Source organism: Oncorhynchus clarkii, unplaced genomic scaffold (genome assembly GCF_045791955.1).
Source record: "Oncorhynchus clarkii lewisi isolate Uvic-CL-2024 unplaced genomic scaffold, UVic_Ocla_1.0 unplaced_contig_4866_pilon_pilon, whole genome shotgun sequence".
NCBI lineage: Eukaryota > Metazoa > Chordata > Actinopteri > Salmoniformes > Salmonidae > Oncorhynchus > Oncorhynchus clarkii.
This window is the reverse complement of record NW_027261007.1, coordinates 20114-92202: the sequence shown is the minus strand read 5'-3', so window position 1 is coordinate 92202 and position 72089 is coordinate 20114. Positions and strand designations below refer to the sequence as shown.

At 43.3% G+C, this 72089-nt stretch overlaps 1 protein-coding gene across 1 annotated transcript; it reads right to left on the bottom strand.

Annotated features, from left to right (window-relative positions):
* Positions 1 to 21003: 21003 nt before the first annotated feature.
* LOC139403183 (cell adhesion molecule CEACAM1-like) lies at positions 21004 to 54690 on the bottom strand. The gene is made up of 6 exons (XM_071146888.1): positions 54578 to 54690; positions 49383 to 49688; positions 48916 to 49191; positions 22840 to 22971; positions 22588 to 22655; positions 21004 to 22253 (listed from the first exon to the last, which is right to left on the bottom strand). The coding sequence occupies exons 1-6, from the start codon at positions 54630 to 54632 to the stop codon at positions 22149 to 22151; spliced, it is 942 nt and encodes a 313-aa protein (XP_071002989.1). The 5' UTR covers positions 54633 to 54690; the 3' UTR covers positions 21004 to 22148.
* Positions 54691 to 72089: the final 17399 nt, after the last annotated feature.

Below are 72089 nucleotides of genomic sequence, written 5' to 3'. Positions count from 1 at the left end.
TGAGGGAGATAAGTGTTTCCAGTTTCAGAGATTTTTGTTGTTCGTTACAGTCATTGGCAGCAGAGAACTGGAAGGAGAGGCGGCCAAAGGAATAATTGTTTTTGGGGGTGAGGAGAGAGATATACCTGCTGGAGCGCATGCTACAGGTGGGTGCTGCTATGGTGACCAGTGAGCTGAGATAAGGAGGGACTTTACCTAGCAGGGTCTTGTAGATGACCTGGAGCCAGTGGGTTTGGCGATGAGTATGAAGCGAGGGCCAGCCAACGAGAGCGTACAGGTCTCAGTGGTGGGTAGTATATGGGGCTTTAGTGACAAAACGGATGGCACTGTGATAGACTGCATCCAATTTATTGAGTAGGGTATTGGAGGCTATTTTGTAAATGACATCGCCAAAGTCAAGGATTGGTAGGATGGTCAGTTTTACAATGGTATGTTTGGCAGCATGAGTGAAGGATGCTTTGTTACGAAACAGGAAGGCAGTTCTAGATTTAACTGGATTGGAGATGTTTGATGTGAGTCTGGAAGGAGAGTTTACAGTCTAACCAGACACCTAGGTATTTGTAGTTGTCCACATATTCTAAGTCAGAGCCGTCCAGAGTAGTGATGTTGGACAGGCGGGCAGGTGCATGCAGCGATCGGTTGAAAAGCATGCATTTAGTTTTACTTGTATTTAAGAGCAATTGGAGGCCATGGAAGGAGAGTTGTATGGCATTGAAGCTCGCCTGGAGGGTTGTTAACACAGTGTCCAAAGAAGGGCCAGAAGTATACAGAATGGTGTCGTCTGTGTAGAGGTGGATCAGAGACTCACCAGCAGCAAGAGCGACATCATTGATGTATTCAGAGAAGAGAGTCGGTCCAAGAATTGAACCCAGTGGCACCCCCATAGAGACTGCCAGAGGCCCGGACTACAGACCCTCCGATTTTACACACTGAACTCTATCAGAGAAGTAGTTGGTGAACCAGGCGAGGCAATCATTTGAGAAACCAAGGCTGTCGAGTCTGCCGAAGAGGATGTGGTGATTGACAGAGTCGAAAGCCTTGGCCAGGTCAATGAATACGGCTGCACAGTATTGTTTCTTATCGATGGCGGTTAAGATATCGTTTAGGACCTTGAGTGTGGCTGAGGTGCACCCATGACCAGCTCTGAAACCAGATTGCATAGCGGAGAAGGTATGGTGGGATTGTAAATGGTTGGTAATCTGTTTGTTGACTTGGCTTTCGAAGACCTTAAAAAGGCAGGGTAGGATAGATATTGGTCTGTAGCAGTTTGGGTCAAGAGTGTACCCCCCTTTGAAGAGGGGGGTGACCGCAGCTGCTTTCCAATCTTTGGGAATCTCAGACGACACGAAAGAGAGGTTGAACAGGCTAGTAATAAGGGTGGCAACAATTTCGGCAGATAATTTAAGAAAGAAAGGGTCCAGATTGTCTAGCCCGGCTGATTTGTAGGGGTCCAGATTTTGCAGCTCTTTCAGAACATCAGCTGACTGGATTTGGGAGAAGGAGAAATGGGGAAGGCTTGGGCGAGTTGCTGTGGGGGGTGCAGTGTTGTTGACCTGGGTAGGGGTAGCCAGGTGGAAAGCATGGCCAGCCTTAGAAAAATGCTTGTTGAAATTCTCAATTATTCTCAATGCTACCTTATATAATGTTACTTACCCTACATTATTCATCTCATATGCATACGTATATACTGTACTCTATATCATCGACTGTATCCTTATGTAATACATGTATCACTAGCCACTTTAAACTATGCCACTTTGTTTACATACTCACCTCATGTATATACTGTACTCGATACCATCTACTGTATCTTGCCTATGCTGCTCTGTACCATCACTCATTCATATATCCTTATGTACATATTCTTTATCCCCTTACACTGTGTACAAGACAGTAGTTTTGGAATTGTTAGTTAGATTACTTGTTGGTTATTACTGCATTGTCGGAACTAGAAGCACAAGCATTTCGCTACACTCGCATTAACATCTGCTAACCATGTGTATGTGACAAATAAAATTTGATTTGATTTGATTTGAATTATAGTGGATTTATCGGGGACTTGTCTATTGCCCTGTCATGATAGGCCTACTGCATGTTTCTTTGTCTTTAGCTTATATAGCGCTTTGAGATTTCTATTTGAAAAGCGCTGTAGAAGCGTAATCTATTATTATTAATGTTATTATATGCTTTATTTTTCTGGGTTAATTTGGCCCTCGTGAGCAACTCCATTTGTTTGACAACCCACACGAAAATAATTGCGCCTTGAGATGACAAACCGAAGAGGAAAGACAATAAGAATATGGCTTGTAGGTTTAAAATAATTTACTCATATATGTAAGTTTGCCCAGCAAGAATCTATTTTAAATAATCTGATCCTGACAAATAAACAATATTGAAACGATTACTCGACAGGAATGGCGAGAATAAACCTATAGGCTAATAGCTGTTGCAGTGTAGGACTTCATGAATGTCATTATCCTATAACACAAACTAAATCCAAATGCTGACTGCATGTGTCATGAAGCAGACACTTAATTGCTTCTTTAGACGCCTACATTTCAATATTGATAAATTGAAAATGACTAGGCTCATGGCAATGTTTCGCTGACACATTGAAACCCGTGATAGCCTGCAGTGGATATAGGTTGAAACAAAGGACACACTCTTTGCCAATAATTGCTTGTTATTGCATTGTTTGTCAGGTAGGACCAAAATAAATGTACCCAAGGCATACACATCAACATCTAGGGATTGCAAACAATTTCCTGATGTAGCCTAAATGCACTCCAAATCCTCGTTGAGATAGGAGCAGAGGGGGACAATAGAGAGATGCAGATAAATTGCTAAATAGGTATCCAGTATGTTATTTTTTGTCATATGCATTCAGATAATGTTTTCATTTTGTCTCCTGTAATTTTCCACACGCAATGTCAGTAATGCATTTTGTGAATAGCTGCACAGGAGGTAGACCGGCTGCGAAACACCTTTTATGGTGGGGTATGGTGGTTTCGGCGCGACTGCAGTAGCCTGCCTGGTGTCAGGCTGTGTCTGCTCTCTTGCCAATTTATGGAATTCGAGAGTTTGGGACTATCTACAAAAATATTATTCTGGGTTATTTTGCTATGAAGTTGCTAAATCGCCTTGGTTTGAATGCTGAAAGCAATGTTTATCTTGTTTTCTTTTTAACTTAACAACAGGAATTGGTGGATTTTGCGTATTAATAAATAAGTAAAGAACATTGAATAGAACAACTCAATTTGGACAAAAATTCAGATATAACCTTATACCCTTTAGAGACAGACTATACCTTAAGTTGCCTGTAAAAAAAATCAGGCAATGTTTTTTATAGCCCAATTCATATTCCCATTTTTACCACATTCTTCCCGGGACAAGCCTTCTATATCTCTTGTGGGATGGCACATGCCGGCAAGTGTAGGAGGGGCAAAAGAAGGCAGATGTGGGTGGACGTCTATTTTAATAAATCAATTAAATATACAATGTCACAAATAAATCCATTACTAATTTGTTTTAGTCAGGACCTAAGAAACATTATAACACTAAAAATATATATATATTTCAAAGAATAGAATGGCATATTTTGAGTTAAATATGTTTATTGGTCTGTGCAGCCTAAATAGCTGCGCCATGCACATGAAATCAATGTATTTTGTTAATTACAGACAAGACACACTTAGGCTACCCTGATCACAGTCAACACACATAGGGTATATTTTATAGTAGGCTAAGAATATAATGAAATAAAACAGAATAAAACACTAAGAATATTTTTCCCACACAACTTGCCTCATGAACGTGTGAAACCGCTGTCATAAAAAAAATGTATATTTTGAAACAGAGCCGAAGGCAGGCCCATGCTTTTTCGATCCACGTTTAATCTCGTTCCTACCCTCACTATGCTTTGTTAGGGACCCGGCGTAGGGTCTAACATTGACATTATCTTCATCATGATACCGATGAAATAATAGGAATCTATATTTTCAATAACATTTGAGTCTAAATATTTCACAACCTCCATAGGCTTTTGGAGTTGCCTAATGCGACCGACTAAAAATAATAGTCCTACTGTTGATTTAAGCTACATTAGCTTATTGCATGCTAAATGTTTCTGATCAGTGATAGATTAGTAAACGAATTGATGAGTTATATCCTACCTATTTGCCCAGCCAGATAATTAACCAAATATAGGCTACAGATGGAGATTCAGTTAAACAAAATCACATTGATTGATTAAGACAAGTCTCAGGTTTTTGGTAGAGAGTAGACATAAACTGCTATGCGACTGCAAGTGAAGAGCAAAATAATCAACTTGTTAAGGTACATTAACATGTTGGCAAAATATTCTGCGCTAATAAATTAGGCAACTAGACAAGATGATCATGAGCAGCACTCACCTCAATTTAGCTAACGTTAACATTTCCACAGCCTCATTGTAGCCCAACCAATAGGCCGATCCAAACAGAGATTCAGTGAAAAGAAAAATCTGACATTGATTGATTTATCACGATTTTCTCAAAGCAGCACGAAACGCTGCTGAAATAGTTGATAAGAAAACAGTGTAGGCGGTGGGCTATTTCGAAGAGATGAGTGAAGTGACATGCCGAGCAAAGTTTAGAACAGCCAGGATGATAGTAGTAACGGGCGCTGCCTAGCAACCATCAATAGCTTATTGAGTGACAATGCCGGATCAGCATGAAAGGTACTACATGGTCAATCCGACGTCTACATTGGCTGTGCATTTACGGTGATATGGCCTCTGCAGAAGTCAGGGCATTTCATACTTCTTGTGCTTTGCAAAGAGCAGAGGATTCGGAGGTTCCGCCATTGCGTCACACCATCCATATGGCGCCTCTGACCCAGTTCAACAACAAAAAAATTAGTTTTTTTTTGTTGTCATTAATATGTGTCATCATTGAGTTAATAAAGCCGCAAACAAACATGGTATCTTTTTTTTATTTTCTTGAGTTAGGGCAGCTCCAAAATGCACGTTTCACCCTAGCTCAGTGCTTTCTGTGGTGGTGGGGCAAGCCAGCAGAAAATAGGAGCTTTGCACCTTGATTGGCTCAGTCACTGCGTCACTGCGAAGTCTAAGTCCTTAGTAAGGGTAGACATCTAAAATTCTAGCCCTTTGGGTCCTGCCATATAGCTATATTAGAAGTGCCCTTCCAAGAAGGGCAGATACAATGATGTCAAATCACGTTATATGTACAGTAGCTTTGATTGGACTGATCATTACTTTCAAAATCGTAGCTAGCAGTCATCATCATGAATCAAGTCGACAATCTACTGACATATCCTTTTTAATCCTTGTCATATGAAGAGGAATAACAAAGATAAATTATAGAGAAAATGTATCAGTGCTCGTCGGCCATTGGACATAAACATTACACAACAAGTTGGAAATCGCAAATTCAACAATGAGTGGTTTGGAAAGAATCGGTGACAGTGGCTTACTGCAAGCATTGCAACTGGGAAGTGGGGAATAAACAAGCTCAAACTGGGAAAATACGTTTTGAATGGTCATCCAACTCGGAATTGCCTGGTGTCTTATATGCTGCTGCATACATTATGTAATATGCCAGGGAGATATGTATACTGTAGCTAAGAAAGTAATGCTATGTGTGTGTTGTGTAGTTGTGTAGTAAGATGTTATTAGCCCATGTGCCTCAACCTAATAATTATATTTTCATCTCTTAATTTCGCCTACTGTTCTGACTTGGTGGTGCAGCCTACAGTGTAACCTGTTTTTGAGAAATGGAATCATTGAATATTGTAAGAGCTTTCATTGTCTGCTTGTATGCCCTCTTAATTTATCCTACGGTTCTGATTTAGTGTACAGGGAAAACACTGTAAGAACGGCCCATGTTCTGAATTCTGTCGCTGTACATTTTAAAAGTGCTGAACAAATAGTTATATTGACTACGTCCGTCCTAGCTTGCTCATTAATGTCAAAATTACGGACGGCCTCTTATCCGCTTGTCATCCCCTTATGCCATACTTTGTACATCTCAATTGTCAGTAGAAACCACATTTGTTTAAGCAAGTCAGCCATATCAGCTATGTTTTTTAAAAGGCTGTAAATGAGGCTGAATGAACTGTTTCGCTGCCAGACAAGGCTCCGCTGATAGTCAGGTGTAGCAGTTATAAGGTGTTGGGACTCTGCTGTTGGGACAGCTTTATGTAGGCCTTAACAGTTTGTGGGCACCGTTCGTCACCATTATAGTGTAATGAATTTATTGTTTAGTGCTGTGTTGTGTAATGGCTTGGCTGGCATGCATCCCACAATTTTTTTAGTTGCCCCACCAAGAATGACATGCTAAAATCGCCACTGTTCTGACCACATTTTCGGATCAAACACACAATTGGCTCTTATTTCATTCTAAGCCGTAAACAGAACTTTACTACAATCATGACTACGTCAGTTGGCGGGAATTAATAGTATAGGCTTTGTTGCCAGCAATACCTTTCATATAAAAGTCTTGGTTTGAAAGGTTTAGTGTAGACTATTATAGTACCAATGTAATGTGGTGCGTGCTGGTGGCAGGGAAGTCAGGCGCAGGAGAATTCATTTGGTAAAAACGGAGCTGTTTAATAAACATCAAAACCAAAGTAAACAAAATAACAAATAGAGGGTGCAAAACCCGTCGCACACCAGAATTAACAATAAACACCTACATACATACAACAAACAATCTCCGACAAGGACATGGAGGGGAAACAGAGGGTTAAATACACAACATGCAATTGAACCAGGTGTGTAGGAAGACAAGACAAAACCAATGGAAAATGAAAAATGGATCAATGATGGCTAGAAGGTCGTTGACGTCGACCGCCGAACAAGGAGAGGGACCGACTTCGGCGGAAGTCGTGACAACCAAGCTCTCGAATTGTCACTTATGCAGGTACTCACACACAGGTGTGCGCATTAAAATTAGGAAGCACACTGTCCAGAAAATACCAACTGAAACAGAAAAGCGGGAATTGGAACTCTTACAGAAACGTGTCTTCTGCTTATTTTTTTAATTACATTTTATGGACACAGTGAATTTTTACAATAGTTATCTTTTGTTTGTTTTTAATCCCATCCTTCATCTACCCTCAACCCCTCCCATCTATCACTGAAATCATCCAGTTTTGATTTGTATTTGCCATATATTTTTAACCGTGCTGTTTCAAAAAAGTTCTGAACCTTTCTATTCTCATAGTTTTTACAGATTGTAACTGAAAGATAAACATTTTTGCTATAATTATTATTATATTATTGATTGACTATAACTTTTCAAATCACTCAGCAGTGCTATTTACAGAGTTAGTTCCAGGTAGATGTTGCAATTCTTCAGCCATTCCTGAACCTGTGACCAAAAACAAGCTACATATGGAAACAAACGTACCAAAACAAATGATCTAATGATTCTGTCTCTGCATCAAAACATGCAGAGTTGGGATGGTTGTATCCCCCATATATACATAACATTCTATTGGTTGCAAGAATTTTGTATAATAATTTAAATTGAAATATGTAATGAAACCAGCGGCCAAATAATTGACGAGCTGTCAATTTCTCTAGCTAACTCCTTACTTTTCACACTGACACGGTATAAACAGCTCTACAGTCTTCACTGTCATGGTACACAGTCTGCACACAACACTATGCTCATCATGTGTTAGCAGTCAGGACATATTTGCATATGTTATGATCTTGTGAAGGCAAAGGATGGCAGAAATGTCAATAAAACACTTGTGGGTTTTGAGGGTGTCCAAATTGTCACAGTGTCATAGTTTCATAGTGACACAGTATCTGAAAATCAGAAGACTGTAGGGAACTGTTGTTGTTCTAGAAAACCCCACCAATAGACCAAGAAAAGAGACCGCTTTAGTGCCCTTAGGTCTGAATGACCTCGCTTAACTGCTAAATAGTTTAACTAGCTAACATAACCATTGCAAAATATGTTTCTAACCTCAAGGGTCTTTCCTGGTTAAATAAAGGTTAAGTGGATCAAATATCTCAAATCAGTAATCATGTAATGAGTCAATATAATAAACTGTTAACTGGCAACAGTTAACTGTGTGACTGTCTTGGGTGTCAAAGTGCTGGTGGTATTAACTTCAAGATTCTTTAGGTTCAAGTTATACTTATATTACTTAGTCCTCTTCGTCCCGGGTGGGACATAAAGCCTCAAACTGTAACGACTGTCGTAGGTGGAAGAAGGAGAGGACCAAGGTGCAGCGTGGTACGTGTTCATGATCTTTTAATTACACTGAACACTAGAACAAAAATGACAAAACGGAACAAAAGAAACAGTCCTGTCTGGTACAGAGACAGAAAACAACTACCCACAACTCAAGGGCAAAAACAGGCTGCCTAGGTATGGTTCTCAATCAGAGACAACGATTGACAGCTGCCTCTGATTGGGAACCATACCAGGCCAAACACAATACAAACATAGAACAAAACATAGAATGCCCAGCCCAACTCACGCCCTGACCAACCTAAAATAGAGACATAAAAAAAGGAACTAAGGTCAGGACGTGACAGTCCCTCCCCCCCTCAAAGGTGCGGACTCCGGCCGCAAAACCTAAACCCATAGGGGAGGGTCTGGGTGGGCATCTGTCCGCGGTGGCGGCTCTGGCGCGGGACGTGGACCCCACTCCACCTTAGTCTGGGCCCACTTCGGTGGCGCCTTTGGAGCGGCGACCCTCGCCGCCGACCCCGGACTGGGGACCCTTTCAGCGGGCCCCGAATAGACGGGCGACTCTGGCAGCTCCTGACTGACGGGCGGCTCTGGCAGCTCCTGACTGACGGGCGGCTCTCGCAGCTCCTGACTGACGGGCGGCTCTGGCAGCTCCTGACTGACGGGCGACTCTGGCAGCTCCTGACTGACGGGCGGCTCTGGCAGCTCCTGACTGACGGGCGGCTCTGGCAGCTCCTGACTGACGGGCGGCTCTGGCAGCTCCTGACTGACGGGCGGCTCTGGCAGCTCCTGACTGACGGGCGGCTCAGGCAGCTCCTGACTGACGGGCGGCTCAGGCAGCTCCTGACTGACGGGCGGCTCTGGAGCGTCCGGACTGGAGGGAGGCTCTGGAGCGTCCGGACTGGAAGGAGACTATGGTAGATCCGGACTGGAGGGACACACAGGATACTTGGTTCTTAGAACAGGCACAGTACTCACCAGGCTGGAGAGATCTACTGGAGGCTTGGTCCTTGGAAGAGGCACAGGATAGACCGGTCCATGGAGGCGCACTGGAGGTCTCAAACTAAGGGCCTGAACAACCCGTCCTGGCTTGATGTTGATTTTAGCCCGGCACTTGCGGGGAGCAGGCACAGGACGAACAGGGCTGTGCAGACCCACGGGAGACACAGTGCGCAGGGCTGGTGCCATATAACACGGACTGAGGAGACGCACTGGAGACCAGATGCACTGAGCCGGCTTCATCCCTCCTGGCTCGATGCCCACTCTAGCCCGGCCGATTCGAGGATCTGCGATGTAGCGCACCGGGCTATGTATGCGCACTGGGGACACCATGCGCTTCACCGCATGCCCGGTCACTCTCTCTCCACGGTAAGCACGGGGAGTTGGCTCAGGTCTCCTACCTGACTTTGCCAATCTCCCCATGTTCCCCCCCAAGACATTTTTGGGGCTGCCTCTCGGGCTTCCTTGCCAGCCGTGTTCCCTCGTACCGCTGGTTCACCTCTCCTGCTGCCTCCGCTCTCCTGGCTGCCTCCACCTGTTCCCATGGGAGGCGATCCCTTCCAGCCAGAATGTCCTCCCATGTCCATTCCTCCTTACCACACTGCTTAGTCCTTTGATGGTGGGTAGTTCTGTAACGGCTGTCGTAGGTGGAAGAAGGATAGGACCAAGGTGCAGCGTGGTACATGTTCATGATCTTTTAATTACACTGAACACTAGAACAAAACATAGAATGCCCAGCCCAAATCACGCCCTGACCAACCTAAAATAGAGACATAAAAAAAGGAACTAAGGTCAGGACGTGACAGTCCCTCCCCCCCTCAAAGGTGCGGACTCCGGCCGCAAAACCTAAACCCATAGGGGAGGGTCTGGGTGGGCATCTGTCCGCGGTGGCGGCTCTGGCGCGGGACGCCCCCACTCCACCTTAGTCTGGGCCCACTTCGGTGGCGCCTCCCAGGCCAGAGTCGCCCTTCACTCCGGCGCTGCCAGAGTCGCCCTTCACTCCGGCGCTGTCAGAGTCGCCCTTCACTCCGCCGCTGCCAGAGTTGCCCTTCACTCCGCCGCTGCCAGAGTCGCCCTTCACAGCCGTCAGATACAGCCGTCAACATAGAACAAACATGCTCAATTACACGTGGGAAAAAGAGGGTTAAATAATGAACATGTAATGGGGGGATTGAAACCAGGTGTGAAAAACCCACAGACCAAACAAATGGAAAATGAAAAGTGGATCGGCGATGGCTAGAAGACCGGTGACGTCGACCGCTGCCCGAACATGGAGAGGGACCGACCTCGGCGGAAGTCGTGACAACCATCAAAACCTCTGGACTTTATTGGTTGTATATCTGATTTGCATATAGTCTTTGCCCACGTTTTCCATTTAGATGTATATGGTGAGTGTGTTATTGTTTAAATATTATATTAAAAACACAGCAATTGTGTAGGTTTTAGTACTACACAATGACAACCTTGATGGTCATCCTACTCTGTGGTAGTTTGGTTATTTTTGTATATCTGCCTGTTTCTCTTGTTTTGCAGTTGGAGTCCCAGCTCCCTACATTAGGAGCCCCAGGTCAGCTGTTAGTCCATCAGTTATTGAAAGCTGTTCAGTGGTGTGTTCTGTGGAGAACTGAAAAGACATTACCCTGGCCTGGTACAGAGGAGAGGGAAGACTGGATAACACAAATAGTCACACACACACCTACCAACTGGTCTCTCCCTCTGGAGAAAAAGGAAGAGGATAATGATACCTACAGTTGTGTGGCTGCCAAACCTATCAGTAACCAGACAATCAATCTCAACATTGAGGAGCACTGTCTGCAACATGCAGGTATAATCACAATCTATAGCATTAATATACTTGATATGCTTTGAATACTCACAATTAGATTTCTGTACGTGTTGTGACGGCCCTGAATTTTTCTGAACCGTCTCAGTGCAGCTCCTTCCAATAGGGCGCTTTCCCTTTAATTCCCAATTAAATAGCCAGCATCAGCCGCGCAAAAGTGGGGTTGTGATGGAGACGTGAATGAGGATGTGTTCAACTCTCAGTTCCGAAGCTTCTCTATTCGGTTTGTTTTGTAGCCTAAGAGTTTACCCAGGATCGGATCCACTCTTTGCGTCCGTGGACTACACCTCTCCGTTCCTTGTGGCCTTTCTCCGCTGGAGATCTTTTGGCGGATTGGATTGTCTGACTGACCACCACCTTTTTGTATACGGTATTTCATTTGTTTTGATGTGATGTATACGGTGATGATTTATGTCGTTAGTTGTAGTTGAGGACTTAGTAAGAGTTGATACGCTTTAAAGTTCTGTGGTAAAGTAATTGTTATATTGATTGTATGATTAATACTGGGTTTACGCTACACGGAATGAACGGACAAACATTGCGTGACAAAAGTCACTTGAGTTTACTGAACTCCTTTACCGGGCTGGACTCTTTTTTTTTAGGCCCGAGGTACAGGACATTTCTGGAGGAACCAGAACTCATTGTGTTATATTATTATGTGTGTGTAATCATTGATGTTGCTAATACAACCCACGCAAAAGAATATAGTTGTTTTTGAAGTTCTTTTCAATGTTTTAAGGGTTTATGAAAAGTTTATTTCCATCCTGACTTTTACATAAGTCCTTTGTATTGGTGTAGACTTGACGGACCAGATGGGACTCATTCCCTCCCAAACTAAAAGGAGAAACCAATGTTTTCTCTGGTAGGCACAACCTACCTGGCACCCCTATAAATAATAACCTCAAGTCAAAACCGTTACAGTGTATGCTCTCCATCTTCCCTACTCCCTCCCTCCTTCTCTCTTTCCACTGTCATTTGTCTCTCCGATTCCTGTGATTGTTCCCATTGAATCAGAGTCTGTGGTGCGATCAGTCATGTCTTCTCTGGTGGGTGTGGCCACAATTGTTCTGTTGTCACGCCTGCTCCCGCTTTTCCCCCCTGGCGCTCAAGGGCGCCAGGCTCCCCAGGATTGCGCCCCCCCCTGTCTGTCCTCTTCAACTGTATCAGACACTAGAGGGAGCCATTGTATAACATGAGCTACTCTTTAGCAACTCTGAAAGATCTTATGGAGAGACTATTATCCAATGAATCATGAGTCTGAATTCATTATTAATTATTATAATGCACCACTGTGACATACTAAGCATACTAGTCCATGACTAAAATGCATCTCCATTGAAGTAGCTTTTTACTCCAGGACTAGGCTTAATCTGTGTCCAGGAAACCGGCCCTGAATGTCTCCTATCCTATGGTGACTGGGCAGCCCGCTTCTTTGTCAGGTTCTATGCTTTGTATACTTGCATTTGTACAAATAAATGGCAACAAAATTGTTAACAATTTTTTATTGTTCTTAGTGATGTGTGGTGGTTATGGTCAATCCATCTTAAATTAAATAACATTTCAGGCCTGTAGGGGGACCAACTACAACCAACCCGAAGGTGCTGTTTTCACTTGTTATTCACTCATCCCCCACCATAAGAGTCATGCATGTCATGTGTATTGTCGGCATGACTTGGAACATATTATCCCTCCTCATCTGCTGTTGTCTGACAAAGACTTCCTTTGATCTCTCAACAATTTTCCAAAGTGGACAAAGGTTTACCGGTACATTCTTACTTGCCAAACCCACATCCTGACACAATGTCAACAGAGTGCTATGTGTTAGTATTCTGCATCTGGCTGGTAAAAGGCTAATCAATGTAATTGCAAACACAGCCATTATATCAGTCTAATTTCTATATATAATATCCAGTATGTGGTACAAAATAGAAACAAGATATGAACCAAGCTTTCTCTCAAGTTTTTGGTAGCCAGGTATCAGACTGAGTCAGTAACATTTTCAGAGGAATGGGGCAGATATATACAAGTCCATACGTGTTCATAAGATGAACAGGTTCAGCCAGTCAGTTAAAGTTGATGGCAGCTTTCTTATAAAAGTAAAGAAGCGATCTTGCTTTAGGGTGTGTATGTGTACATATTGTACATGTATAGTAGCTGCGAAATATCCCAAGGTTTAAAGTTCTGTTCCTGAGAAACTGGATTACAAGGCAAATTACAAGGCATATGCAAAAAAAAATCTAATATTGGTACACTTAATTGCAGTATGTGCATAATGGGTGGTGTTTGGACTTCAGAGCTAAACTTTTTGGTGTATTGTAACATGTCTCTAACCATTCATCAATTGGCTACTGCAGAGTTTGGATTGATTGATTGGCTGATTTTATTTGTCATCAAAAAATTGAAAAACACTACATGACCAGAAGTATGTGGACAACTGCTTGTCAAACAGGAAAGGGCCTTCCCCAAACTGTTAACACAAAGTTGGAATTACAGAATCATCTAGAATGTCATTGTATGCTGTAGCGTTCCCTTCATTGGAACTAAGGGGCCTAGCCCAAACCATGAAAAACGGCTCCAGACCATTATTCCTCCTCCACCAAACTTTACAGTGGGCACTATGCATTCGAGCAAGTAGCGCTCTCCTGGCATCTGCCAAACCCAGCTTTACAACTCTACAGCCGACACTTGGCATTATTCATGGTGATCTTAGGCTTGTGTGAGGCTGCTCAGCCATGGAAACCCATTTCATGAAGCTCCCAACAAACAATTCTTATGCTGACATTGTTTCCAGAGGCAGTTTGGAACTTGGTACAGAGTGTTGCTACCGAGGACAGGCGATTTTTACGCGTTAACATTTCAGCACTCGGCTGTCCCGTTCTATGAGCTTTTGTGGCCTACCACTCTCCGGCTGAGCCGTTGTTGCTCCTAGAATTTCCACTTCAAAATAACAGAGCTTACAGTTGCCTCTAGCAGGGCAGAAATATGAATAACTGACTTGTTGGAAAGGTGGCATCCTATGACGGTGCCACGTTGAAAGTCACTGAGTAAGGCCATTCTACTGCCAATGTTTTTTATGGATATTGCATGACAATGTGCTCAATTTTCTACACCTGTCAGCAACGGGTGAGGCTGAAATAGCCAAATACACTCATTTGAAAGTGTCCACATACTTTTGTGTATATATAGTGCACTTAAAAATACATTTTGTGGTTAATGACCATGTACCAAATAAAAAATACAAGTTAAATGCATTGCATTTTCAATTCTAAAAACGTTACAAAGTTACAAAAAACGTTGCGTAGGTATAGCGAATGTGCTCTCTGGTATTGGCACATGCGCTCCAGCCAACAGCTAGCAGATACAGTGCGGGTATAGCCTACATGATGAGAATATTATGGACAAAAGTGAGAGATAATATATTTTTTTTTTAGGAGGGACAAGCTCATCATCGTAAACTTTCACCACCCTGTTAAATTCATTATAATGTATTTAATCTGCAGCCTAATAAACTGCATGCTTTCCATTATATAATATGTTTTATTCAATATGTACTTTACTGGATTATAAATTGGGATGGAAACCTGGTTAATGTCAAGCTATTTTGAGGTTGATGGAGTTATATTTTGGACGAATGTGCACAAGCCTATAGGAGACTTTTGAAGTAGCCTAATCAGATTGAATCACTGACCATCTTGAATCCCACCGTACCTTCTCCGCTGTGCAATCTGGTTTCCGAGCCGGTCACGGGTGCACCTCAGCCACGCTCAAGGTACTAAACGATATCATAACCGACGAGTGGAAAACCGCGTTTAGGGCCATTATGAGCTGTCTTTCAATCCTTTGTAGACGAGATTCTCAGGGACCTGCACGGGCAGGGCGTGGTTGTTTATATTGATGATATTCTGATCTATTCCACCACCCGCGCCGCGCATGTGTCTCTGGTACGCAAGGTGTTTGGTAGACTGCTGGAGCATGACCTATACGTCAAGGCTGAGAAGTGTGTGTTCTCCAAACGAGCCGTCTCCTTCCTGGGTTATCGCATTTCCACCACGGGGGTGGTGTTGGAGTGTGACCACATTTAGGCTGTGCATAATTGGCCGACTCCTACCACGGTGACGGAGGTGCAGCGGTTTTTAGGGTTTGCCAATTACTACCAGAGGTTTATCCAGGGTTTTGGCAGGGTAGCAGCCCCCATTACCTCACTGCTGAAGGGGGGCCCAGTGCGCTTGCGGTAGTCGGCAGAGGCGGACAGAGCCTTCAATAGTTTGATGGCGCTGTTCACGGATGCACCTGTGTTGGCGCACCCGGACCCCTCTCTAGCATTCATAGTGGAGGTGGACGCGTCCGAGGCTGGGGTGGGTGCCGTGCTATCACAGCGCTTGGGTACGCCAACAAAACTCCGCCCCTGCGCTTTCTTTTCGAGGAAGCTCAGTCCAGGGGAGCGTAACTATGATGTGGGGGACCGGGAGTTGTTAGCGGTGGTCAAGGCCCTGAGGGTGTGGAGACACTGGCTTGAGGGGGCTAAGCACCCCTTTCTCATCTGGACCGACCACCAGAATCGGGAGTATATTCGAGCAGCTAGGAGACTGAATCCATGCCAGGCAAGGTGGGCCATGTTGTTCACCCGATTCAGGTTTACTCTGTCGTATAGACCAGGCTCCCTGAACGTAAAGCGGCTGGCCATGCCTTCCGCCTGGCTACTCCAACCTCGGACAACAGCTCCCCCCCCCCCGCAGCTACTCGCCCAAGCCTCTCCAGGTTCTCCTTTACCCAAATCCAGATAGCAGATGTCCTGAAAGAGCTGCAAAACCTGGACCCGTACAAATCAGCTGGGCTGGACAATCTGGACCCTCTATTCCTGAAACTATCCGCCGCCATTGTCGCAACCCCTATTACCAGCCTGTTCAACCTCTCTTTCATATCGTCTGAGATCCCCAAGGATTGGAAAGCTGCCGCAGTCATCCCCCTCTTCAAAGGGGGCGACACCCTGGACCCAAACTGTTACAGACCTATATCCATCCTGCCCTGCCTATCTAAGGTCTTCGAAAGCCAAGTCAACAAACAGGTCACTGACCATCTTGAATCCCACCGTACCTTCTCCGCTGTGCAATCTGGTTTCCGAGCCGGTCACGGGTGTACCTCAGCCACGCTCAAGGTACTAAACGATATCATAACCGCCATCGATAAAAGACAGTACTGTGCAGCCGTCTTCATAGACCTTGCCAAGGCTTTCGACTCTGTCAATCACCGTATTCTTATCGGCAGACTCAGTAGCCTCGGTTTTTCGGATGACTGCCTTGCCTGGTTCACCAATTACTTTGCAGACAGAGTTCAGTGTGTCAAATCGGAGGGCATGCTGTCCGGTCCTCTGGCAGTCTCTATGGGGGTGCCACAGGGTTCAATTCTCGGGCCGACTCTTTTCTCTGTATATATCAATGATGTTTCTCATGCTGCGGGCGATTCCCTGATCCACCTCTACGCAGACGACACCATTCTATATACTTCCGGCCCGTCCTTGGACACTGTGCTATCTAACCTCCAAACGAGCTTCAATGCCATACAGCACTCCTTCCGTGGCCTCCAACTGCTCTTAAACGCTAGTAAAACCAAATGCATGCTTTTCAACCGTTCGCTGCCTGCACCCGCACGCCTGACCAGCATCACCACCCTGGATGGTTCCGACCTTGAATATGTGGACATCTATAAGTACCTAGGTGTCTGGCTAGACTCTAAACTCTCCTTCCAGACCCATATCAAACATCTCCAATCGAAAATCAAATCAAGAGTCGGCTTTCTATTCCGCAACAAAGCCTCCTTCACTCACGCCGCCAAACTTACCCTAGTAAAACTGACTATCCTACCGATCCTCGACTTCGGCGACGTCATCTACAAAATTGCTTCCAACACTCTACTCAGCAAACTGGATGCAGTTTATCACAGTGCCATCCGTTTTGTCACTAAAGCACCTTATACCACCCACCACTGCGACTTGTATGCTCTAGTCGGCTGGCCCTCGCTACATATTCGTCGCCAGACCCACTGGCTCCAGGTCATCTACAAGTCCATGCTAGGTAAAGCTCCGCCTTATCTCAGTTCACTGGTTACGATGGCAACACCCATCCGTAGCACGCGCTCCAGCAGGTGTATCTCACTGATCATCCCTAAAGCCAACACCTCATTTGGCCGCCTTTCGTTCCAGTTCTCTGCTGCCTGTGACTGGAACGAATTGCAAAAATCGCTGAAGTTGGAGACTTTTATCTCCCTCACCAACTTCAAACATCTGCTATCTGAGCAGCTAACCGATCGCTGCAGCTGTACATAGTCTATTGGTAAATAGCCCACCCATTTTCACCTACCTCATCCCCATACTGTTTTTATTTATTTATTTTTATTTTTCTACTCTTTTGCACACCAATATCTCTACCTGTACATAACCATCTGATCATTTATCACTCCAGTGTTAATCTGCATAATTGTAATTATTTGCCTACCTTCTCATGCCTTTTGCACACAATGTATATATAGACTCCCCTTTTTTCTACTGTGTTATTGACTTGTTAATTGTTTACTCCATGTGTAACTCTGTGTTGTTTGTTCACACTGCTATGCCTTATCCTGGCCCGGTCGCAGTTGCAAATGAGAACTTGTTCTCAACTAGCCTACCTGGTTAAATAAAGGTGAAATAAAAAATAAATAAAAATAAAAAGGCTGACGCACTGTCCCGTCTTTATGACACGAAGGATCGGTCCAACGAGCCTACCTACCATCCTTCCCGCCTCGAGGCTGATGGCACCAGTGGTATGGGAGGTGGACTCGGACATCGAACGGGCGTTACGGGCGGAGCCTGCGCCTCCTCAGTGTCCGGCTGGGCGTAAGTATGTGCCGCTTAGTGTTCGGGACCAACTGATTTGGTGGGCTCACACCATACCCTCCTCGGGTCATCCTGGGGTGGCGAGGACAGTGCGGGGCCTCCGGGGGAAGTATTGGTGGCCCACCTTGGCTAGGGACGTTAGGGTTTATCTTCCTGTTCGGTGTGCGCCCAAGTAAGGCTCCAAGGCACCTTCCTAGAGGGAAGTTACAACCCCTCCCCGTTCCACAACGGCCATGGTCTCACCTATCAGTAGATTTCCTGACCGATCTCCCCCCGTCTCAGGGGAACACTATGGTTTTGTTGATTGTGGATCGGTTTTCTAAGTCCTGCCGTCTCCTCCTCCGGTCTCCCTACAGCCCTACAGACTGCGGAGGCGTTATTCACCCACGTCACCCCATAGTGCCGGAGGAAATCGTCTCTGATCGGGGTCCCCAGTTCACGTCCCGGGTATGGAGGGCGTTCATGGAGCGTCTGGGGGTGAACCAGGAGGTGGGTAGGTTTCTGCGGTCGTATTGCCAGGACCGGCCCAGCGAGTGGTCTAGGTACGTCCCATGGCCGGAGTTGGCTCAAAACTCACTCCGTCACTCCTCGACAAACCTATCTCCGTTCCAGTGTGTGTTGGGCTACCAGCCGGTCCTGACACCTTGGCATTCGAGTCAGACCGAGGCTCCTGCGTTGGAGGAGTGGGTGCAGCGCTCCAAGGAGACCTGGAGGGCCGTCCAGGAATCCCTCAAACAAGCCAGTGGACGGCAGAAGAGGAGTGCTGACCGCCACCACAGTGTAGCGGGGGACAGGGTCTGGCTCTCGACCCGAAACCTACCCCTCCGCTTGCCCTGCCGGAAACTGGGTCCGCAGTGTGTAGGGCCCTTCAAAGTCCTGAGGAGGATAAACGAGGTGTGTTATCGATTACAACTCCCTTCCTATTACCGTATTAACCCCTCGTTTCATGTGACTCTCCTCAGGCCGGTGGTAGCTGGTCCCCTGCAGGACGGTGAGGTGCCGGAGGTCCCTCCTCCGTCGTCACCGGCCTACTAGCTGCCACTGATACTTTTTCCCCCCCTTGTCTGTTTATTAGTTACACCTGTGTTTAGTTAGGTTAATTGGTTGGGCTTTATTATCCAGCCGGCCCGCGGGATTGTTTTCTGTGTACTTTTGTGCACACCTGTAAGTCACGGTTTTGTGTGTACGTGTGTTGTTCTGGACTGTTTAGTTCCCCTGTTTTGGGGCATTTGTTTGAGTGGCGTCGTTTTCAACGGTGTGGTGAATAAAAAAGTATCGCTACTCTGAACTCTCTGTTTCCTGCGCCTGACTTCTTCCTCCACTACACCCCGGGCATTACAAGGATCTTGTCTATTTTTACAAGTTTTCTTGTATTTATATACAGTGGGGCAAAACAGTATTTAGTCAGCCACCAATTGTGCAAGTTCTCCCACTTAAAAAGATTAGAAAGGCCTGTAATTTTCATCATAGGTACACTTCAACTATTACAGACAAAATTAGATTTTTTTTCTCCAGAAAATCACGTTGTATAATTTATGAATTTATTTGCAAATTATGGTGGAAAATAAGTATTTGGTCACCTACAAACAAGCAAGATTTCTGGCTCTCACAGACCTGTAACTTCTTCTTTAAGAGGCTCCTCTGTCCTCCACTCATTACCTGTATTAATGGCACTGTTTGAACTTATCAGTATAAAAGACACCTGTCCACAACCTCAAACAGTCACACTCCAAACTCCACTATGGCCAAGACCAAAGAACTGTCAAAGAACACCAGAAACAAAATTGTAGACCTGCACCAGGCTGCGAAGACTGAATCTGCAATAGGTAAGCAGCTTGGTTTGAAGAAATCAACTGTGGGAGCAATTATTAGGAAATGGAAGACATACAAGACCACTGATAATCTCCCTCGATCTGGGGCTCCACGCAAGATCTCACCCCGTGGGGTCAAAATGATCACAAGAACGGTGAGCAAAAATCCCAGAACCACACGGGGGGACCTAGTGAATGACCTGCAGAGAGCTGGGACCAAAGTAACAAAGCCTACCATCAGTAACACTACGCCGCCAGGGACTCAAATCCTGCAATGCCAGACGTGTCCCCCTGCTTAAGCCAGTACATGTCCAGGCCCGTCTGAAGTTTGCTAGAGAGCATTTGGATGATCCAGAAGAGGATTGGGAGAATGTCATATGGTCAGATGAAACCAAAATATAACTTTTTTCAACTCGTCGTGTTTGGAGGACAAATAATGCTGAGTTGCATCCAAATAACACCATACCTACTGTGAAGCATGGGGGTGGAAACACCTGTTTTTCTGCAAAGGGACCAGGACGACTGATCCGTGTAAAAAAAGAATGAATGGGGCCATGTATCGTGAGATTTTGAGGTAAAACCTCCTTCCATCAGCAACGGCATTGAATATGAAACGTGGCTGGGTCTTTCAGCATGACAATGATCCCAAACACACCGCCCGGGCAACGAAGGAGTGGCTTCGTAAGAAGCATTTCAAGGTCCTGGAGTGGCCTAGCCAGTCTCCAGATCACAACCCCATAGAAAATCTTTGGAGGGAGTTGAAAGTCCGTATTGCCCAGCAACAGACCCAAAACATCACTGCTCTAGAGGAGATCTGCATGGAGGAATGGGCCAAAATACCAGCAACAGTGTGTGAAAACCTTGTGAAGACTTACAGAAAACGTTTGACCTCTGTCATTACCAACAAAGGGTATATAACAAAGTATTGAGAAACTTTTGGTCTTGACCAAATACTTATTTTCCACCATAATTTGCAAATAAATTCATTAAAAATCCTACAATTTTTCCTACAATTTCCTACGATTTTTTTTCTCATTTTGCCTGTCATAGTTGAAGTGTACCTATAATGAAAATTAAAGGTCTCTCTCATCTTTTTAAGTGGGAGAACTTGCACAATTGGTGGCTGACTAAATACTTTTTTGCCCCACTGTATTTTGTGATATGAATACCACGTTTGTCTACTTCACCATCAGCTCATTTTATCGGTAAACAGCTCTATAAAAAATATTTTGTCGTGCCCCGACTTTCTAGTTAATTACATTTAATATATTAATTACGGATTTTATAGAATAGCATGTCATAGCACTTAATCCGGCATAGCCAAAAACACAACACATGTGTTTGATGTTTTTGATAACATTCCACCAATTCCGCTCCAGCCATTACCACAAGACCGTCCTCCACAATAAAAGCATCACCAACCCCCTGGGCACACAACCCTCCCAATGAAAAAAATAAGTTAGACAACCCTTCCTTATTTTGGACCACACACCAGTAAACTTCGAACGGTCCCTAATTAGTAAAGAATCACATGTCTGCAGTACATTTGAAGTCTAGCATCACTCTGCTTAATCACAAACAGATCATAACATTGGGAAAATGGTAATTCTCTTTTGGCCAAAACATTGTTAATCTGTTCTGGAAATCTGTTCTAGGATTTGGGGTTGAACGAGCCTGATTACACAATAATGTGCAAATCTCTACAATATACTTTTGTGGGTGTAGTCAATGATAATACAGATGGAGGTAATGACACGTCAGCACTGGTTGTAATAGGTATGGCCAAACCTAGTCCAGAGAGAGGCAGAGTAGGCAGGCCTTTGTTCCAGCAAAGCACTAACAAACGGAAAATACTTATGATGGTCTTGAGTCAAAAGAACCATGATTCATTAATTCATGTTGAGCTGGAACAAAATGCATACGTGTAAACTGCAGTAGGCTATGTGTTTGACAACTATCATAGAACAACCAATGAAGTTGTGAAATCTAGTTCAGTTGGGAAGAACTTACCCAGTATGCTTGCTTTGCCAACCCAACCACTTGATTTCTTAAACAAACAACTTGTAAGCTAATACCAGACGTTATATTTAATAATGTGAAGAAGCAGGCCTACACTAACCTCATATAATCATCCTGATCTTGCAAACACAAGATCAGGATGGTTAAATGAGGCTTATACCCGAAGCACAGACCGAGTTGTTCTGAAAAGCCAGGAACTGTTGTGTCCAAAAATGTATTACAATAAATAAATAGTCACAAGTAAATAGTAAAAAGAAACTGAAGCTCAATAATACTGATTGCAGCTTCAGTTACAGTAAAGCACCAATGCAATTGACTTCTGTCACTTGCTAAGCATTCAGGACCGTAATGGACAGTTTTGAGTAATGAAATGCCATAGACCTAATAAGGCAATATTATGAACAATGACTATGGTCATCTTCAGTGGGTTGTCTAATGCTAACACCTGAGTAAACTGTTTCTTCAACCCTCTCGGAGGCATCTGCACAATCATGTCCTCGCTGAAAAAAGAACATACTGGTTAATTACTTTAACACGTATAGCACAGAGACAAAGCAAAAACATCTACGTATAATACTAACTGAAATTACACATTTCTGTGAGAGTTCCAGTTCCGTTTCACTTTGTGTCAGGTCTGGTCTTTTCTGGACAATGTGATTCCTCATTTTATAAAGTGTGTATGTGTGTGTGTGTGTGTGTCCGAGAGTCTATAGAGTAAGAGAGAAGATAAAAAGGAGAGACATACTGTAGTCCTACAAGCATACCTTATTCCATTCACTTAGTGTAGGCTACATGCACTAAACATAAATACATATACCAACACTTCGATCTCACCGATTGTTGTGATGTAGGTGTATTCTGTGATAGTTGGACGACATCTACGTAGATTATATCAGTACCATCTGCATGAGAACATAGAACAACGACAATGTTACTCTTCTATTGATAATATCCACAGCTACATCCATAGAAGCCTGCTTTTTCATCAACAGCTTGATGAATATTGTATTTTTGCATCAAATCAGTATCAAAGAAATTCACCATATCAACTCAAGAGATGCAGGAAGAATATTGTATCATACTAACCTTTGTCTTTTAGTTGTTTTTTTCTCCAGTATATCCAAACTATTAGCCCAACGAGTGCCATCAAAACAACAGTAATCAGAACCCCAGACAGTATATATGTCCGTTTAGTGATTGAAGAAGGTACAGTGGGACCTAACATCAACACAAAAACACACAATCTTTGCATCAGGGTCAATTCATCTATCTCACACACTGAGCTCAAACATTACAATGTTGAGTAAAAGGGGTGAAAATGTTAAAATAAAGCTTTTCAAAACATGCAACTATTCTGTCACCATTTTTACGGTGTTGGAAAACTCCTGAAACGGTGGTAATTTTTTCCCATGCATAATGCTTTCAAATATTTTATGATGCATTGCAAAGAATGTACTGCGTCATGACTGAATCCAAATAGGTCAGATCAGGTTTGCAATGAGTAACTTCAATCAGACCCCCTTTCACCCGTAGATGGGGGAGGAAAGAACTATAGTGGGGATAGACACTCACAACCTGTTGTAAGTCAAGGGAGAAGATCCAGGCCTGTAATCTCCAAATTCACCAAAGAAAAGTGCTTTGTCTCAACAGATCTTTTGCCGCTGAAACTATAATACATTCAAAAGCAAATACTGGAACAATATTTCAAACGTAGAACTTCAGAAGTGATCAGAGGTCTATAGAACACTAATGTCATTTTGTTTGTTATTTTGTGATGTCATTAAAAAAGTTATAAAGAAAATACAGTAACTTAGAAAGTATCCACAATATAGAGCTGAAGTTTTCATACTATCGGTTGTGCATGTATTATGAAAACTGATTGAAGTGTTTTTGTTGAGAGAGGGATGGATTTGAGAAGCTATAGGAGATCATTGTTTTCCATAACTTTGTACAGTGAGTGATCCCCACCTCGAAGTGAGGTCAGAGAGTGTGTCAGCTGGCCCGGAACCGCCCCTTTCGAGCAAAATGTATAAATTATGTGTTATGCAATATCATAAATTGGACTAGAAAAAGCATGAAGCTGCAGCTCCGCAATTAAAATGGTTTGAACTTTGAATCTCAACACAAGGTGGAGATGATAAACTCACAATCACTGCTATGGCTGATTATCTGTCCTAAGTAAAGTATCTTCGAAAGCGAATTTAAGTAAGCCCATCCTGTTGTTCTGCTCAAACCACTGGATTACGCTGCTCTCATCACCCCACTGGGGTGGCTAGTCTATCTTCAAAGAAGCATCTTCAAGAGGAATTTGAAGGAAAATCTGTTCAGGATTACACAAGTCACCGGATACTGGACAATTACGAAGAAGGCCAACAGGAGAAGAGTTATTTGAACCATTTCGGACAATCAGGGCCTTACAAGCGTGCCGCGAAAAGGCACAACACCCTTCCCAAGGCTGCCCCGTTCACCGAGATATCCCAGGCGAACCCAGGCACTTCACATAAGTACATTTAATGATTTCTTGTTCAAAGCGGGTGGCGGTTCGTGTGCAAAATAGATGGTTAGTGTAGGTGAGAGTAGTATTAGAATGTGGCAATGTTAAGTGTCTCTCTCCCTCGATCTCTTCATTAACAAACATTCATGTTGTTGTCATTCCTCTAGGGACCTGTCACGCCCTGGTCTTAGTATTTTGTGTTTTCTTTATTATTTTGGTCAGGCCAGGGTGTGACATGGGTTTTTGTATGTGGTGTGTTTTGTCCCGGGGTTTTGTTAGGTATTGGGTTTGTGGCTTAGTAGGGTTATCTAGCATAGTCTATGGCTGTCTAGAGTGGTTCTCAATCAGAGGCAGGTGTTTATCGTTGTCTCTGATTGGGAACCATATTTAGGCAGCCATATTCTTTGAGTCTTTCGTGGGTGATTGTTCCTGTCTCTGTGTTTGCACCAGATAGGGCTGTTTTGAGTTTTCACATTTCTTGTTTTGTTAGTTATTTCATGTATAGTTGTCTTTATTAAAAACATGAATAACCACCACGCTGCATTTTGGTCCGCCTCTACTTCACCTAAAGAAAACCGTTACAGGACCGGTTTTCAGTGTATCAAGTCTCCAATAAATCAGTGTAGTGTGTGTTTGTCCTGTGTTCCCATTTAATTAGATAGTAAATAAATAATTAAACAAATTTGTGTGGTACTTTGACCACATAAGTAAGGTTTGGGTTTTTGCAGGTAAAAGGTTATGACTGTTCAGAATGGTGATATAAGAGCTTATGATTAATAAGTTGACTGTTTATAGATGTGATAGGTAAAGATCTTTCAGAGTTTAATTTGGGAGATGGTAACTCTTTTTAAAGAACTGCTCCCGTGGTGCCCCAGATCCTAATGAGTTAATTGTTACCTGATTAATTTAATCTGGTAAAAATTAAACATAGTTAGTTAATTAGATAAATAACAGTCTTCAGATTAATGTTAGTAAAGTCAGGACAACTGTATGTACTAAATTCTCAAGTGATAATGTAACAATGCATCAATTACTTTTAATACAGCATAAACATTGTAAAGTATATCCAGAAAAAATACATAAAACACCTTTTAATTTTTCCACAAGACCCACAAAAGTGTCATTTTTTTTCTATAGATACATATTTTTTAATAATCATTTTAAAATATTTTATCTAAGTCAGTTAAGAACAAATTCTTATTTACAATGATGGCCTACACCGAACAACCCGGAAGATGCTGGGTGAATTGTGCGCCACCTTATGGGACTCCCTATCACGGCCGGTTGTGATACAACCTAAACCCGAACCCGGGTTTCTGTCGTGATGCCTCTAGCACTGAGATGCAGTGCCTTAGACCGCTGTGCCACTTAGGAGCCCTAGTTAGAAAGAACTTATCACATTATCGGTTTCTTTTCTATAACAGTGTAGTGGTGCACAACTCAGGTGCTGCTGTCTCATGCTCCTGGTGGTTTCTCCTGGCACTTAATTGATAAATTCATGTTACTTATTGCCTAGATAGTGCACAAACTTGGGGTGTAATTCACTCATAGCCACGGGAAGTAGGGTGCAGCACCCCCTGAAAAATCGGAATAAAAATTTTCACAAAAGTAGTGCACTGGGACTTATTAATATTCTTGTATTAGCGTACTAATATAGCCATCTGCTGTGGGGGCAAAACTTTTCTTCCACCCCCCCCTCGGTTCGGACTATTGATTACACCCCTAGCTTCTGAGATAGAAATCAGTCTTTGATTCAAAATAAAGACGGAAGTCAGCATGCACTGTGGACCTGAAGGACTGGAGCTAAACACATCTGATGAAAAGTAAAGGAACCATCTAGCATATTAAGTGAAACCCAGATAGTAAGGATGTAGAAATTGCACAATGATTTTACTGTTTTACTGCACATTAATACAATATGTTATGGCTCAGTGTTAAGAAAATATGCAGTATTCTTTTCATAAAAAAATAGCATATAATTTAATCAAATTAAACTATTACTCATATAAAAGAAAATGTTGTACCTTTCTCACATTCCAAATTGTCACATTTTAAGGAAGCATCTGATCTTGTTTGAGCGCAAAGTATTTTTAGATTGAGATCTTTGCATTGTTTTTACATTACCATCACAACTACAGAGAACCCGAGGGTCTCCAGAGGGGGATCCTACGAAGCAAGCTAGATCTACTCAGGGCTTTCTAAAGCTAACCAGCTCCAGCTCAGGCTTCATTAGTAGTACAGCGTTGGATATTTATCTTCCATCTGCCACTCAGGCTTGTAACTCCACATGCATGTCGCACATGGCTACACAGCAAAATCATCAGTGTTCATATCCTGGTACAATCAGTTGTTGTTGATTTTTGTTTTCACTTTGTGTTACTATAAACAGACTGAACACCAGCTGGTGCTGCTTTTGAAGTTGTTCCTTCAATCAGGGTGTCAAATTGGTCAATTGGACAGTACGTAGTCTGCTATCGTGCCATGGCTGTGTCATGGTTGACTAAGTTAAACATATGTATCCCTTCATGGGTAGTGTGATGTGTAAGATGAATTTTTACTGGCAGTCATTAACGGCTGTTGAAATGTGTTCCCTTTTCTTTCTTTCTTCCGTTTTGTCGGAATATAACAGGATATAATGAGGACTGCATGAAATACTGTATGTCTCTCTGCCGATAGGCAGATGTAATGGACATAGAACTGGTCTTGCAATATTTATAGGTCTTTTTTCACATTTTCTATTTTTTTCAGACACTTGGATCCAATGAACTGAGCAAGCTGGGCTGACATGCTTATAGCCTTGCTAGGACTTTCAAATATGACCATGAATCTATAATATTGTGCTGTTATTATTTCTATTAATATGATCGATTTTGTTTAAAAAATAAAAATTCAGACTGTTTTGCATGTTATTTGGTTAGTTCTCTCTTAAACACCCTCATAGATATGCTATATACAGTGCCTTGCGAAAGTATTCGGCCCCCTTGAACTTTGCGACCTTTTGCCACATTTCAGGCTTCAAACATAAAGATATAAAACTGTATTTTTTTGTGAAGAATCAACAACAAGTGGGACACAATCATGACGTGGAACGACATTTATTGGATATTTCAAACTTTTTTAACAAATCAAAAACTGAAAAATTGGGCGTGCAAAATTATTCAGCCCCCTTAAGTTAATACTTTGTAGCGCCACCTTTTGCTGCGATTACAGCTGTAAGTCGCTTGGGGTATGTCTCTATCAGTTTTGCACATCAAGAGACTGACATTTTTTCCCATTCCTCCTTGCAAAACAGCTCAAGCTCAGTGAGGTTGGATGGAGAGCATTTGTGAACAGCAGTTTTCAGTTCTTTCCACAGATTCTCGATTGGATTCAGGTCTGGACTTTGACTTGGCCATTCTAACACCTGGATATGTTTATTTTTTTAACCATTCCATTGTAGATTTTGCTTTATGTTTTGCATCATTGTCTTGTTGGAAGACAAATCTCCGTCCCAGTCTCAGGTCTTTTGCAGACTCCATCAGGTTTTCTTCCAGAATGGTCCTGTATTTGGCTCCATCCATCTTCCCATCAATTTTAACCATCTTCTGTTACGGTGCGTGAATGAGGACCCAAAAGCGAATTAACTTAAACAGAGCTTCTTTAATTACCAAACATAGGTAGGCTCAGACGGACCGGCAGATTCCGACAGGACAAGACAAGGTTACAGCAAACATGACGACAGTCTGGTTCAGGCATGAAACACAACAAACAAGAATCCGACAAGGACAGGAACAAAAACAGAGAGAGATATAGGGGACTAATCAGAGGGAAAAGGGGAACAGGTGGGAGAAGGGGTGACGAGGTAGTCAAGAGGAGACAAGGAACAGCTGGGGGAAAGCGGGGGAGAAAAGGTAACCTAACAACGACCAGCAGAGGGAGACAGGGTGAAGGGAAAGGACAGAGACAAGACACAACATGACAGTACATGACAGTACCCCCCCACTCACCGAGCGCCTCCTGGCGCACTCGAGGAGGAAACCTGGCGGCAACGGAGGAAATCCTCGATCAGCGCACGGTCCAGCACGTCCCGAGAGGGAACCCAACTCCTCTCCTCAGGACCGTACCCCTCCCAATCTACGAGGTACTGGTGACCACGGCCCCGAGGACGCATGTCCAAAATTCTACGGACCCTGTAGATGGGTGCGCCCTCGACAAGGATGGGGGGGGGGGGGGGAAGACGAGCGGGGGCGCGAAGGACGGGCTTGATGCAGGAGACATGGAAGACCGGGTGGACGCGACGAAGGTATCGCGGAAGAAGAAGTCGAACTGCGACAGGATTAATGACCCGAGAAATACGGAACGGACCAATGAACCGCGGGGTCAACTTGCGAGAAGCCGTCTTAAGGGGAAGGTTCTGAGTGGAGAGCCAAACTCTCTGACCGCGACAATATCTAGGACTCTTAGTTCTACGCTTATTAGCAGCCCTCACAGTCTGCGTCCTATAACGGCAAAGTGCAGACCTGACCCTCTTCCAGGTGCGCTCGCAACGTTGGACAAAAGCCTGAGCGGAGGGGACGCTGGACTCGGCGAACTGAGATGAGAACAGCGGAGGCTGGTACCCGAGGCTACTCTGAAAAGGAGATAGCCCGGTCGCAGACGAAGGAAGCGAGTTGTGGGCGTATTCTGCCCAGGGGAGCTGTTCTGACCAAGACGCAGGGTTGCGAAAAGAAAGACTGCGTAAGATGCGACCAATAGTCTGATTGGCCCGTTCTGCTTGACCGTTAGACTGGGGGTGAAAGCCGGAAGAGAGACTGACGGAAGCCCCAATCAAACGGCAAAACTCCCTCCAAAATTGAGACGTGAATTGCGGACCTCTGTCCGAAACGACGTCTGACGGAAGGCCATGAATTCTGAAAACATTCTCGATGATGATTTGTGCCGTCTCTTTAGCAGAAGGAAGCTTAGCAAGGGGAATGAAATGAGCCGCCTTAGAGAACCTATCGACAACCGTAAGAATAACAGTCTTCCCCGCTGACGAAGGCAGTCCGGTGACAAAATCTAAGGCGATGTGAGACCACGGTCGAGAGGGAATAGGAAGCGGCCTGAGACGGCCGGCAGGAGGAGAGTTACCGGACTTAGTCTGCGCGCAGACCGAACAAGCAGCCACGAAACGACGCGTGTCATGCTCCCGGGTGGGCCACCAAAAACGCTGGCGAATGGAAGCAAGCGTACCCCGAACGCCAGGGTGGCCGGCTAACTTGGCAGAGTGAGCCCACTGAAGAACGGCCAGACGAGTAGGAACGGGAACGAAAAGAAGGTTCCTAGGACAAGCGCGCGGCGACGGAGTGTGAGTGAGCGCTTGTTTTACCTGCCTCTCAATTCCCCAGACAGTCAACCCGACAACACGCCCCTCAGGGAGAATCCCCTCGGGGTCAGTGGAGGCTACTGAAGAACTGAAGAGACGAGACAAAGCATCAGGCTTGGTGTTCTTAGAGCCCGGACGATAAGAAATCACGAACTCGAAACAAGCGAAAAACAGCGCCCAACGCGCCTGACGCGGATTAAGTCGTTTGGCAGAACGGATGTACTCAAGGTTCCTATGGTCAGTCCAAACGACAAAAGGAACGGTCGCCCCCTCCAACCACTGTCGCCATTCGCCTAGGGCTAACCGGATGGCGAGCAGTTCGCGGTTACCCACATCATAGTTACGTTCCGACGGCGACAGGCGATGAGAAAAATACGCGCATGGGTGGACCTTGTCGTCAGAGAGGGAGCGCTGAGAAAGAATGGCTCCCACGCCCACCTCTGACGCGTCAACCTCGACAACGAACTGTCTAGAGACGTCAGGTGTAACAAGGATAGGAGCGGATGTAAAACGATTCTTGAGGAGATCAAAAGCTCCCTGGGCGGAAACGGACCACTTAAAGCACGTCTTGACAGAAGTAAGGGCTGTGAGAGGAGCTGCCACCTGACCGAAATTACGGATGAAACGACGATAGAAGTTCGCGAAGCCGAGAAAGCGCTGCAGCTCGACGCGTGACTTAGGGACGGGCCAATCAATGACAGCTTGGACCTTAGCGGGATCCATCTTAATGCCTTCAGCGGAAATAACAGAACCGAGAAATGTGACGGAGGAGGCATGAAAAGTGCACTTCTCAGCCTTCACAAAAAGACAATTCTCTAAAAGGCGCTGGAGGACACGTCGAACGTGCTGAACATGAATCTGGAGTGACGGTGAAAAAATCAGGATATCGTCAAGGTAAACGAAAACAAAGATGTTCAGCATGTCTCTCAGGACATCATTGACTAATGCCTGAAAGACAGCTGGAGCGTTAGCGAGGCCGAAAGGAAGAACCCGGTATTCAAAGTGCCCTAACGGAGTGTTAAACGCCGTCTTCCACTCGTCCCCCTCCCTGATGCGCACGAGATGGTAAGCGTTACGAAGGTCCAACTTAGTGAAAAACCTGGCTCCCTGCAGGATCTCGAAGGCTGAAGACATAAGAGGAAGCGGATAACGATTCTTCACTGTTATGTCATTCAGCCCTCGATAATCTATGCAGGGGCGCAGAGACCCGTCCTTCTTCTTGACAAAAAAAAACCCCGCTCCGGCGGGAGAGGAGGAGGGGACTATGGTACCGGCGTCAAGAGCTACAGACAAATAATCTTCGAGAGCCTTACGTTCGGGAGCCGACAGAGAGTATAGTCTACCCCGGGGGGGGGGGGGGTGGTTCCCGGAAGGAGATCAATACTACAATCATACGACCGGTGTGGAGGAAGAGAGGTGGCCCTGGACCGACTGAACACCGTGCGCAGATCGTGATATTCCTCCGGCACCCCTGTCAAATCACCAGGCTCCTCCTGTGAAGAAGAGACAGAGGAAACAGGAGGGATAGCAGACATTAAACATTTCACATGACAAGAGACGTTCCAGGAGAGGATAGAATTACTAGACCAATTAATGGAAGGATTATGACAAACTAGCCAGGGATGGCCCAAAACAACAGGTGTAAAAGGTGAACGAAAAATTAAAAAAGAAATGGTTTCACTATGATTACCAGAAACAGTGAGGGTTAAAGGTAGCGTCTCACGCTGAATCCTGGGGAGAGGACTACCATCCAGGGCGAACAAGGCCGTGGGCTCCTTTAACTGTCTGAGAGGAATGTCATGTTCCCGAGCCCAGGTCTTGTCCATAAAACAGCCCTCCGCCCCAGAGTCTATTAAGGCACTGCAGGAAGCTGACGAACCGGTCCAGCGTAGATGGACCGACAAGGTAGTGCAGGATCTTGAAGGAGAGACAGGAGTAGTAGCGCTCACCAGTAGCCCTCCGCTTACTGACGAGCTCTGGCCTTTTACTGGACATGAAGTGACAAAATGACCAGCGGAACCGCAATAGAGACAGAGGCGGTTGGTGATTCTCCGTTCCCTCTCCTTAGTCGAGATGCGGATACCTCCCAGCTGCATGGGCTCAGCACCCGAGCCGGCAGAGGAAGATGGTAGTGATGCGGAGAGGGGGGCGACGGAGAGCGCAAGCTCCTTTCCACGAGCTCGGTGACGAAGATCAACCCGTCGCTCAATGCGAATAGCGAGTTCAATCAAGGAATCCACGCTGGAAGGAACCTCCCGGGAGAGAATCTCATCCTTTACCTCTGCGCGGAGACCCTCCAGAAGACGAGCGAGCAAGGCCGGCTCGTTCCAGCCACTGGAGACAGCAAGAGTGCGAAACTCAATAGAGTAGTCTGTTATGGATCGATTGCCTTGACATAGGGAAGACAGGGCCCTGGAAGCCTCCTCCCCAAAAACAGATCGATCAAAAACCCGTATCATCTCCTCCTTAAAGTCCTGATACTGGTTAGTACACTCAGCCCTTGCCTCCCAGATTGCCGTGCCCCACTCACGAGCCCGTCCAATAAGGAGAGATATGACGTAGGCGACACGAGCAGTGCTCCTGGAGTAAGTGTTGGGCTGGAGAGAAAACACAATATCACACTGGGTGAGGAACGAGCGGCATTCAGTGGGCTCCCCAGAGTAACACGGCGGGTTATTGATTCTGGGCTCCGGAGATTCGAAAGCCCTGGAAGTGGCCGGTGGATCGAGGCGGAGATGGTGAACCTGTTCTGTGAGGTTGGAGACTTGGGTGGCCAGGGTCTCAACGGCATGTCGAGCAGCAGACACTTCCTGCTCGTGTCTGCCTAGCATCGCTCCCTGGATCCCGACGGCTGAGTGGAGAGGATCCGAAGTCGCTGGGTCCATTCTTGGTCGGATTCTTCTGTTACGGTGCGTGAATGAGGACCCAAAAGCGAATTAACTTAAACAGAGCTTCTTTAATTACCAAACATAGGTAGGCTCAGACGGACCGGCAGATTCCGACAGGACAAGACAAGGTTACAGCAAACATGACGACAGTCTGGTTCAGGCATGAAACACAACAAACAAGAATCCGACAAGGACAGGAACAAAAACAGAGAGAGATATAGGGGACTAATCAGAGGGAAAAGGGGAACAGGTGGGAGAAGGGGTGACGAGGTAGTCAAGAGGAGACAAGGAACAGCTGGGGGAAAGCGGGGGAGAAAAGGTAACCTAACAACGACCAGCAGAGGGAGACAGGGTGAAGGGAAAGGACAGAGACAAGACACAACATGACAGTACATGACATCTTCCCTGTCCCTGCTGAAGAAAAGCAGGCCCAAACCATGATGCTGCCACCACCATGTTTGACAGTGGGGATGGTGTGTTCAGCTGTGTTGCTTTTACGCCAAACATAACGTTTTGCATTGTTGCCAAAAGTTCAATTTTGGTTTCATCTGACCAGAGCACCTTCTTCCACATGTTTGGTGTGTCTCCCAGGTGGCTTGTGGCAAACTTTAAACAACACTTTTTATGGATATCTTTAAGAAATGTCTTTCTTCTTGCCACTCTTCCATAAAGGCCAGATTTGTGCAATATACGACTGATTGTTGTCCTATGGACAGAGTCTCCCACCTCAGCTGTAGATCTCTGCAGTTTATCCAGAGTGATCATGGGCCTCTTGGCTGCATCTCTGATCAGTCTTCTCCTTGTATGAGCTGAAAGTTTAGAGGGATGGCCAGGTCTTGGTAGATTTGCAGTGGTCGGATACTCCTTCCATTTCAATATTATCGCTTGCACAGTGCTCCTTGGGATGTTTAAAGCTTGGGAAATATTTTTGTATCCAAATCCGTCTTTAAACTTCTTCACAACAGTATCTCGGACCTGCCTGGTGTGTTCCTTGTTCTTCATGATGCTCTCTGCACTTTTAACGGACCTCTGAGACTATCACAGTGCAGGTGCATTTATACTGAGACTTGATTACACACAGGTGGATTGTATTTATTATCATTAGTCATTTAGGTCAACATTGGATCATTCAGAGATCCTCACTGAACTTCTGGAGAGAGTTTGCTGCACTGAAAGTAAAGGGGCTGAATAATTTTGCACGCCCAATTTTTCAGTTTTTGATTTGTTAAAAAAGTTTGAAATATCCAATAAATGTCGTTCCACTTCATGATTGTGTCCCACTTGTTGTTGATTCTTCACAAAAAAATACAGTTTTATATCTTTATGTTTGAAGCCTGAAATGTGGCAAAAGGTCGCAAAGTTCAAGGGGGCCGAATACTTTCGCAAGGCACTGTACCTATGGGGCTTTGAATATGTGAGTGAAGGGTGGTAGTAATGAATGATGTTATCATGGGACTGCCCATATGTTCTTCTGGCCTACACCAAATTGGCGGCCAAGGGTTTGGCTTATGACGCATAGGTGTGTCATGAGTAAGGGAAATGGTCTGATGGTCTTAGTGACAACAGACCTCCTAGATATGGTGACATACAACTTAGGAAATACATGAGTTCTGCCCCGAACAAAAGAAAGACAGCATCTTATATACCTGAGATCACACCTTATCCTATGTCAAACCCTGCATGTGCAGCTAAAGAACAAGTCATTCTTAACACAAGGTTTCTGAGAACCTGTCTCAGCGGTATGCAAATCTACCCTTGTTTCAGAGAAAAACAGACGCTGTCTCTCTGTGTCTCGCCATCACCCACAGTCCCTTTTCTCACAGACACGGGGCTGTGGGTTTTGGCAGAGACCTAGACAGACCTCAATATTCAGCTATACAGTGAGCACAAGTACAATGGCACGTAAGCAAATTAATAACAATCAATGGTGGGGGTCTTCTAATCAATTTTAACCATACTTTAAGTATATTTTAAACTTATCATTACGGTAATTGGTGTTAGGTTCTGAATAAACAGAGTAAAAACTCAAACAGACGACTAGAAAAAGCTCAAACCAAGTTTATTCACCCACTGAGTCAAACAGCTGCAAATACAAAAAGCATGATTACACTAGCACATATATTTTTTTGCCTCCTAGTAGGCGGTGTCAACTCCTTACACATCTAGACAGCCAATACATCTCTGTTGCTAGGCAGGAACTTAATTGGTTCCTCTCACTGGTGTAGTCAGGAACTGAATTGGTTCCTCTCACTGGTGTAGTCATGGCCCTGCCTGATGCTAGAACCTTTGTGGGCAGGGAAGTGTATGTGTATGAGAAAGGACTGTAGTAGGAGGGTTGTTGTGGTGGGCCCCTCTGGCCCCCCTCCCAGAGGTTTCTTCTCACTTCATCTGTTGACTTGACCTCGAGTCGAATTCCTCGCTCCTCCCTAGTTCTGCAGCTGGCCTGCCTTATCAGAGACTAACTATTGCTATTAATTAATACGTTTATTTCAGGCTAGAATGCAACAGTGGGGAAATAAGTATAGAGAGCTACAATTGTAACGGCTAAGCAGATCATACAAAAATATAGATCTTAACATAAATAAATAAAGAAACATATATAATATCTATTGTTTGCAGGAAACTCACTCTACAAATATAGATGAGGTTTGGTGGAAAAATGACTGGGAAGGAGAAATATATTTTTGTCATGGGCAAAGAAACTCAAAAAGGGTTGATTTATATTAATTAACAACAATTTTAATCTGATTGTGCAAACAGATCCTCAAGGAAGTTGGATCATTTTAAATATGCTATTGGACCAAAAACAGATCTGGATAATTAATCTACATGGGCCAAATAATGATGATCCACACTTCTTCGAAAAAATATATATAATAATCTATTTGTCACTTTCTGACCTTAGTTCCTTTGTTTAGTCTTTATTTTAGTATGGTCAGGGCGTGAGTTGGGGTGGGTTGTCTATGTTCGTTTTTCTATAATTTGGGATTTCTGTGTTTGGCCTAGTATGGTTCTCAATCAGAGGCAGCTGTCAATCGTTGTCCCTGATTGAGAATCATACTTAGGTAGCCTGGTTTCACTTTTGAGTTGTGGGTGATTATTTTCCGTTTCAGTGTTTGCACCATTCGGGACTGTTTTGGTTTTCATTTTGATTCTCTTGTTCTTTTTGTATTAGTCGTATTCATTGTCATTAAATTAGTATGGATACATACCACGCTGCATTTTGGTCCTCCGATCCTTCCTACTACTCCTCCTCAGAATAGGAAGACGAAAACCCTTACACTATTGAGCTCACATATAACAAATTAATCTATTATTACAGTGGGAGATTATAATACAGTTTTAAGTACCTCAATGGATCGTAAAGGAAATCATTCTACAAACTATCACCCTCATCCACTTAAGGAATGCCGAATATCATGGAAACATTATAACTAGTGGATATATGGAGGCTGAAAAGCCCTGATATAATGAGATGTATATGGAGGAGGCTTAATCAAGTTAGCCCTCTTTACTACTTCCTGGTCTCGTTCTTGCTGGCATCAAAAGTTTTAAAGTATTAATAGGAGACCGAACGCGATCGGACCACCATCTAACTGGCCTCCATATAAATCTTACAGAATTTCCACGTGGACGGGATATTGGAAATTTGATCAAAGCCTACTGGATGACAATTTGTTCTTGAGAAAATAGTAGATTTTCTTCTGCACAATATACATGTAGGTAAAGCAGATCCCCATATTGTATGGTACACATTTAAAATTGACATTTAGAGGCCATTCATTAGTCATCATTTAAACCAAAGCAGTTTAGGTCAAAAGAGATTAGACTAAAAGGAAATAGAGGAAGTAACATCGCAGGTTGATGGTAATGGAAACGGTATTATAGAGGCACAAAATAGGTTAGAGGAAAGACTAAAATAATTGGAGGAACTTATTCAACAAGGATCAAGTGTAATTTATTCCAAAAATGAAGCGAATTGGATAGAACTTTTTGAAAAATGCACTAAATGTGTTGAATCTTCAACATAGAAATGCTACCAAAAATAGATTTACAGAAACGCGTTACAAATGACAGTCATTCATGATTCACCAAATTATATTTTGAAAGAGAGAAATATTTTAACCATGTTTTCTTTTCAGTCTTCCATCTCCACTAAATGATGTTGACTGTAAGGATTTATTTCCTAATAATAATAATAATAATGATGTAAACTTAAATGTACAGATACACCTGTGTGAAGATCAACTTACAGAGGAGGAACTTGAGGCAATTCAATATTTTCAGCCTGGAAAAACACCAGTAGGAAAATGTATGCACTCATACAAGTTGATCTGGATAAGAGCGTCTGCTAAATTACACTTTTAAAACAATTTTTTATACCTTTGATGGACTTAAAGATCCATTATTAGCATGTTTTAATTGCTCCTATAAAAATTGTAGACTTTCAGGGACTCAACAAGAAGGTGGTGAGTATAAAGATCAAGTCCATTTAAAAAAAGGTTTTACCAGATATTGTTCATCCTGACCAGACTGTTTTTTTACATGGACTATCTGTTGGAGATAATATTTGACAATTATCTGAAACAATTGAACATTATGAAACAAAGATACCAGGTCTGGTCTTCATAGCAGATTTCAAAAAGACGTCTGATAAAGTACAACTGGAATCTATAAATGCCCGGGCTACTTTAATTAATTTCAGTGAATAATTTTTACAATGGGTTAAAGTTATGTACAGCAACTCCAGGTGTAAAATGATTACTTCTCAAAGTATTGAGCTTTTAAAAAGGAGCTTTTAAAAAGGAGTAAAACAAGACTGTCCATGTCTATTTATTATGTACATCGAGATGCTAGCTATTAAAAAAAACATCAAGGGGTTAGAAATTCAGGGGTTAAAAACTGAAGTGTCAATGTAGTGTCTTTTCTTCAGTCCACAGTCTCATTAAAGATCACTTTTCTAGCCTCTCTGGACTAGAACCTAACTATGTACAAGCGTACCATATTACGTATTGGATCGTTAAGACACGTTTACACTAGTGTACCAATAAAATGGGCGGATGGTGAAATAGACATACTTGGTATTAATATCTCAAAATATAAATGGACTTACCAAAACCAATTTAAATAGAAAGTTTGCAAAAATAGATACGATTCTGCAACCACGGAGAGGTAAATACTTGTCTATTTGTGGAAAAATCACATTGATTAACTCTTTGGTCCTATTACAGTTTACTTACTAATGGCGCTGCCTACTCCAGACAACTAGTTTTTTTTAAATCATATGATCAAAAATATTTAATTTTATTTGGAATGTTAAGCCAGACAAAATCAAATGTGCCTATTTATATAATGAATATATATAATGAATATAATGAATATATTTATATATTTATATAATGAATATGAGTTTGGGGGGGCTAAAATGATTAAATATTAAAGCATTAAACCTCTCACTAAAAGTTTAAAACTAAAAGTTTCATTTCATTCAGAAGTTAAGCTTAAACCTGAAATGGTTATCCAGTAGATTATTAAGAACGTCTCATCCTTGGTCCAGAAATTTCCTTTATACAGAGTTTCATTTTCAATTAGTCGGGAATTGGAAGTTGTGTTTATTAAAACATGCCATCCAAACTTAAATGTTATCTTCCAGTGAATATATTACGGTTAAACTCAAATATACTGATTGATCAAAAATATTTAAAAATCTTCATGGATTTTTTTATTAATGGTATTATATTTATTAATTACATTATTAATAGAAACAGGATGTCACACATGCAGCGATTTAAAATATATGGGAATGTCTGCTGAATCAAAAAGTTACCAACTCATTGCAGCATTACCACAAAAATGGAGGCAGCAATTGGGAGAGGGGTAAAGGCAGGGAACTTGTTTGTCTTTCATACATTAAAGATAAAAATTGGCTGAAATGGATTGGCATGAATAGAAAAATATACCAGTACGACTTGCAAAATGAACGGGAAGAGATATTCGGTGTACCGATTCCATGGCACACGGTACATGAACTGACACAAAAAACAAACACTTCAACACTTTGAGTTTATGCCACCAACAGAATGATGTTTATATGGGGCATACAACAATCTCAGCTCTGTAGATTTTGCTGCGAAGAGACAATCACTACATAATTTACTCTGGTATTGCCCCTATGTACAGTTGAAGTTGGAAGTTTACAAACAGTGGGGAGAACAAGTATTTGATACACTGCCGATTTTGCAGGTTTTCCGACTTACAAAGCATGTAGATGTCTGTAATTTTTAATCATAGATGCACTTCAACTGTGAGAGAGGGAATCTAAAAAATAAAACAAATCCAGAAAATCACATGGTATGATTTTTAAGTAATTAATTAGCATTTTATTGCATGACATAAGTATTTGATCACCCACCAACGAGTAAGAATTCCGGCTCTCACAGACCTGTTCGTTTTTCTTTAAGAAGCCCTCCTGTTCTCCACTCATTACCTGTATTAACTGCACCTGTTTGAACTCGTTACCTGTATAAAAGTCCACACACTCAATCGAACAGACTCCAACCTCTACACAATGTCCAAGACCAGAAGGCTGTGTAAGGACATCAGGGATAAAATTGTAGACCTGCACAAGGCTGGGATGGGCTACAGGACAATAGGCAAGCAGCTTGGTGAGAAGGCAACAACTGTTGGCGCAATTATTAGAAAATGCAAGAAGTTCAAGATGACGGTCAATCACCCTCGGTCTGGGGCTCCATGCAAGATCTCACCTCGTGGGGCATCAATGATCATGAGGAAGGTGAGGGATCAGCCCAGAACTACACAGCAGGACCTGGTCAATGACCTGAAGAGAGCTGGGACCACAATCTCAAAGAAAACCATTAGTAACACACTACGCCGTCATGGATTAAAATACTGCAGTGCACGCAAGGTCCCCCTGCTCATGCCAGCGCATGTCCAGGCCCGTCTGAAGTTTGCCAATGACCATCTGGATGATCCAGAGGAGGAATGGGGTGGTCTGATGGGACAAAAATAGAGCTTTTTGGTCTAAACTCCACTCGCTGTGTTTGGAGGAAGAAGAAGGATGAGTACAACCCCAAGAACACCATCCCAACCGTGAAGCATGGAGGTGGAAACATCATTCTTTGGGGATGCTTTTCTGCAAAGGGGACAGGATGACTGCACCGTATTGAGGGGAGGATGGATGGGGCCATGTATTGCGAGATCTTGGCCAACAACTTCCTTCCCTCAGTAAGAGCATTGAAGATGGGTCGTGGCTGGGTCTTCCAGCATGACAACGACCCGAAACACACAGCCAGGGCAACTAAGGAGTGGCTCCGTAAGAAGCATCTCAAGGTCCTGGAGTGGCCTAGCCAGTCTCAGAAGTGGCCCCAATAGAAAATCTTTGGAGGGAGCTGAAAGTCCGTATTGCCCAGCGACAGCCCCGAAACTTGAAGGATCTGGAGAAAGTCTGTATGGAGGAGTGGGCCAAAATCCCTGCTGCAGTGTGTGCAAACCTGGTCAAGAACTACAGGAAACGTATGATCTCTGTAATTGCAAACAAAGGTTTCTGTACCAAATATTAAGTTCTGCTTTTCTGATGTATCAAATACTTGTCATGCAATAAAATGCAAATTAATTACTTAAAAATCATACACTGTGATTTTCTGGATTTTTGTTTTAGATTCCGTCTCTCACAGTTGAAGTGTACCTATGATAAAAAATTACAGACCGCTACATGCTTTGTAAGTAGGAAACACTGCCGATTTTGCAGGTTATCAAATACTTGTTCTCCCCACTGTATAAATCACTGCATCACAATTCCAGTGGGTGAGAAGTTTACATATACTAAGTTGACTGTGCCTTTAAACAGCTTGAAAGATTCCAGAAAATTATGTCATGGCTTTATAAGTTTCTGATAGGCTAATTGACAACATTTGAGTCAATTGGAGGTGTACCTGTGGATGTATTTCTAGTCCTACCTTCAAACTCAGTGGCTCTTTGCTTGACATCATGGAAAAATCAAAAGAAATTATCCAAGACTTCAAACAAAAAATTGCAGACCTCCGCAAGTCTGGTTCATCCTTGGGAGCAATTTCCAAACACCTGAAGTACCACATTCATCTGTACAAACAATCGTACGCAAGTATAAACACCATGGAACCACGCAGCAGTCATACCACTTTAGGTCTCCTAGAGATTAATGTGCTTTGGTGAGAAAAGTGCAATTCAATCCCATAACAACAGCAAAGGACCTTGTGAAGATGCTGGAGGAAACGGGTACAAAAGTATCTATATCCACATTAAAACGAGTCCTATATCGACATAACCTGAAAGGCCGCTCAGCGAGGAAAAGAAGCCACTGCTCTAAAACTGCCATAAAAAAGCCAGACTATGATTTGCAACTGCACATGGGGACAAAGATCGTACTTTTTGGAGAAATGTCCTCTGGTCTGAGGAAACAAAAATAGAAGTGTTTGGCCATAATGACCATAATTATTTTTGGAGGAAAAAAGGGGGATGCTTGCAAGCCGAAGAACACCATCCCAACCGTGAAGCACGGGGGTGGCAGCATCATATTGTGGAAGTGCTTTGCTGCAGGAGGGACTGGTGCACTTCACAAAATAGATGGCACCATGAAGAGGGAAATTATGTGGATATATTGAAGCAACATCAAGACAGTCGGGAAGTTGGGAAGTCAGGAAGTTAAAGCTTGGTCGCAAATGGGTCTTCCAAATGGACAATGACACCAAGCATACTTCCAAAGTTGTGGCAAAATGACTTAAGGGCAACAAAGTCAAGGTATTGGAGTGGCCATCACAAAACCCTGACATCAATCCCATAGAACATTTGTTGGCAGAACTGAAAAAGCGTGTGCGAGCAAGGATCCTACAAACCCGACTCAGTTACACCAGCTCTGTCAGGAGGAATGGGCCAAAAATTCACCCAACTTATTGTGGGAAGCTTGTGGAAGGCTACCTGAAACGTTTGACCCAAGTTAAACAATTTAAAGGCAATGTTACCAAATACACTCAATTAGTATGTAAACGTCTGACCCACTGGGAATGTGATGAAAGAAATTAAAGCTGAAATAAATCACTCTACTATTATTCTGACATTTCACATTCTTAAAATAAAGTTGTGAACCTAACTGACCTAAAACAGGGACTTTTTACTTGGATTAAATGTCAGGAATTGTGAAAAACTGATTTTAAATGTTTTTGGCTGAGGTGTATGTAAACTTCCGACTTCAACTGTAGCTTGTTTCTGGTCACAGGTTCAGGAATGGTTAAAAAACAAAAACAACATTCACTTAAAATTAACCTTACAAATAGCAGTTGTGGGTGATTTTGAAAGCCGTAGTCAATCAATCAATAATATATTAATGATTCATCTTTAACTCACAATCTGTGGATACTATGCTGTTGGAAAGGTACATTTTTTTTAATGTAAAACATTACAGCACAATCAAATATTTAAGGCACATGGAAACCAAACAATGTTGGTCTATGGTGATAGGTGGGATGGACTGAGAGTGGATGAGGGGTGGGATTAAAGAGTTTGTTTGGTTATGTATTATTGTTATGTGATTGTTGTATATAAAACTACCATGTATGTAAAATGTAAGTAGCTGAAAAGCTGTAAATACAAAAATATATGTCCTCCGAAGAGGGGGGAGGGTGGTGGATGGGTTAATACATTTAAAAAAAACAACTTAGTGTTGATTTTTCTGTTTAAAATGTATGGTGTTGATTCATGTGTTAAATTAACTCATTGGTATAAGATAACACCAACTCTGGGGTTAATAAACGGTGTTAAACCAAAACTGTGTCGATTTTTGCAAATGTATTCAATATAAAAAACAGAAATACCTTAAGTACTCAGACCCTTTGCTATGAGACTCAAAATTGAGCTCAGGTGCATCCGGTTCTCATTAATCATCCTTGACATGTTTCTACAACTTGATTGTAGTTCACCTGTGGTAAATTAAATTGAGTGGACATGATTTGGAAAGGCACTGACTTGTCTATATAAAAAGGTCCCACAGTTGACAGTACATGTCAGAGCAAAAACCAAGCCATGAGGTCAAAGGAATTGTTCGTAGAGCTTCGAGACAGCATTGTGTTAATGGTACTAAAACATTTCTGCAGCATTGACGGTCCCCAAGACCACGGTGGCCTCCATCATTGGAACCACCAAGACTCTTTCTAGAGCTGGCCAAACAGGGGATAAAGGCCTTGGTCAGGGAGGTGACTAAGAACCCGATGGTCACTGAAAGAGCTCCAGAGTTCCTCTGTGGAGATGGTTATCCTTCTGCAAGGTTCTCCCATCTCTGCAGCACTCCACCAATTAGGCCTTTATGGTAGAGTGGCCAGACGGGAGCCACACCTCAGTAAAAGGCACCACAGCCCGCTTGGAGATTGCCAGAAGGCACCATCCCTACAGTGAAGCATGATTGAGGCAGCATCATGCGGTGGGGATATTTCTAAGCGGCAGGGACTGGGAGACTAGTCAGAATCGAGGGAAAGAGCGATGGAGCAAAGTACAGAAGGATCTTTGTTGAAAACCTGCTCCAGAGTGCTCAGGACCTCAGACTGAGGCGAAGGTTTACCTTCCAACAGGACAACGTCCCTAACCACACAGCCAAGACAACGCAGGAGTGGCTTTGGGACAAATCTCTGAATGTCCTTGCGTGGCCCAGCCAGAGCCTGCACTTGAATTCGATCGAACAACTTCCGCCGCCGACAGAGATGGCCGCCTCGCTTCGCGTTCCTAGGGAACTATGCAGTTTTTTTTTTTTTTTTTTACGTGTTATTTCTTACATTGGTACCCCAGGTCATCTTAGGTTTCATTACATACAGTCGAGAAGAACTACTGAATATAAGAGCAGCGTCAACTCAACATCAGTACGACCAAGAATATGACTTTCCCGAAGCGGATCCTGTGTTCTGCCTTTCACCCAGGACAACGGAATGGATCCCAGCCGGCGACCCAAAACAACGACTTCATAAAAGAGGGAAACGAAGCGGTCTTCTGGTCAGACTCCGGAGACGGGCACATCGCGCACCACTCCCTAGCATACTTCTCACCAATGTCCAGTCTCTTGACAACAAGGTTGATGAAATCCGAGCAAGGGTAGCATTCCAGAGGGACATCAGAGACCCGTAGCACTCACTTCCGTCATCATGAAGTGCTTTGAGAGACTAGTCAAGGACCATATCACCTCCACCCTACCTGACACCCTAGACCCACTCCAATTTGCTTACCGCCCAAATAGGTCCACAGACGATGCAATCTCAACCACACTGCACACTGCCCTAACCCATCTGGACAAGAGGAATACCTATGTGAGAATGCTGTTCATCGGCTACAGCTCAGCACTTAACACCATAGTACCCTCCAAACTCGTCATCAAGCTCGAGACCCTGGGTCTCGACTCCGCCCTGTGCAACTGGGTACTGGACTTCCTGACGGGCTGCCCCCAGGTGGTGAGGGTAGGCAACAACATCTCCACCCCGCTGATCCTCAACACTGGGGCCCCACAAGGGTGCGTTCTGAGCCCTCTCCTGTACTCCCTGTTCACCCACGACTGCGTGGCCACGCACGCCTCCAACTCAATCATCAAGTTTGCGGACGACACAACAGTGGTAGGCTTGATTACCAACAACGACGAGACGGCCTACAGGGAGGAGGTGAGGGCCCTCGGAGTGTGGTGTCAGGAAAATAACCTCACACTCAACGTCAACAAAACTAAGGAGATGATTGTGGACTTCAGGAAACAGCAGAGGGAACACCCCCCTATCCACATCGATGGGACAGTAGTGGAGAAGGTGGAAAGATTTAAGTTCCTCGGCGTACACATCACAGACAAACTGAATTGGCCCACCCACACAGACAGCATCGTGAAGAAGGCACAGCAGCGCCTCTTCAACCTCAGGAGGCTGAAGAAATTCGGCTTGTCACCAAAAGCACTCACAAACTTCTACAGATGCACAATCGAGAGCATCCTGTCGGGCTGTATCACCGCCTGGTACGGCAACTGCTCCGCCCACAACCGTAAGGCTCTCCAGAGGGTAGTGAGGTCTGCACAACGCATCACCGGGGGCAAACTACCTGCCCTCCAGGACACCTACACCACCCGATGTCACAGGAAGGCCATAAAGATCATCAAGGACAACAACCACCTGAGCCACTGCCTGTTCACCCCGCTATCATCTAGAAGGCGAGGTCAGTACAGGTGCATCAAAGCTGGGACTGAAAAACAGCTTCTATCTCAAGGCCATCAGACTGTTAAACAGCCACCACTAACATTGAGTGGCTGCTGCCAACACACTGACTCAACTCCAGCCACTTTAATAATGGGAATTGATGTAAAATATATCACTAGCCACTTTAAACAATGCTACTTAAAATAATGTTTACATACCCTACATTATTCATATCATATGTATATACTGTACTCTATATCATCTACTGCATCTTTATGTAATACATGTATCACTAGCCACTTTAAACTATGCTACTTTGTTTACATACCCTACATTACTCATCTCATATGTATATACTGTACTCGATACCATCTACTGCATCTTGCCTATGCCGCTCTGTACCATCACTCATTCATATATCTTTATGTACATATTCTTTATCCCTTTACACTTGTGTGTATAAGGTAGTAGTTTTGGAATTGTTAGTTAGATTACTCGTTGGTTATTACCGCATTGTCGGAACTAAAGCACAAGCATTTCGCTACACTCGCATTAACATCTGCTAACCATGTGTATGTGACAAATATATTTGATTTGATTTGACATCTGGAAAGACCAGAAAATAGTTGTGCAGCAACACTCCCCATCCAACCTGACCGAGCTTGAGAGGATCTGCAGAGAATTGGAGAAACTCCCCAAATACAGGTGTGCCAAGTTTGTAGCATCATACCCAAGAAGACTGTAAGTCTGTAACGTAACAAAATGTGGAAAAAGTGAAGGTCTGAATACTTTCCGAATGCACTGTATGTTTTTGCATGTACACGGTGTTAGTGAACACCATAACATTGTAACTAACACTGAGTTAGAGCAACATTTGTAATGACACTGCAAAGTATCAGTGTTAAAAGGGGAACACATAAAAAGTTTAAGAAAATGTTGAATATACACAAGTGTGAAATTTAACACCCCCCCAGTGTACAATTTAACAATCAAATTTTGCTGTGTAGTCTTCAATGAAACAATGCTGAAACATCAATCCATGGGCAAGTTAGTGCCACATTGTAATTTGTGCCAAAATATACATCTTGCAAATTCAGCAGGCTATGGTGTGAAATAAGCTTTTCGAGGTGCCACCTTTATTTTATTACTAATCGTTAAAATGCAGACTTCGGTTTGCTTATCAATTAACAAACTGATCTGGCTATGCCATATGGCTGTGGGCTACACTAGTTCAATTAGCAGACAAGATTTGCTTAGAATTCCATGGCATTCATTTTAGTGATGCACCGATATGACATTTTTGGCCGATACCGTTATGGTCGTTGCCAAAAAAAAACGATACCGATATAAAACATTTTTGTGGCCTTTTAAGCATTCTAGTACAGTTAAATAGTTAACGCACACACTGACGCAGCGGTCTAAGGCACTGCATCTCAGTGAAAGAGGCGTCACTACAGTCCCAGGCCATCATTGAAAATAAGAATTTGTTCTTAACTGACTTGCCTAGTTAAATAAAGTTTGCACACACACACGGACACACACACTGACCAAAAAGTTATTTTGTTGGCATTTACGTTTGTTCCTATTACCAGTAAAACATAATCAAAACCTATTTATTTCACTTACTTGCTGTGCTGTTTCGTTGTTCAGTTAATTCATTCTCAACCAGGATTTCAATGGAACGCCATTTGGGTCTTTGCGTGTCAAAAAATATATGTCAAATAGTGTTATTTGACGTGTGTCTATTAACACGATATAATCTGTTTCAGTAGCTACAGTATAGTTAGCTAGCTAACTATATAGCTAGGTGTCATCTAAAATAACCCTAATTTATAAGACAGTTCTTATTTGATTAATGGTGGTTGACCAGTCGGCGAAAGCCAACATCACCCACGACAGAGAATGGTTGTATCAAGGCACTAGGCGAGACCCAAATGCAGACACAGGAGGCAGATGGTTGGAATCTTACAATGTTCATAAATCCAAAGGGGTAGGCAAGAGAATGGTCGTGGACAGGCAAAAAGGTCAAAACCAGATCTGAGTCCAGGAGGTACAGAGTGGTAGACAGGCTCGTGGTCAAGGCAGGCAGGTACAAAGTCCAGAAACAGGAAAGGGTCAAAACCGGGAGGACTAGAAAAAGGAGAATGCAAAAAGCAGGAGAACAGGAAAAACGTTGGTTGACTTAGAAACATACAAGACGAACTAGCACAGACAGACAGGAAACACAGGGATAAATACACTGGAGAAAATGAGTGACACCTGGAGGGGGTGGAGACATTACCACTCCACTATGTCTCTTGGTCATGGCTTTTGCGCCATCAGTACAGATACCAACATGAGCAGCGGCTACGTTTGGCTACATATGGACCGTGAATGGAATTCCCACAAGAGAGTAATGGTTAATGTGATTGGACGTTAATTATTTGACTAGGCTACCTGTATTTGACATTGTGTTGTTATTTCGCTGAACATTAGATGGTTTAATTACATTTTTGGCAGTGAAATGAAGATACTCAGGCAAGAAAAAAACCTTACCCAAATGTATATAGCCCCATTGGAAAATGAACTGTTAGAAAATTAAAGATTAAAAAAAAAAAAAGAATCGCATTTTTATTTGCCGTACCCCCTTCGGCATTGCGCATGTACCTCAGTTAGGGAATACCTGCTCTACACCATTAATAGCTTGTTTTTGTCACAAAAATGATGCAAACATTTTCTAATTTTAGCAGCCAGGCAATGTCGAAGTGATTCGTACATACTAGAGGTCGACCGATTATGATTTTTCAACGCCGATACCGTTTATTGGAGGACCAAAAAAGCCGATACCGATTAATCGGACGGTATTTTATTTATTTATTTGTAATAATGACAATTACAACAATGCTGAATGAAAACTTATTTTAACTTAATATAATACAACAATAAAATCAATTTAGCCTCAAATAAATAATGAAACATGTTCAATTTGGTTTAAATAATGCAAAAACAAAGTGTTAGAGAAGAAAGTAAAAGTGCAATATGTGCCATGTAAGAAAGCTAACATTTAAGTTCCTTGCTCAGAACATGAGAACATATGAAAGCTGGTGGTTCCTTTTAACATGAGTCTTCAATATTCCCAGGTAAGAAGTTTTAGGTTGTAGTTATTATAGGAATGATATACTATTAAATACTATTTCCCTCTATACCATTTGTATTTCATTAACCTTTGACTATTGGATTGGATGTTCTTATAGGGACTTTAGTATTGCCAGTGTAACAGTATAGCTTCCGTCCCTCTCCTCGCTCCTCCCTGGGAACCAGGAACACAACGACAACAGCCACCCTCGAAGCAGCGTTACCCATGCAAAGCAAGGGGAACAACCACTCCAAGTCTCAGAGCGAGTGATGTTTGAAACGCTATTAGCGCGCACCCCGATAACTAGCTAGCCATTTCACATCGGTTACACCAGCCTCATCTCGGGAGTTGATAGGCTTGAAGTCATAAACAGCGCAATGCTTGACGCACAACAAAGAGCTGCTGGCAAAACGCATGAAAGGACTGTTTGAATTAATGTTTACGAGCCTGCTGCTGCCTACCACCGCTCAGTCAGATACTTGTATGCTTGTGTGCTTGTATGCTCAGTCAGATTATATGCAACGCAGGACATGCTAGATAAACTAGTAATATCATCAACCATGTGTAGTTAACTAGTGATTATGAATGATTGATTGTTTTTTATAAGATAAGTTTAATGCTAGCTAGTAACTTACTTTGCCTGTTACGTGAATGCAGTAAGTCAGTCTCCTTGTGGAGTGCAACGAGAGGCAGGTGGTTATAGTGTTGGACTAGTTAACTGGTTGCAAGATTGGATCCCCCGAGATGACAATGTGAAAATTTGTCGTTCTGACCCTGACCGAGGCAGTTAACCCACCATTCCTAGGACGTCATTGAAAATAAGAATGTGTTCTTAACTGACTTGCCTAGTTAAATAAAGATTAAATAAAGGTGTGTAAAAAAAAAAAAAAAAAAAAATTTATAAAAAGAACCGGTCTCCAAAAATACTGATTTCCGATTGTTATGAAAACTTGAAATCGGCCCTAATTAATCGGCCATTCCGATTAATCAGTCGACCTTTGGTACATACTGTGTGTTTAAGTAGTGAACAGCTTCTGCTGCTGCCTATAATCAAGGTCAATGTATAACGGATTGCATTTGAGGCCTGTAGACAATCTTTACCATCTCTGCTGACGTACCTGAAAAATGTGGACAAAACTCCTTAATAAGGAGTTTGATTGTCTCATTGCTGACTGGGTTGGCAGCAGCACATCTGTAGGTGTCACTGTCCAGTGGCTTTATTTCCAGAGGGAGAGAGAGGTTGGTGGAAAGGTCAGCGCTGTTGGTCTGGTTGAGATTCTCCTGTCCTCTGTACCAGGACAGAATCGCACCTTTCCCGTTTTTCACAGAACACACCACTAAACAACTCTCATTGCCAGCTGTGTGAGAAGAGATGACAGGATTGGACACGGGAGCTGGGAGACAAGAGAAACACCAAGCCATGACCATGATTACTGAAAACAGACCAAAAATGCAGCTGACAGAAATATAAACAGGATTACTATATGTAGCATTTGTGTAAACTGAATGGCAGACCGCCTGATGAAATCTAACCCATGCAAGAATAGATTGTTTGACTTCTGAAAACAAAACACTTTACACTTACGAAAGACTGTTAGATTGAAATGCTGAGATGAGATATGTTGTCCACTGATGATTTGAAGCTGATAAACTCCACTGTTGTTGGTGGTGAGGTTTCGGATGGTGAGACATGCAGTCTCTCTGTCCAGCTGCAGATGGCCTCGGATAATTTTTTCTTTCAAGACCTGACTGTTAACTATCACTGCTGGACCAAATGACCACAGTATCTGAGCATTACTCTGTAATACAGGACATCCAGTGTTAAGAGTGACACTCTGGCCCTCTCTTCCTGTCAATGTCTTCACTTCAGACCTCATAGCCCCCAACAGAGCTGGAATCAAGAGGAAAATGACAATTATTCTCAGTAGTAGAAGAGAATAGTAGAACAATTACCACTAATGAGAAATAGGTTACCAATCACAATAAATTACACACAGTAGCAGTCAAACTTTGAGACACCTACACATTCAAGGTCTTTTCTTTATTTCTATAATTTTCTACATTGTATAATAGTGAATACACCCAAACTATGAAATAACATAATGTAGTAACCAAAAAAAGTTTTAAACAAAATCAAAACGTATTTTATATTCTTCAAGGTAGCCACCCTTTGCAAAGTTGTCATCAAGGCACACTTGTCATTCTCTCAACCAGCTTCACCTGAAATGCTTTTCCAAAACTCTTGGAAGTTCCCACATATGCTGAGCACTTGTTGGCTGCTTTTCCTTCACTCTGCGGTCCAACTCATTCCAAACCATCTCAACTGGATCTCTCTCCTCTCCATCTTCTCTCCCTCTGTTACCACTGCTAAAGCCACTTTCTATCACTCTAAATTTCAAGCTTCTGCCTCTAACCCTAGGAAACTATTTTCCACCATCTCCTCCCTCTTAAATCCTCCCACCCCCCCTATCTGAGGGTGCCTTTGACTTTGTCCACTTTGAAAAGAAGGTTTACGACATCCCGTCCTCAGCATATTGTGGCACCACGCACAAAGAACAATGCTACCCTGTTCTCATTCTACCAGATCTATGCGCTGCCTTGGATACCATAAACAATCGGATGCTCCTCTCCACCCTTTCAGGGCTGGGCGTCTCAGGTGCTGCACACTCCTGGATTGCATCCCACTTTGCAGGCTGGACAACACTATGTTCTTCTCTGCAAACATCATCAAAACAGTATGTTCTAACTATTAAAACTCACCTCACTGTGATTGAACTAGTGTTAAACTTCTTTCTCAAATTGATCAAACTGAGTGGACAACATGGTTGTTGTGGATCTTTATTCAAAGCCTAACAACGAAATGGATAGTGCTTTCTAAGGTGATGATTAACTCAAAACAAACATTTGCATATTAGAGCATATGCATAGGCCTATATACACACTACATTTATTTATTTTATTTCACCTTTATTTAACCAGGTAGGCTAGTTGAGAACAAGTTCTCATTTACAACTGCGACCTGGCCAAGATAAAGCATAGCAGTGTGAACAGACAGCAACACAGAGCTACACATGGAGTAAACAATAAACAAGTCAATAACACAGTAGAATTTTTTTAATATATTTTTTAAAGAGTCTATATACAGTACATTGTGTGCAAAAGGCATGAGGAAGTAGGTGAATAATTACAATTTAGCAGATTACCACTGGAGTGATAAATGATCAGGTGCAGGTAGAGATACTGGTGAAAACATTATTGGGATGAGGTAGGTAAATTGGGTGGGCTATTTCCCGATGGACTATGTACAGCTGCAGCGATCGGTTAGCTTCTCAGATAGCAGATGTTTAAAGTTGGTGAGGGAGATAAAAGTCTCCAACTTCAACGATTTTTGCAATTCGTTCCAGTCACAGGCAGCAGAGAACTGGAAGGAAAGGCGGCCAAATGAGGTGTTGGCTTTAGGGATGATCAGTGAGATACACCTGCTGGAGCGCGTGCTACGGGTGGGTGTTGCCATCGTGACCAGTGAACTGAGATAAGGCGGAGCTTTACCTAGCATGGACTTGTAGATGACCTGGAGCCAGTGGGTCTGGCGACGAATATGTAGCGAGGGCCAGCCGACTAGAGCATACAGGTCGCAGTGGTGGGTGGTATAAGGTGCTTTAGTAACAAAGCAGATGGCACTGTAATAAACTGCATCCAGTTTGCTGAGTAGAGTATTGGAAGCCATTTTGTAGATGACATCGCCTAAGTCGAGGATCGGTAGGATAGTCCGTTTTACTAGGGTAAGTTTGGCGGCGTGAGTGAAGGAGGCTTTGTTGCGAAATAGAAAGCCGATTCTAGATTTGATTTTGGATTGGAGATGTTTGATATGAGTCTGAAAGGAGAGTTTACAGTCTAGCCAGACACCTAGGTACTTATAGATGTCCACATATTCTAGGTCGGAACCATCCAGGGTGGTGATGCTAGTCGGGAGTGCGGGTGCAGGCAGCGAACGGTTGAAAAGCATGCATTTGGTTTTACTAGCGTTTTAAGAGCAGAAGGAGGCCACGGAAGGAGTGTTGTATGGCATTGAAGCTCGTTTGGAGGTTAGATAGCACAGTGTCCAAGGAAGGGCCAGAAGTATACAGAATGGTGTCGTCTGCGTAGAGGTGGATCACATCATTGATATATACAGAGAAAAGAGTCGGCCCAAGAATTGAACACTGTGGCACCCCCATAGAGACTGCCAGGGGACCGGACAACATGCCCTCCGATTTGACACACTGAACTCTGTCTGCAAAGTAGTTGGAGAACCAGGCAAGGCAGTCATTAGAAAAACCGAGGCTACTGAGTCTGCCGATGAGAATATGGTGATTGACAGAGTCTAAAGCCTTGGCCAGGTCGATGAAGACGGCTGCACAGTACTGTCTTTTATCGATGGTGGTTATGTTATCGTTTATTACCTTTAGCGTGGCTGAGGTGCACCCGTGACCGGCTCGGAAACCAGATTGCACAGCGGAGAAGGTACGGTGGGATTCGAGATGGTCAGTGATCTGTTTGTTGACTTGGCTTTCGAAGACCTTAGATAGGCAGGGCAAGATGGATATAGGTCTGTAACAGTTTGGGTCCAGGGTGTCTCCCCCTTTGAAGAGGGGGATGACCGCAGCAGCTTTCCAGTCCTTGGGGATCTCAGACGATATGAAAGAGAGGTTGAACAGGCTGGTAATACGGGTTGCGACAATGGCGGCGGATAGTTTCAGAAATAGCGGGTCCAGATTGTCAAGCATGACCAAAAGTATGTGGGAACCTGCTCGTTGAACATCCCATTACAAAATCATGTGCATTAATATAGTTCTGTTCCCCCTCTGCTGCTATAACAGCCTCCACTCTTCTGGGAAGGCTTTCCACTAGATGTTGGAACATTGCTGTGGGGACTTGCTTCCATTCAGCCACAAAAGCATTAGTAAGGCCAGACACGGATGTTGGGCTATTAGGCCTGGCTCGCAGTCAGCGTTCAAATTCATCCCAAAGGTGTTGGATGGAGTTGAGGTCAGGGTTCTGTACAGGCCAGTCAAATTCTTACACACTGATCTCGACTAACCATTTCTGTATGGACCTCACTTTGTGCACGGGGGAATTGTCATGCTGAAACAGACAGGGGCTTTCCCCAAACTGTTGCCACAAAGTTAGAAGCACAGAATAGTCATAGAATGTCATTGTATTCTGTAGCGTTAAGATTTCCCTTCATTGGAACTAAGGGGCCTAGCCCAAAACATAAAAATAAAATACAATATATTTTTTAAATCAACCCCCAGACCATTATTCCTCCTCCACCAAACTTTACAGTTGGGACTATGCATTCAGGCAGGTAGTGTTCTCCTGGCATCCGCCAAACACAGACTTGTCTGTTGGAGAAGTGTTATTCATCCCTCCAGAGAACGCGTTTGCACTGCTCCAGAGTGCAATGGCGGCAAGCATTACAACACTCCAGCTCATGAAGCTCCCGACAAACAGTTCTTGTGCTGACGTTGCTTCCAGAGACAGTTTGGAACTTGGCAGAGAGTGATGCAACCGGGGACAGACGGTTATTATGCCCTACGCGCTTCAGCGCTCGGATGTGGTAGGCCACTCTGAGTCGCAGCTGAGCCATTGTTGCTCCTAAATTTTCCACTTCAAAAGGGCAGTTCTAGCAGGGCATAAATATTAATAAAAACTGACTTGTTGGAAAGGTGGCATCCTATGACAGTGCCATGTTGAAAGTCACTGAGCTCTTCAGTAAGGCCATTCTACTGCCAATGTTCTGTCTATAGAGATTGCATGGCTGTGTGCTCGATTTTATACACCTGTCAGCAACGGGTGCGGCTGAAATAGCCCAAATCCACTAATTTGAAGGGGTGTCCAAATACTTTTGTATATATTGTATATTTAGAAAGTATATGGTGACCGTTTTAGGAATTGGCTACCGACAAGTCTATGGATTGCGTCAGTCAAACTGGTGCCCAGGTCTGCGTCAACAGCTGGCCACTTTGTTCATGCACTGGCAGATGATGTGCATAGGATTGTTCCGGAGTTGCACAAACAGGCTGTCTATTAATGAGACGACTAACAACACTGTTGTAGCACAGTTGCGTGTATATATCCAGTATGTTGATGGAAATTATTTTAAATTAGAGCTGCTAGCACTGATTCCCCTTGAAGGGGACATCACATTCACAAAACTGGGATAATTGTTTACACTGCATGACCAGGTTGTGGATTTTCTTAAAACGGGTTAAATCTACAGTTACAAGGAAGACGGAAAACAGCCATGGACTGTTTCCGACATATTGGAACAAATAAGTTGAAACCTGATCCTTTCCTTACCAAAAAATATTTCCGTTTTGAAACTGCAGTAAAAGTGCACTAACTGCAGTCAACTGTTGGATTTTGGAAGCAGTTATTGCAGTTTCAAAACGGAAATATTTTCTTGCAAGGAAAGAAAGGATCAAGTTTAAGAGAAGCAAATGACGTGGCTGTAACAGCATCAGGCAATGAATACACACTTTTCGCTATATCGACATCATCATTGGATAAAAATTATATTCCTCTTTGTTAAGCACTAGAAATAAGGCATTATTTTTTACTCGTTGGTCCATAAAAATAGACGACAGCTCGGCCTACTTTAGTAGGCTATAATAACAAGTACGTTATACAAAATCGTACTTTCTGCAGTCTCTTTGATTGTATATTACAGCAGTAATTACACGAACACAAATGAAACAGGTTTCAACTTCTAGGCCTATAATATACTAGGTTACTTACCACTGATAATAAACACTATTCCCGAAAAATGATACAGAAGGTTTATCATTATCATTGTTTTATCTTTTTGTTCTTCTGTGGGTTTTATGGCGGACAACCCAAAAAAAGGCGGACTGCTGCTTCATGCTCTTTTCAGTGAGCCGGATCACCAAAAAGAGCCGGCTCTTTTGGCTCCCAAACGGCTCTTTAAAAAATATGTTTTGTATTTTTTCAAGTCAGACAGTTTGCGATAGTTATTCTGTGATTGGTGTTAAAACTATTTTAATGAAATGATTACATAAATTCATACTCTACCTGAACCACAATGTATTTAAAAATGCATTGGTGTGTTATGATAAGAATGCTATTAAATATTTGCATTTAAAGTACAAATTTTGTCATGTAAATTAACAAAGTGTATATAAATCTAACCATTCAAAATGAATACAATCTGAACAGCATAATAGAATATTGCACAATACCAAAGAAAAATAAATAACAATATGCACAACTGCAGCATCCCACTTAAAACATTAAACTGGTCTCTCTTTCTTTATGTTATAACCAGCAGCATATTTTGCTTTAATGAGAGATTTACATAAAAAAATGCAAGCTGCCTCACTTTCGAGGGGCTGATGTGGTTTCTTCTCTCATTAAGTATTTGTCCCGTTTTCGAGAAGACCCTCTCAAAAGGAACGGATGAGGCCACTATGCAGTCTCCCTGTCATGACTTTAGTAAGCCGTGGGTAGGCAGAGGCCTTGTTCTTCCACCAGCTCCTCCAAATAGGATCGGACCTCCATTATGGCATCTGCTGAGGGATTCCTTCGTGCTGCATTCCCAGTTGCTCTCTCTTCAAACAGCATCCAAACAGCAGACGTTTGTGGTACTACTGCTTGTGCTTCTGCTCCATCTGATCCCTCTTCTTCCTGTTGCCCTGGTGCCTGAGCCAGCTGACTGCTGGGGCTGTCCCTCCCTGCTGCTGAGGTTATTCTTTGAAGAGCCTTATCAATCGCTCTGGCATCACTGAAGCCTAACTTCTTAAACCTGGGGTCAAGTGCAGCGGATTCTGATAGCACGTGATTATATTCCCGTCTGTGGAACTTTCTGCCCATTGATGAACATAGGGTGTCCATCAACTCTGGTTACATTTGCTTCTCTCTGGCGGCTGGCTGTGGTTCGCTGCAGATCATTACACAGGAGTATCATTTTTGAGGCTATGCTCATCTGCGTGAATGTGCCTTAGGCACATTCAGGTCTGTCACATAGCTGAAAAGAGAGAACAGTAACTTTAGATCAGGTTCATGTTTGTCTACTGATACTACATTCTCATCTACTGCTCATATAAACTGAGCAAAAAAAGAAGGTCTGTAGATGTGGCCAGAGAAATATATTTCAATGTCGGTACTGTGAGATGCCTAAGACAGCGCTACAGTCCTCGCAGTGACAGACCAAGTGGAACAACACCTGCGGGACAGGTACAGGATTACAACAACTGCCCGAGTTACACCAGGAACGCACAAACCCTCCATCAGTCCTCAGACTGTCCGCAATAGGCTGAGAGAGGCTGAGGGCTTGTAGGCCTGTTGTAAGGCAGGTCCTCACCAGACATCACCAGACACCGGCAACAACGTCGCCTATGGGCAAAAACCACCGTCGCTGGACTAGACAGGACTGGCAAAAAGTGCTCTTCATTAACAAGTCGTGGTTTTGTCTCTCACCAGGGGTGATGGTTGGGTCCGTCATGGTCTGGGGCGGTGTGTCACAGCATCATCAGACTGAGTTTGTTGTCATTGCAGGCAATCTCAACACTGTGTGTTACAGGGAAGACATCCTCCTCCCTCATGTGGTACCCTTCCTGCAGGCTCATCCTGACATGACCCTCCAGTATGACAATGCCACCTGCCATTCTACTCGTTCTGTGTGTGATTTCCTGCAAGACAGGAATGTCAGTGTTCTGCCATGGCCAGCGTAGATCCCGGATCTCAATCCCATTGAGCACGTCTGGGACCTGTTGGATCGGAGGGTGAGGGCTAGGGCCATTCCCCCCAGAAATGTCCGGGAACTTGCAGGTGCCTTGGTGGAAGAGTGGGGTAACATCTCACAGCAAGAACTGGTACATCTGGTGCAGTCCATGAGGAGGAGATGCACTGCAGTACTTAATGCAGCTGTTGGCCACACCAGATACTGTTACTTTTGATTTTGATCACCCTTTTTTTCAGGGACACATTATTCAATTTCTGTTAGTCACATGTCTGTGGGACCTGTTCAGTTTATGTCTCAGTTGTTGAATCTTGTTGTGTAAATATTTGTATGAACATATGTTAAGTTTGCTGAAAATAAATGCAGTTGACAGTGAGAGGACTTTTCTTTTTTTGCTGAGTTTACATATATAATACTGGATGAAATAATGATGTAGTAATAACTGCTTACTGTACCTCTCTCCACTGATTTCTACAGTGACCCGCTCAAAGGGTTCCAGGACTCTGCACACCTAATCCACCACCACCTCAAATTCCTCTTGGGTCAGAGCATCAACAGGTGCATTGGCAATGGCCAGGGTAGAGATGATGGCATCCTTAGACTCAAGAAACCGCTCCAACACAACATTTTGAATTCCACCTTGTGGTCCAGTCTCATTTAGGCCTCAGCTCAGGCATCCCCATCTGGCGTTGTGTAGACTTTAGTTTTTCAGCACCTACCTTGCGAATGTGTAAGTATTCCACAGCTGCTTTCACTTTGTCCACAGCGGGCTTCATCACAATCAGGTTGATTGTTTGGGCAAGACATGGATGATGGGTCCATTTTAAAATTGTCATGGCTTTGGTTATGTTAGCTGCATTGTCGCTAACACAACAGACCACTTTTCCATCTACTTGCCATTCTCTGGCCACTCTCAACAGTTCCTCTGCTATGTTCTCTGAGGCGTGTCTGTCGCTGTTCTCAAAGTCAAATCAAATCAAATTTATTTATATAGCCCTTCGTACATCAGCTGATATCTCAAAGTGCTGTACAGAAACCCAGCCTAAAACCCCAAACAGCAAGCAATGCAGGTGTAGAAGCACGGTGGCTAGGAAAAACTCCCTAGAAAGGCCAAAACCTAGGAAGAAACCTAGAGAGGAACCAGGCTATGTGGGGTGGCCAGTCCTCTTCTGGCTGTGCCGGGTGGAGATTATAACAAAACATGGTCAAGATGTTCAAATGTTCATAAATGACCAGCATGGTCGAATAATAATAAGGCAGAACAGTTGAAACTGGAGCAGCAGCACAGCCAGGTGGACTGGGGACAGCAAGGAGTCATCATGTCAGGTAGTCCTGAGGCATGGTCCTAGGGCTCAGGTCCTCCGAGAGAGAGAAAGAGAGAAGGAGAGAATTAGAGAACGCACACTTAGATTCACACAGGACACCGACTAGGACAGGAGAAGTACTCCAGATATAACAAACTGACCCTAGCCCCCCGACACATAAACTACTGCAGCATAAATACTGGAGGCTGAGACAGGAGGGGTCAGGAGACACTGTGGCCCACTCCGAGGACACCCCCGGACAGGGCCAAACAGGAAGGATATAACCCCACCCACTTTGCCAAAGCACAGCCCCCACAACACTAGAGGGATATCTTCAACCACCAACTTACCATCCTGAGACAAGGCTGAGTATAGCCCACAAAGACCTCCGCCACGGCACAACCCAAGGGGGGGGGGGGGGGGGGGGGGCGCAACCCAGACAGGATGACCACATCAGTGACTCAAAGCAGTGCAAAACACAGCAAGACATCGAAAAATGTAAACAAAATGTAAGAAGTAGTTATCCTTGATGTCCAGCAGTCAGTGGTAAGGCAAACTGCAGCAGCTTCTTGGACTCTTTCCTGCACTGAGGCCTGTGTGCTCTCGTACAGTTGTTGAATAAGTGATTTTGAAAGGATTTTCCTGCTTGGAATTGTGTACATTGGATTTAGACTATTGCTGTAATTTCTAAAACCGCTGTCCTCCGCTATCGAAAATGGCTGGAAATCGGTGGCAATCATTTTATCCAATGCAATATCAATTTGGCCTTGTTTTGCTACAGACATAGACTTTGGCATAAACTGGTCCATAGAAGACTGTGTTGCTGTGGGTTGCGGAGTAGGCCTACTTGACTGAGTGGATACATGCTGGCTCCACCACTATCACAAGCAGGCCCGCTAGTTTCTCGAAGCACCGCTACAGCTAGCTTCACAGTTGGGTGCACAGTTCGCATATGCCGGTGTAGGTTGTGCGTAGAACCGGCTTTATATGAGATTTGGTTTGACAAATTCTACACTGTACAGTCGTGGCCAAAAGTTTTGAGAATGATGCAAATATAAATTTTAACTAAATCTGCTGCCTCAGTTTGTATGATGGCAATTTGCATATACTCCAGAATGTTATGAATGATCAGATGAATTGCAATTAATTGCAAAGTCCCTCTTTTCCATGCAAATGATCTGAATCCCCAAAAAACATTTCCACTGCATTTCAGCCCTGCCGCAAAAGGACCAGCTGACATCATGTTAGTGATTCTCTCGTTAACACAGGTGTGAGTGTTGACGAGGACAAAGCTGGAGATCACTCTGTCATGCTGATTGAGTTCTGATAACAAACTGGAAGCTTCAAAAAGGAGGGTGGTGCTTGGAATCATTGTTCTTCCTCTGTCAACCATGGTTACCTGCAAGGAAACACGTGCCGTCATCATTGCTTTGCACAAAAGGATGGATATTGGGATATTGCTGCCAGTAAGATTGCACTTAAATCAACCATTTATCGGATCATCAAGAACTTCAAGGAGAACGGTTCAATTGTTGTGAAGAAGGCTTCAGGGCGCCCAAGAAAGTCAAGCAATCTCCAGGACCGTCTCCTAAAGTTGATTGAGCTGCGTGTTCGGGGCACCACCAGTACAGAGCTTGCTCAGGAATTGCAGCAGGCAGGTGTGAGTGCACAATGATGCGAAGACTTTTGGAGGATGGCCTGGTGTCAAGAAGGGCAGCAAAGAAGATATTCTGCAAAAGTTACAGGGATTGGACTGCTGAGGACTGGGGTAAAGTCATTTTCTCTGATGAATCCCCTTTCCGATTGTTTGGGGCATCCGGGAAAAAAGCTTGTCCGGAGAAGACAAGGTGAGCGATACCTTCAGTCCTGTGTCAAGCCAACAGTTGAGCATCCTGAGACCATCCTGAGACCAGTGGGCTCACTCACAATTTTGCCTAAGAACACAGCCATGAATAAAGAATGGTACCAACACATCTTCCGAAAGCAACTTCTCCCAACCATGCAGGAACAGTTTGGTGATGAACAATGCATTTTCCAGCATGATGGAGCACCTTGCCATAAGGCAAAAGTGATAACTAAGTGGCTCGGGGAGCAAAACATTGATATTTTGGGTCCATGACCAGGAAACTCCCCAGACCTTAATCCATTGAAGCCTTGTGGTCAATCCTCAAGAGGCGGGTGGACAAACAAAATCCCACAAACTCTGACAAACTCCAAGCATTGATTACGCAAGAATGGGATGCCGTCAGTCAGGATGTGGCCCAGAAGTCAACTGACAGCATGCCAGGGTGGATTGCAGAGGTTTTGAAAAAGACGGGTCAACATTGCATAAATTGACTCTTTGTATTATGTAATTGTCAATAAAAGCCTTTGACACTCATGAAATGCTGGTAATTATACTTCAGTATTTCATAGTAACATCCAACCAAAATATCTAAAGACACTGAGGCAGCAGACTTTGTGAAAATTTGTATTTGTGTCATTCTCAAAACTTTTGGCCACGACTATACTCTAACATTGTCTACATTATTAAAATGCCTCCAAATGCTACTTTGCTTCTGACTCATTTTCCATTTGTGGTTTTCACAGCTGTCCTTCCTCTCTCTCTCCTCGGCTGCTAAGTGTGTGACCGCGAGTGAGTTGGCTCGGCCCTCCCTCACGCATCTTTGGTTCATTGGTTGACACTGCGTGTCTGATTGACAGGAACAACAGGTGAGGCTGTTAGTCTGAGGAGACAGTCAAAATGAATGTTTGTGCGCTTGAGCATTTAGGCCTATACTATTATATTTATTTTTTTGTTCTTTGAATTAGTTAATTATATTAATTTAAACCTTTGATTATTCATATCTTAATTTTTTTAATATATTTTTTTAAACAGATTCGGCTCTTTTGATATGCGAGCCGGCTCCCAAATTTCACCTACACGAGTCGACTCGTTCACAAACGACCCATCCCTGATTTCCGCCACCAACTGGACTAGTTGAAACCCCCCCTAAATTACAAATAAATATATAAATACGTACATAACTGTGAAACTAACTTAATCCACCCCATTGCCAAAACAAACATTGCCAAAACAAACAACTCCCACTTCTTCCTTCAGGCTCTAGTACCTGAGAGGGTGGTACGGATTGTGCCAATATTCCACATAACTCCTTCGCTGAGAAATCTTTCAGCCCCAGGAACCGCTCCGCCGCATCCACTATAATTTCTATCTTCCTGGACCTTCTCTGCCCCTTGGCAGTGCCATTAATTACCATAGCTATAAAGGCCACCTTCTTAACTTCTTAACCTTTAAAATGTCAGGATCCTGCTGGTGAAAGGCAACCCCTGCAGCCTGCAGTGTAGGCCTATCCACTACCATGGACTCTTTTAATGCACCATTCAAACCCTTTTCACAGCTGCTGCATATGAAATGATCTGTACAACCCTAACTTTGGCCCCCTCATTCTCTTTCACCATTTTGGGGCATTCGAAAGACGTGGCTTCATGGTTCTCACCGCAATTGCAACATGTCACATGTTCATCACTTTTATAACACATAATATGAGATTTTCCACAAATCGGACATATCGGCTTCTCCATTCTGCAAACACTTTGAAACATGTCCAAAAGCTTTACAATGATCACACTACATTGGTCTTGGAATAAATGCTCTGACTCTGTAGTTAATATACACTAACTGCACATGAATATGGGGAGATTCTATATGAAAAAACTAAAGAACAGATAGAATTCACTTTTTCACAATTCGCCACACAATTTCTCCAAAGGGCTTCAATCACTCCAGGAATATTTTTCCTCTCTTCAAAATCGACTTCCCATGAGACGCCATATATACAGTGGGGAGAACAAGTATTTGATACACTGCCGATTTTGCAGGTTTTCCTACTTACAAAGCATGTAGAGGTCTGTAATGTTTATCATAGGTACACTTCAACTGTGAGATGGAATCTAAAACAAAAATCCAGAAAATCACATTGTATGATTTTTAAGTAATTAATTAGCATTTTATTGCATGACATAAGTATTTGATACATCAGAAAAGCAGAACTTAATATTTGGTACAGAAACCTTTGTTTGCAATTACAGACATCATACGTTTCCTGTAGTTCTTAACCAGGTTTGCACACACTGCAGCAGGGATTTTGGCCCACTCCTCCATACAGACCTTCTCCAGATCCTTCAGGTTTCGGGGCTGTAGCTGGGCAATACAGACTTTCAGCTCCCTCCAAAGATTTTCTTTTGGGTTCAGGTCTGGAGACTGGCTAGGCCACTCCAAGACCTTGAGATGCTTCTTACGGAGCCACTCCTTAGTTGCCCTGGCTGTGTGTTTCGGGTCATTGTCATGCTGGAAGACCCAGCCACGACCCATCTTCAATGCTCTTACTGAGGGAAGGAGGTTGTTGGCCAAGATCACGTGATACATGGCCCCATCCATCCTTCCCTCAATACGGGGCAGTCGTCCTGTCCCCTTTGCAGAAAAGCATCCCCAAAGAATGATGTTTCCACCTCCAAAAATGTTCTGGATTTTTGTTTTATATTCCGTCTCTCACAGTTGAAGTGTACTTATGATAAAAAAATACAGACCTCTACATGCTTTGTAAGCAGGAAAACCTGCAAAATTGGCAGTGTATCAAATACTTGTGGAGTGCAATAGAGATTGCATCATCCGTGGATCTGTTGAGGCGTTATGCAAATTGGAGTGGGTCTAGGGTTTCTGGGATTATAGTGTTGATTTGAGCCATGACCAGCCTTTCAAAGCACTCCATCGCTACAGATGTGAGTGCTACGGGTCGGTAGTCATTTAGGCAGGTTACCTTAGTGTTCTTGGGCACAGGGACTATGTTGGTCTGCTTGAAACATGTTGGTAATTACAGACTCAGTCAGGGACAGCTACGAAGAATATAGATGAAAGCTCTCTTGGATAATAGTGTGGTCTACAGCTTATCCTGAGATAGTCTACCTCAGGCGAACAAAACATTGATAATTCCTTACTTTTAGATTTAGTGCACCAGCTGTTGTTTACAAATATACACAGGCCACCACCCTTTGTCTAACTGGAGGCGGCTGTTCTGTCTTGTCGATGCATCATAAAACTCGCCATCTGTATGTTATTCGTGTCATCGTCCAGCCACGACTCCATGAAACATAAGATATTACCGCTTTTAATGTCCCTTTGGTAGGATATTCATGATCGTAGTTCATCTATTTTTTTATCCAATGATTGTACTTGGGAGAGAGAGAGTCCTGGTTACTGCCACCCCCCGCCCCCCCCGCCCACCACCAGTCTGATCTGATCCTCACAGGACAGTCATGACACCATACAAACCAATGGAAGTATGGAGGTAGTTTTATGGGCTTTAGTAGTAAAGGCCAAATTAAATATTTAATCTAAAGGGGTCTTAAAATTCTGAATCAAATAGCTAAATGATCCATGGTATGGCCACCTTTAAACAATTACCCCCCAACCTCCAGCCCCCACATTAATAAACTGACAAAACAGTGTGAGCAAAAGTGAGCAAAAGATTGGTTTCCTGTAAAGAAATAAATGCTGTCTCACTTTAGAACATTTCCCCAAGTAATTGACAATGGCGACTTAATCTAGATGCACACGGCAGCCTCTGTGCTAAAACAGTCTTCCACTCAGCCTTGGCTTTTTATCACTGGTGATACTTTCCATACGCATCATTGTCTCTCTAGAGTCTCTGACTGCTAGAAGGGATTGTCTATTATTTGTAAAAAAAAAAAAAAGCACTTCTACAGAAACTCCCACACTACCTCACCTCACTTCTAAATTGGAAATCTAATAACTATGAGACTCGCTCTCAAGACTGGTTGGTTCTAGAGGTTCAACGGGTCTCCTCTGAGTTAGGGAAGACCACTTTCAGTTACTCTGCCCCTCAGTCCTGGAATGATCTACAGGTCACTCTAAAATTTGATTATTTGGTCCCAAAAGGTGAATTTAGGGCTCTGATTTTTTTTTGAAATACCAATGAAAACGGCACTTGTTTTGATTGTATATATTTGCTTCTACTGCCCTTTTTGAATGTAACTTAATTTTTTTGAAATGTTGAAACTATAGTGATCATGTTTGAATTTTTACTCACATTGTTGAACTATTGTTCTCAAAGCACAATTTGAAAGGAGACCTTGGTCTCAATTGGATGCCCTGGTTAAATAAAGGTTGATAAAAATATACATTTTAAATGTGAGTGTGTGAATAAAGCCTCATAATGCTGTCTATGGTCTGATCAGACAGAGGATAAAAGGAGAACACACTTCAGAGCTTTAGTGACCACTCACTCTACTGTCATGTGAGTCATCTTGCCTCCAAATAATATCTCCTTCTTCCTCAAGTGTGCACTCATTTACTACTACCTACACATTTTTAAAGCATTGAATAAGTGTAGGGTTAGAGGGAGTTTCCATAAACCAGTAATTTCCTTTTAAATCTATGATGGGAAATGAACAAGTGCTCACTTCAGTAGAAAATAGAGAATATAGAAAGGATTATAGGGATGCAACCATTCACTCTTATACAGTATGCAACCATCTTTGATGCTAGGGTTGCGTGGTAACATCTCTTGGGCAGCATGTGACTATTATGTGGTTCCTTGTGCTTGCTTCCCAGAAAGAAGCTGTTTCTAATTTCTTGCTTGGGGACAGCAGTTTCACTAGATCCTAGATCTCTAGTGTTCTTTGCCTTTGTAGTCTATACTGTATGTTGCTCCTGTTATAGCCTAAAGTACTTTATAGACTAGGAGAGGGCATGAGCTGTACTCTGAAGGACTTTTGGGAGCATTATACAGCAACATGACGTATCCAATGTCCACTTTCCACAAACTTTTAGTAATCTGTTTTGCTCACGCTCACTGACCACCAGATGATCACTTCCTTCTCTGTGGATTTCCAACCTCTCAGACAATCATATTCAACACTGCCGCATTCTCTCCTCCAGTTCAGTGTGGAAAGGTATTTTCTCCATCGTGCATGTGTTTTCCTTTTTTCTGGTTGCTTTTTTTTTGTTGTTGCCTTTTCAGTTCCTCTTATTTTGTTCCTCATATCATAGGGTTTCCACATAGCAGTGTTTCCTATTGAATATCATAGGGCTTACTGACGGAGTGCTCTTTTTCCATCTCTCTCTATCGCACTGGTCTCTGTCACTTCCTCACTCTCATTGTCTGTCTCTCTCCTCTCTCTCTTCCTCCGACTCTACCCTCTGAAAGTGAGAGGGGCCATATAATGTTAAAATGTCAGCATGCTAGAAAGTCTGTTCAGTCTATTTTGCATAATTTACAGTCTTAATGCTTCCATGAGAATTAACAGAGGGACAGTTTGATAATGGGTAACAGTCATAAAAGACAAGATACACAATAGCGAATGCTGGCTGTATGCAGTGGCTGGCTGTCCTATTGCCTCTCATCCCAGAACATTGGCTGCCATTTTGTTCTGTTCATATTCCCTTCAAAGCAGGGAAAACTAAGTTGAGATTGAACGTTAGGCACAGTGATGTATAATTTGACTAGCTTACAATCACAGATCTTACAAGCACAGAACTTGCTGATTGGGGTTATTTAGGAATGATTGTGATACTGTATGTTGTCTTGCCTACTGTACTTTAGTTGTAGGCACTTACTGTGAATGTCTGCTAAATGTGGGTGCAGGGGACTGAGTGCATGGTTTGTGTCAGCTCTCCTGCTTGAGAGAAGCTGTGCAGAGATAGAGGAAGGTACCACATCTTCCATATAAGCAAGTGAGAATGACAGCGACTGACCCATATAGGCTACTGACCTCAGTGAGAACAAATAAGTGATAACCACACGCTGACATAGATGACAATGGAGAAGCGTACACACACACACACACACACACACACAGAGAGAGACAAATATTAATTTCCACAAAGTTTGCTGCTTCAGTGTCTTCAGATATTTTTGTCAGATGTTACTATGCAATACTGAAGTTTAATTACAAGCATTTCATAAGTGCCAAAGGCCTTTATTGACAATTACATGAAGTTGATACAAAGAGTCAATATTTGCAGGGTTGACCCTTCTTTTTCAAGACCTCTGCATTCCGCCCTGGCATGCTGTCACTTAACTTCTGGGCAGCCCATTCTTGTATAATCAATGCTTGGAGTTCGTCAGAATTTGTGGGTTGACCACAAGTTCTCAATGGGATTAAGGTCTGGGGAGTTTCCTGGCCATGGTTCCAAAATATCAATGTTTTGTTCCCCGTGCCACTTAGTTATCACTTTTGCCTTATGGCAAGGTGCTCCATCATGCTGGAAAAGGCATTGTTCGTCACCAAACTGTTCCTGGATGGTTGGGAGAAGTTGCTCTCGGAAGATGTGTTGGGACCATTCTTTATTCATGGCTGTGTTCTTTGGCAAAATTGTGAGTGAGCCCACTCCCTTGGCTGAGAAGCAACCCCACACATGAATGGTCTCAGGGATGCTTTACTGTTGGCATGACACAGGACTGATGGTAGCGCTCACCTTGTCTTCTCCGGACAAGCTTTTTTACCAGACGCCCCAAACAATCGGAAAGGGAGTTCATCAGAGAAAATGACTTTACCCCAGTCCTCAGCAGTCCAATCCCTGTAACTTTTGCAGAATATCAGTCTGTCCCTGATGTTTTTCCTGGAGAGAAGTGGCTTCTTTGCCGCCCTTCTTGACACCAGGCCATCCTCCAAAAGTCTTTGCATAACTGTGCGTGCAGATGCACTCACACCTGCCTGCTGCCATTCCTGAGCAAGCTCTGTACTAGTGGTGCCCCAATCCCGCAGCTGAATCAACTTTAGGAGACGGTCCTGGCGCTTGCTGGACTTTCTTGGGCGCCCTGAAGCCTTCTTCACAACAATTGAACTGCTTTCCCTGAAGTTCTTGATGATCCGATTAAATGGTTGATTTATTAAGTGCAATCTTACAGGCAGCAATATCATTTGAAGCCCTTTTAGTGCAAAGCAATGATGACGGCTCGTGTTTCCTTGCAGGTAACCATGGTTGACAGAGGAAGAACAATGATTCCAAGCACCACCCTCCTTTCAGAAGCTTCCAGTCTGTTATTCTAACTCAATCAGCATGACAGAGTGATCTCCAGCCTTGTCCTCGTCAACACTCACACCTGTGTTAATGAGAGAATCACTGACATGATGTCAGCTGGTCCTTTTGTGGCAGGGCTGAAATGGGCTGAAATGCAGTGGAAATGTTTTTTGGGGATTCAGTTCATTTGCATGGCAAAGAGGGACTTTGCAATTAATTGCAATTCATCTGATCACTCTTCATCACTTTCTGGAGTATATGCAAATTGCCATCATACAAACTGAGGCAGCAGACTTTGTGAAAATTAATATTTGTATCATTCTCAAAACTTTTGGCCACAACTGTATTTGTATAGTTTTACATGAGTTAAAGCAACCACAAGGCTCCCACTATCTCTCTGTTTGTGGGTGTTGTTTTGAGACTAACATCAGGGCCTTATTCAAAGATTCTTGCAGAGTGATGTACAGAAGAGGTTTCTGTACAGTAAGTTCTATTCAGCACATTTCTATCAGGACCACACCATGCTTACAGAAAGAGACATGTCACTCTGATCTGATCGAGGCAACATCCATAGTAACTTTGAAATACAGTATTGAAAAGATTTAGCAGCTGCATTTTTTTCTAGCATTTTCTTTTAAAGTGTATTTATTTGTCTTGACACATGAACTCCAATTTACCATTCGCTCTAATGGACTTTAACACTCAGCAACCTTCATTGTAATCTGCATAAAACCCTGGCCTGATACCCTGGCCTGATACCCTGGCCTTCAGGCAGTTTTCCTTTCTATCTAATGCATCACATGTCATAGGCTGATTGAAAATATGATGCAATAGATAAGCAGCAGGTGATGGCTTTATCGAGCTGTCATCTAGAGGAGGGTTTCCCAAACTCGGTCCTGGGACACCAGCACTGTGTCTGATTGTGGACAGGGTAAATTATTCATTTAAACGTTAAAGCAGTTGATTAGCTCTTTGGGAAAGCAAATTTCAACCACCCACACAGATCTCTGGTTACCCTACACAGGCCCCCAACCCTCCCACAATCTGGCTGCTCCTCCCAAACGTATTCCCGAGGCAGATGTTTTCTTTGTTCAGTCACCTGCAGCCCAGCCTCAAATCAAGGAGATTACAAATACTCTTGCAAGAAGCGTTGTTACTAGCCCATTGGTTTTCAATTTCAACCAACCTACTTTCTCTCAATTACTTTGCTCTCTGCTCCGTCAACATTCAAAGATTCTGTGGGAGAATATGAAGTAAGAGAATGAATGCACACAGAATTGGCTAGACAGAAATAGCTCTTTTTGAGGGACACGTACAGGATAAGTGAACTGTGTTACAGTAAATGTATCTTACCTATGTTAGCCCCAACCAATAGTGAATAACACTGCAAAGATGTCTGGGAACACCACCAGGGCTGCTGCTGGGATAACAGGATAGTATCTTCCTCCATGCCTCTTGTCTTTGTTGTGTGGGGGGAAAGCAAATACAATGCCTTCGGAAAGTATTCAAACTCCTTGACTTTTTCCACACTTTGTTACATTACAGCCTTATTCTAAAATGTATTAAATACAATTTTTTCAACGTCAATCTAAACAAAATACCCTCAAATGACAAAGTGAAAACGGGTTTTTAGAAATGTTTCAAATGTATCAAAAACATAAATATTCAGGCCCCTTGCAATGAGACTCAAAATTAAGCTCAGGTGCGTACTGTTTCCATTTATCATCCTTGAGATATTTCTACAATTTGATTGGAGTTCACCTGTGATAAATTCAATTGATTGGTGTCACGCCCTGACCATATAGAGCCTTTTATTCTCTATGTTGGTTAGGTCAGGGTGTGACTAGGGTGGGTTATCGAGGTTGTTTTATGTCTATGTCGGCCTGGTATGGTTCCCAATCAGAGGCAGCTGTTTATAGTTGTCTCTGATTGGGGATCATATTTAGGCAGCCATTTCCTCAGTTTTTTTTGTGGGATCTTGTTTTGAGTTAGTGCCTGTGCACCTCTTTTGTTACGGTTCATTGCTTGTTTAGTTTTTGTTTTGTAAGTTTCACAAGAAAATAAAGATGTGGAACTCAGAGCATGCTGCGCTTTGGTCCGTCTAGACCGTGACAATTGGACATAATTTGGAAAGGCACACACCTGTCTAGACAAGGTCCCAGTGCATGTCAGAGCAAAAACAAGACCATAAGGTCGAAGGGTGTAACAAATCAAAATGTGGAAAAAGTTAAGGGGTCTGAATACTTTCCGAAGGCAGTTTAAATCAGAAGTTTACATACACTTAGGTTGGAGTCATTAAAACAATTTTTTCAACCAACCACTCCACAAATTTCTTGTTAACAAACGATAGTTTTGGCAAGTCGGTTAGGCCATCTACTTTGTGCATGACACAAGATATTTTCCCAACAATTGTTTACAGACAGATTATTTAACTTAAAATTCACTGTATCACAATTCCAGTGGGTCAGACGTTTACATATACTAAGTTGACTGTGCCTTTAAAGAGCTTGGAAAATTCCAGAAAATTATGTCATGGCTTTAGAAGCTTCTGATTGGCTAATTGACATCATTTGAGTCAATTGAGGTGTACCTGTGGATGTATTTCAAGGCCTACCTTCAAACTCAGTGCCTCTTTGCTTGACATCATGGGAAAATCAAAAGAAATCAGCCAAGACCTCAGGAAAAACATTCTGTCTGGTTCATCCTTGGGAAAAATGTCCAAATGCCTAAAGGTACTACTTTAATCTCTACAAACAATAATACGCAAGTATCAACACCATGGGACCACGCAACCATCATACCGCTCAGGAAGGACACGCGTTCTGTCTCCTAGAGATGAACGTACTTTGGTACGAAAAGTGAAAATCAATCCCAGAACAACAGCAAAGGACCTTGTGAAGATGCTGGAGGAAACAGATACAAAAGTATCTATATCCACAGTAAAAAAAAATCCTAAATCGAAATAACCTGAAAAGGCCGCTCAGCAAGGAAGAAGCCACTGCTCCAAAACTGCAATAAAAAAGCCAGACTACGATTTGCAACTGCCCATGGGGACAAAGATCATACTTTTTGGAGAAATGTCCTCTGGTCTGATGAAACAAAAATTGAACTTGTTCTGAGAAATTATGGCTATTTCATGCGAGAAATTGCCAAGAAACTGAAGATCTCTGTGTACAACTCCCTTCACAGAACAGTGCAAACTGGCTCTAACCAGAATAGAAAGAGGAGGCCCCAGTGCACAACTGAGCAAGAGGGGAAGTACATTAGAGTGTCTAGTTTGAGAAACAGACGCCTCACAAGTCCTCAATTGGCAGCTTCATTAAATAGTACCCGCAAAACACCAGTCTCAACGTCAACAGTGAAGAGGATGCTGGCCTTCTAGGCCTTCTAGGCAGAGTTCCTCTGTCCAGTGTCTGTGTTATTTTGCCCATCTTAATCTTTTCTTTTTATTGGCCATTCTGAGATATGGCTTTTTTTTCAACTCTGCCTAGAAGGCCAGCATCCCAGAGTTGCCTCGTCACTGTTGACGTTGAGACTGGTGATTTGGGGGTACTATTCAATGAAACTTCCAGTTGAGGACTTGTGAGGCATTTAAAAGCCATTAGGTCAAATTATCATTCAAACCCAGTGGTATTTAAGCTACATTCGAATGGTACATTATATTGTTCCCCTGTAAACAGGACTTGTTTGTGGTTTCCTGTGATGTGGTCAGTGGCTCTGTTACATAGAGAGGTCCCACTGTATAGAATTACAGGGGCCCTGCTTTTTGTTGCAGAAATGGATGCACAATATTAATGTACTCCATTATACTGTCACACCCTGATCTGTTTCACCTGTCTTTGTGCTTGTCTCCACCACCCTCCAGGTGCCGCCCATCTTCCCCATTATCCGCGGTGTATTTATACCTGTGTTCTCTGTATGTCTGTTGCCAGTTCATTTTGTTCGTCAAGCCTACCAGCATTTTTCCCCTTGCTCCTGTCTGTTTCTAGTCCTTGTTTTCTATTTTTCCTGTTTTTGACAAATTCTGTACCTTGTCGTACCACACTGGATTATTGACCTTTTGCCTGCCTTGACCCTGAGACTGCCTGCCGTTCTGTACCTTTTGGACTCCGATCTGGATTGTTGACCACTGCCTGCCCTTGACCTGTTGTTTTGCCTGCCCCCTGTTCTAGTAATAAACTTTTGTTACTTCGACACAGTCTGCCTAAAACGTGATACTATATGCCTATTAGAATGACTACTGAGGCGACCGGGAGACCCATGAGGCAGCGCACAACTGGCCCAGCGTCGTCCGGATTAGGGGAGGGTTTGACCTGTCGGGATGTCTTTGTACCATCGCGCTACTGAGGTGAATTCCAAAAGTCAAAGTTCCGCTATATGAGCTACGATGCCAATATCTGTGCATACTTACTTTTCAGAATTGTGTTCTGTCCCAGAGTAGGCTGATACATCATCTAATGGATCCACAATCCGTAGGTTAAACCATATGAATGTTCAATACGTATAATAGGCTGACTAGAGTCGTGATTTCCCACAATCAAAGTTAAATAACATTAGCTACGACGCTAATATCTGTGCATTCTCTACAGAATTGTATTCTGTGGGTGTCACCGAATAGGCTGATGCCGCATTTTATGGATCCACAATCCATAGGTAATGCTGTACAGTGCAATATGAATGGTCTATAGACCTAACAGGGTGACTACTTAGGTAAATTCCTACAAAGTTCCGGAATAAGAGCTACGATTCTAATATTTAAGCAATAAGGCATGAGAAGTTTTATTTAAACTATTTCATCGACTTGCCTTAATGGAAGGAACCATGAATTCTGCTCTGTATCATAGAACTCTACAGGAGAATGTCAGGTCATCCATCTGTGAGCTGAAGCGCAGCTGGGTCATGCAGCAAGATAATGATCCAAAACACACAATCATATCTACAGTTAAAGTCTAGACCTAATCCCAATTGTGATGTTGTGGTAGGACTTGAAACGAGCAGTTCATGCTTGAAAACCCACACATGTCGCTGTGTAAAAACTGTTCTGCACGGAAGATTGGGCCAAAATTCTTTCAACAGCGATGTGAGAGACTGATCAACAACTACAGGAAACATTTGGTTGCAGTCATTGCAGCTAAAGGTGGCACAACCAGTTATTGAGTGTAAGGGGGCAATAACTTTTTCACACAGGGGCATTGGGTGTTG

Coding starts and splice junctions, on each gene's coding strand:
- LOC139403183 (XM_071146888.1), bottom strand. CDS start 54,632: ATGATAATGATAAACCTTCTGTATCATTTTTCGGGAATAGTGTTTATT. Junction 22,972..48,915: donor GTTTTGTCCACATTTTTCAG/GTACGTCAGCAG, acceptor TGTTGATGTTAG/GTCCCACTGTACCTTCTTCA. Junction 22,254..22,587: donor CACCTACATCACAACAATCG/GTGAGATCGAAG, acceptor TTCTTTTTTCAG/CGAGGACATGATTGTGCAGA.